Source organism: Saccostrea cucullata, unplaced genomic scaffold (genome assembly GCF_032062105.1).
Source record: "Saccostrea cucullata isolate Sc308-1 unplaced genomic scaffold, CSIRO_AGI_Scuc_v1 ctg970, whole genome shotgun sequence".
Classification (NCBI taxonomy): Eukaryota; Metazoa; Mollusca; class Bivalvia; order Ostreida; family Ostreidae; genus Saccostrea; species Saccostrea cuccullata.
In genome coordinates this window covers 52,021-112,968 of record NW_026924006.1, presented here as the reverse complement: position 1 = coordinate 112,968, position 60,948 = coordinate 52,021, and the positions used below count along the sequence as shown (strand labels likewise).

Here is a 60,948-nt window from a genome sequence, read left to right as displayed (position 1 = left end):
GTGTGATTTCTTTCATCAATTCATCAACTCATCCACAGCTGGCGATGACGAATAAGGTGTCTGTGAATTCATGCATCTATCCCATTCATTGTTCATGCATGGTAAACTTATTGCTCGAAAGTTTTACTTACATCTTGGATAAATATTCGTCAATAATCATTTTCTAACGTTGTGTTTTTAGATGAATTCAAATATGCATATGTACAATATATTATTATTATTATTTATTTATCCACCAATCAAGGGCCCTCTGGGGGCATATACAATTAAGAAACAACAATATAATCATGATTATAACAAAGCAAAATTGACTTGATCCTCACAAGTAAAAGTTCTCAGATCTGAAATACTGATATACAGGGGGGTACCTGTAAAGTGCGAAACGAAATAGAAACGAAACGAAACGAACTGAAACGAAACGAAATCTGCCGAAACGAAACGAAATCTACCGAAACGAAACGAAACCTACCGAAACGAAATGAAATCACGACGAAACGAAACGAAACCTGCCGAAACGAAACGAAACAAAACTATCAAAATGTTTTATTTTTTTTCAAATCAAGGTACAATAACATGTATATAATTATATATGTGTAACTGCATGTGGACTTTTTTTTTACTCAAATAAAATTTATATATATATAATATAGTTCAAGCACTTGTTAATATAAAATTTAATTACTGATGAATTTTGCTCCTTTCTCAATCTAATGATGTATTTACCTGTTTGCCAGCTGCAAATATGCACGAGCGTACTATGCATGTATAATTTCAATATGTGCAGTATTTTCTAATTTTTATATCTTACTCTTATTTTCAGTCCTTATTTATCTAGATACAACATATCTATCAAAATTGATGCTGTTACATGTAAAGGCTCGTTTATGTACGGGTCGAAATAAAGTCACTGTATTGTTGTATTGCGAATGTCTTAAAACATAGGATAAACCAGCAACTAAGAGTATTTAGTAATCCATTCCGAGGTGTCTGGTTTTATCGTTCAATTATACATGTAAATTCTTGTGTATCCTTTCTACATACATAGATACGGACCTATTTTTATCGAGGTAATTTTCGAGGAAGAAATGAGTGGTTTGCAATAAAGAGGCTCGATCAGAGACGTAGAAAACGATTTAACTGACAAGAAACAAACGATGTCAATTTTAAGTAGGTAAATTATTCAGTAAGATATTAATAAAATACGACATAGGGGTCGGAAGCGGGGGCGATGCTAGCCCTCCCCCCACTTTTTTTGCAAAGATATATATTATATAGGCATTGAAAATTGGGGTTAATCTTTTTGTTGGTTAAGCCCCCCCCCCCCCCCCTCCACTTTCAATATCCTTCCGGCGCGTACGCCTATGTATGAGCTTGAAGCGAAACAATGGCCTGTGGTGCTTGAACTATATAAATTTCATATTAAGTAAAAATAGACCATATAACCATTCTGAAAGTTTTGTTTCGTTTTGTTTCGGCAGATTTCGTTTTGATTTCGTTTCGTTTCGTCTTGATTTCGTTTCGTTTCGGTAGGTTTCGTTTCGTTTCGATAGATTTCGTTTCGTTTCGGCAGATTTCGTTTCGTTTCAGTTCGTTTCGTTTCTATTTCGTTTCGCACTTTACAGGTACCCTATACAGGGTAGTTCACAATGAAATATAAGCATTACCTATACAATATAATGATAATAATGCAATATGAAGAAAAAAAAAAGTAATAAAATAACAAGTTCCCTTATACTGCAATGACCTGGCGGATAATAGCAAATATCTTTGAAAAAGAATAATATTCATATAGGAATTCGATTGAAGATTGCAACGTTTGTTGACAGATATCTGCAATAAAATTAAATATTTTTTGCATCTCGCCATGCATGCATCAGAAAATGGATGATATCTTAAAATAATTAAATATATCTCAAGGGAAGGGGTCCAGACGTTTGGGAAAGTTAAATAAAACAACATAGACCCACGGGAATCGTAGTTGTAATAATAATTGATGATGCAGAGTTCAATGTGGGACCTATCCCCCCCCCCCCTTTCCAAAAAAAAAAAATCGCAAATCTGTTTAATTTTACCAGTTGTTTACATAGTTTTAAAATCAAATGACTATGAACAATCTGTATGTTGTGCAGATCAAAGATTTTATCGTAATTATGCATACTACACGAATGCAAAGGGAAACTTGATATCAATCGGGATCGAGTTACAACATACCATCCTATTTGAGTCACGTGATACAACAAAACGGCATGGAACCAGGAAGTGGAAAAGTAAAATAAAACGAGAATTGAATAAATCCGCGAAACACACATGATTTTATCACTAAGACTACAGATGAACGATGGATGACACTTATGACGAGGAACGGTATGATTCTGTTTATGCAAACGACCCTGTGAGCGAATTTCTTAACGTCACAGAAAACCTAAAACAAACAAACTTGGACCAACTTCTCGAGGAAGATAAACGAAACAATGCTAACAAAGATGACCCAATTTCATGGTACCATGGAAAGATTCCACGAGAAGCTGCAGAGAGCATTTTAAAGGAGGGTAAGTATTCATATTGAATGTCTTATGTATGGTCGGTATTTTGCAAACATGCTAAATGCTGAAATGGAGATTTTTTAAGCAAGAAGGATGTGATTTCCATTTCAAATGTTATTATGCATCGATTTTATGCTCATGTTTTTTAAATCTATAGGGCAAACTGACCATGGTTCGGACAGACAAAAAAATTGACCTAGGTTCGGACAACTTTACCGTTATTTTTGTCAGTTAAATAAATCTGTTTTCAGCATAATACGGAAATTTTTCAATCTCAGCGATCAGATTTTCTATTTAGTCAAGACCCCGTGTTTATCACGTGACTCGATACTTGGTGGTGGCGCTACGATTTTAGGGCATGTGTAGTTTGTTTTACGTCAGCAGTTTACGGGAAAAGTAAACAAACACTTGCAAGTAAAATCAAATGAAGGAGGCTCTGCTTTATTAAACCAGTATGAATTATTTCTATTGCGTTTCTAAGTGATTAATCCTTCCTATTAGTCAAAAATTGTATAAGTTATTTTTTATATTTGTTGTGAAATCCTCCTCGAAGTCTGAAAAATAAATGTACCTGGGTTCGTACACCAAATGACCATGATTCGTACATTGCTCAAACCAAAGTTCAAGCTACTTAATTAAGGTCAAGATCTAGAAAATGAAAGGTGCCTACAGATTTATCAAATTTGAGAAATAAATTCCTTTATTGATGCTTTACAACTTTAGCTTGGCCAAATACACGTAAGGTGTTTTGGGGCATAATCTGTAGATAAACAAGATGAAAAACTGTATTTTAAACTGTCATTTTCAATGAAAAATTAAGAAAACCGGTCATGAATATGGGCGTTTTTTACATATTCGACAAATGGAATGTATCAAGATTGCCTACAGTCTCTCAGAAAACGATAATTAGTATGTTCATGCCCTCTTCTTTCAATCTTCTTTCAATCAATATCAATTAGTCTAAAGTTATTTACTAGATCTTGACCTAAAATCGCCTTTTAAAATTGGGAAAAAAAATCGGAGAGTAAATAAATCACGTGATTGATATTCAAAGCATACGGATAATAATATTGTTTTTTAAAAAAATCACACTTCATGTAAATATAAAAAAAAATGTATACATTTTAAATGTACATACATGTACTATATTATTTTTAATCGGTCAAAATGAGGATGGGCTCCTCAAACGTATGATATTGTTATATGCATTTTGCAATTTTTTTGGTATAATAAAATTAATTAATTCATTTGATTGAGTAAAATGATGTTTAATAAATTGAAATTTAAATCAATTCATTAATCATAAATATTATTACAGAATTTCTAGCATTTAAAAGAAATTCCTATATAGCACCAAGAATTTTTGATTGGTTTAGAAATGAGCAAGTGCCGGTTACATCTTTCATTAATACATAGACTTCTTAATTGTAGACTTCTTTTACAATGAAATAAAAATCCCTAGTTTAGAGCAAAAATGGAAAACGTCAAAATAAAGGGTGTGTATGGTCTCGGTATATATGCACTCCATGTATTTGGATGCTAAATAACTAGTGTATTATTTGTTCAAAATATGAGCGCAATAATCAAAAAGACATGCATTGATGCTACTGCAGTTTATGAAGATCGTGCAGTGACATGCAGAGAAAAGATTTTATCTTCACCATGCATATTCGTCATTTATTTAGAACGAAAATTAACTGAGGGTCCATGCTCTCATAAAGGCAACCTGCAAAAGGCAGTAGAAAGTTGAAGAACACACCCCGAACAAAAATAAATTGCAATTCAATTCGAAAAGTAATCATTTAAAACTCATTGCTTGCACTTTTAAAAAAAACAGAAAACAGATATTTTTCATTTCTTTTATTATATGGAAACAGAAAACAAAAGGGATAAAAGTTAATTAGGTTATCCTTACAATGATCAGCTCTTAATGGTATGTCAGCATGTCATTAAACAAAATCCTTGGACCTAAGGTGTATATTCGAGGAGAGGGGGGGGGGGGTTAACACTTTGTAAAACACGCTACCTTGTTACTGGAAATGGTATAGATCTATACCTATACGAATCCCTCTTAGTGCCTAATTAAATTAGCAGGAGACGATGCCAAGCCCAAGCTTTCCCTTGAAGACGAAAAGATTGAAGCTAACTGAGTACAGAACACGAACTTGCAAGGAAAACTATATTTACTTTGCTGGAATATGCAGTGTTATTTGACGCAAATGGTGATTTTGAGTGAAACATGGCCTTCCAAATATGCACTGAGAGAGCAAGAATTAACGAAATCAATAAAATTTAAATACCATTATTTTTTTTAAATGCCACAATTTCAGTCTCGTTTTTTGGAGGAAACCTTCGACATATTTGAGGTTACAGTCGAAGAAAATGGGAGGGGTGCTCAAGCAATAAAAATTTGTTTCTTTAATATTAATATATCAGTGTTTTCATTGCAAATTACAGACGAACTCAAACGATTGTCAGTTGCTTGAAGCTCTCTCAGCACCTACTTATCAGATATCAGAATTGATACCGCTGACTACGGCGATGATTTTTTTATTGAATTGAAACTGCGACGTAAGCCCAAATATGATGAAACTTTTTTCACCATACGTCATTTGATACTTATAAAGACAAACTAGAACACAAAAAAGAGGAAAGAGAGATAAAGAATAATAAAAACAACAACAACAACAACAACAGATTTTTATTAGGAATGGGAAAATATGATTAAAATCTTATTGGAGGTTTTTTATTATGTCATGCGACTTACCTGATAAAACTTTCACAAGAAAAGAAAATTTGAAAAATAATCCAGCAAACGAACGACAAAAAAAAAATGGTCCGAACTCGAAGGAGGGTCAAACTTTCTTTCACTTTAAAATTTTATCAAATACCGGAATGCATTACCAAAACACTACGATGTAACAATGCTACAACAAAAGAAGGGGACGTGTTTTAGAAAGGGGGGCTCCCCCTCTCGCTACTACGAGCCTGTAAATATTGCATATCTGTTATTAAAAAAAACAACATTTGTTTACTGTATATATTATCATGTCCGAACCTTGGTCAGATACGTTCGAACCATGGTAAAAATCGCTTGATGAATTTAACTTCTAGTTGGAACAGAGGTATTTAGTGTTTTGGTGATATATTGACAATTGATAAAACCCGAAAGGTACCAAAACACTCTCCAGTTGATAGTAAGAGTCTAGACCACTGTCACTCGGAACAACAGCTTATTGCTTGTAAGCAAAACAAGAACCGTCCGAACCATGGTCAGTTTGCCCTATATAGCATTATACACAGAACTTAAACTTTTTAAAAAAAAAAATAATGCATGCATACAAAGTCTAGAAATGTCTGTCTCCAGTTTTTGCTGTCTGTGCTATTTGTTGATTAGCAAGATTAAGTTCTTAGTTGGACTTGGATCCCCAAACTATGCTGAGCATACACGATTCGATCTAGCTGCAGAACTGTAGCTCTCTGGAAGAGAAAAGTTGGAAGACAAACCAGAGAGCTACAGATCATTCAAAGGCAATCAGAGGATTGTAAAAACCATCAATTTATGGCAACTCTTTTTTATTGCACACTAAAGGCATTATTTTTTGTATTATTTGCATTCCCCGTGTTAAAAGCTTTATCCCTTTATATATAACAAGAAAGTACGTAAGGGTTGCCCGCAACCCTGTGTCTCGCCTGCTGTCTGATGTGTAGACTGACAAATTATCATGCCACTATAAGTTATAGTTGCTGAGATATGGACCTCCACCATAAATTTATGCAAAGTCACTCATGCGGAAAAATGTAGGTCAAGATGACCTAATTCTGGTACAGGCGTTTGTGGTTACCCATGATGTATCCACTGACAAATTATCATGCCACTATAAGTTATAGTTGCTGAGATATGGACCTCCACCATAAATTTATGCAAAGTCACTCATGCGGAAAAATGTAGGTCAAGATGACCTAATTCTGGTACAGGCGTTTGTGGTTACCCATGATGTATCCACTGACTAACTATCATGCCACTATAAGTTATAGTTGCTGAAATATGAACCTCCATTATCAATTTAACCAAAGTCATTCATGCAGAAAAATGTAGGTCAAAATGACCTAATTCTGGTACTGATGTTGTTGGTTACTTATAACCTGTACAATGACAAATCATCATGCCATTATAAGTTATAGATGCTGAGATATGGACCTCCACCAAAAATTTAACCAAAGTCACTCATGCAGAAAAATGTAGGTCAAGATGACCTAATTCTGGTACTGACGTTTGTGGTTACCCATGATGTATCCACTGACTAATTATCATATCCCTATAACTTATAGTTGCTGGAATATAGGTCTTCACCATAAATTATCATGAAAAAACTAAGTCCAACTTAAGGAAAAAATACGGAAAAATTTGAATTTTTTTTTTCAAAATCATACTTGGGATATAAATTTTTATCCATACTGAATATTGTGTCCAAATTTCAAGAAGACTGAATAAAATTTGAGAAAGTTATTGCAGTTTATAAAACTTTGACATTTGGGTTAACCAAAAGTTGGACGCCGACGACGACGACGGAATCTATGGTCGCTATGTCTCGCTTCGCGACATTCGTCGCAGGCGAGACAAAAAGTATATTGAACACTCCCAGTCATGTTACTTTAATTATCATTCAGAAATTTTTAAAAGCTATCTGGCTGTGGAATGTCAATTTCATAAACTTCACATTCCAACATCCATATTCAGGAATCATGCTGTCAGGGACTGTTGAACAGGCTATTGAAAGGTAAATAAAGTATCAAGATTATGAATTAAAAAAATATCACGGTTATCTAAACTGTGGTTATTAGATAGATACCATGCTTTTAGTGGAAAGGTGCAAATAATAAAAAAAGTAATATCCATGGCATGCAACAAAAATCATCACTGTAAATGTTTTTGATATTTGCATCTGTAGCTCTCTGGTTTGATTGACTAAATTTTATCAACCAGAGTGCTACAGTTCCACGGCTAGTCCATTTTGTATAAATACAGTGGGGTTACAGTGTATTTATTCCTGCATTATGAATGGGATTTGTAGGATTTGACAGTTTTTGTATCACGTTAACCCCCAAAACTTTTCATTTAATTAGCGAGTAGCAAATTCAATTGAAATTTAAACAAAATTCAAAAACAAGTGATAATTTTAATTTTAGAGTCATTCCCCTTTTCTGCTTATAGCTGAACAGTTTGTTCATTATGTTGATTTATTCTTTTCTTTAAATTAGTTTTATAAATTAAATTAAAATTAAATGAAGAAAAGAAATGAGAGTTTATCTTTTAAGTTTTCAAAACATCAAAAATTAAGAACACTTTTTATAAAAGTGTATACAAACTTATACCAATGTGTGGATAGTACTGAAAGAATTAATCACAAAATTGCAACGCAAGTACAGAGCGTCAAAGAAAAATGTGAAGTAAATGTTACAAGAAAAATTAGGATTGATTTGGATGTCAGGACAAGTTAAGCTTGTAAAAGTTTGGAAAAATTTATAAGACTTATACTCGATAATTATGGTGCATCAAACCTTAACAGATCTAGACTCAAAGGTTCAATAAAATTTCTTTTTATCTAGGTGACCTCACAGTATATAAACACCAAATGCTTTCATATCTCGAATAAGGTAATTTTCCTACATATTGAAGAAGTTCAAGATAAAATAATTTTTGCTGCCATTTTTATATTTATCCATGGACACCTCTGTAATAGTGTAACAGGAGAGGAGAAAAATGAAATGGACCAGACCTGATTTTATTTGTTTTTTCTGATATGGGATTCAAACCTCGGTCCTCTGAATTTCCAGTTAGGTGCTCTACCAACTGAGCTACCTGGCCACAGGTGATTGAGCCTGTTTGACCACAAAGTCAATCCCTGATCCTTAATTAAAGGTCTTCAGTTCCCAAAGATACCAACCCAGGCTTTCCCAGGCAGGTCTTTGACTTTTCACTTCCAGGTCATGGTCATATGGCACGAAATGTAACAAGGGGAGAGGAAAAATGTGATAAACCAGAGAGATTCAAATCAAAATCGTGGGCTCTCTGAATCTCCAGTCAGGTGCTCTAGCTATCTGTCCTGACTGACAATCAAAACTGTCTGACCAGAATTTTGTTGAGTAAGAGCATGTTAACTGTCAGGACTCAGCATTGAAATGTAGGAAGAAAAGTGAGAAGACAGACCTGGACTCAAATTTGTACCACCTAAACTCTTAACAGGTGCTTTTTCAACTCATCTTCACTACTGAAATGTCTGATGATATCCCCTCATCAGCCCTCCCCCCCCCCAGGAAATTCCCTTAAACCCCCTCCCCCCAAGGTATCCCTTCTTCATCTCCCCCCTGATATACTGGTATCCCCTCATCAGCTCCCCCATGAGGTATCCCGTCATCTTCCCCTGAGATATCCCCTTTTCATTTTCTTAGAAATCTTTCCTTTATGCTAAATGTACAGGAAGAAGAAAATTCTCCTTACATATCTGCATATATAAGAGTTTTAGCACTTAGAATTCTTTGTTAGTTTCTTCTTTATGCTGGCATGTGAGACATCCACTGTACCTATCTCTTCCTGAACACTAACACAAATTCTATTTATCCTTGACATCTCTGTATGAGGGAAAAATCCTTCATATTGTTATCTCCATCCTGACCATAGCTCTATTATTTTTGATTGCCACCCAACATACAGTACTGGCCATTATGATTTGTCTTAACCCAGTTTGATTTTGATACATGTGGAATCATTATTGCGTAATTTTTCAGGAAGCACAACATGCAAAATTAATTTACTCCCTTTATTTCTGTGGTTCTGAAATCTGTGTAAAATCTATTGATCAACCGTCCATTCACAAATTATTATTCTCCCGATTTAACATTGAAAAGTACCCATGAAAAATTAGGAATATCTGAAAGAAGTACCCTAGCTTCTATGTCAATTACTGAGTTGTCTAAAAAGAAATGTCAGTATATTTTATTTAAAAATCATAGGTGATTGCAAACACCATTTTTCAAATAAATATACTAGTATCTCAATGTGCAAAGTTTCTTAATTAAAAATATGGTAGTGTTAACCATTATTAAATGGTGTTGAAAAATATAGATCTTGAGATTTAATATTTAATGAATTTGTCTTCTCTAATTATATCAAAAATCCCCTTCAGTTTTTCATACATACTTGCATGGGAAGTCAAACTTTATTTTGGGGATAAATCATTTTTGGTTCACTGAATTTTTTTATTTTAAGCATTGACTTACATTATTTTCTGTAACTCTTTACTCATGCAGCATAAAATTTCTAATTTAGTGTCAGTTGGTACCGGGTTCAAGAATCTCTTTGGGGATATCACTTTGTTGATTTTAACTGTTGGAATAATATGGGATACTAATTTGAATTTATGTTAATATTGAGCCAAATAAGCTGTATATTTTTAAATGTCTGAAATTTAATAGAGGAAGGTCTTTAACGAATTTTCACCAACTTTGTACAATGAAAAAAAAAATAAATTGCCAGTACATGTATTTAGTTACGTGTAATATGAACTTAAAAATAACTATCTGAACATCCCTGGACTCTCACCTTAAGTCCTGCCAAGGGCAGAGAATATAAGATTCATAAACCCTCTGCTCTCTCATATGAAATATTGCTTGAACTTTAACAATTTTCCAGAAGAAATGTATTTTATAAGAAAAATGCAAACAATTATAGCATAGCCTGTGGGGCAAAAGTGGACAAAAAAGACACTTCATCTTGGCAAATCTATAAAGGAATAATAGACATGTCATTAAGAGTTATCTCTCTTATCAAAGTATTGATGAACCTTAAGTTACAGAGTAATTGTATTCTTAAGTTCCACATTTTCTCCAATTAGGTGTCAAGCTTTTCTGCAAAACAAAAAAATGCTTTTCTGGGACAAGTAATTCTTGCATTTCCATGACTTAAATTTTAATATATACATGCATATATATATCTCTTCTATTAGGCCAAGTTAAATAAATAGTGTTTCCTAGTCCAACCTTAGAAAAAATAGGGTAGGTAGGGATAACATCTTATTTCAATTGCATTTAACATTTTCAATGTAAGCATGCTGTGATTTTCACAGTGGAAATAACTGTCAAAACATTTCTGCTTAGAATGCTTAGAATATGCATTTCCTCATACACAGAAGTGATTGAGATTAGGATTTCTACGAGCAAAACTGGAATTGTTTACTTCCGGAAAGATATTGGTGGATAAATTTTTCAGGGTAGGGTCATATATTTTAGGGTTGGTCGGGGAACCAGAAACACACAATTTATTTATCAAGGCCTTAATCGGGCAAAACCTGTTGCCCCTGGCTACTTACTGCTTACCATATATAGCAAGTTCTTTTGCATCTAAATCTGTTGCAATTGAGGCTTTGCATATTTTACCTATAAAGCAGCATTGGTAAGGCATCACCATTCCTTAAAACGTGGACATTTTAAATTTTATACATTTCTCCATCTTATATGATACATTTTGTTATCACAATATTTGTATGAACAAGTTCTGCTATATTACACTCTGTAGCATCTTAAACCTATCAATGCACACTATCATTTTAAACAATTGAATATCATTCAATTTTAATTACACAGTGCGAGTAAATACTCGATCCCTATCAAGTACAACTCTAGGTAGGAAATACAGGTAAATATTGGCAACTGTTCGGTTTCAAGACTGTACCTCAAAAAGAGTACGTGTGAGAAACCAATCAAATGTGGTGGACAAATTCCTTTTAAGAAATTTTTGTTAAATTTACCTCTCAGCTCAGACCCTCTATAATATTAGTATTTTATAACTTCGCGTTCATTTATCTATTCTCATATTTTTCTACAATTGGAAATTTTAATTCCTTTTTTTCGTAACAGCTTAATTGCAGTAATTCCAGGGTATTGATCATAATATAATTACTAATTTCCATGAGTTGTGCATGCAATGTGCTAGCATGCACCTCTTATCTGCATAAATTATATACCATATATTATAAGTTGAGGAAAAAATTCATTGAATGCATATTGTAACCATGCATTAGAATGGACTGTACATGTATATAGTAATAATATATGTGTACACAGCTGATCAAGTTTTCAGTAAAGCATGCAGTCAACCTCTAGAGACACAGCATAAGGAAAGGAAGTAATTGTTAATTAATACAATTTCTTCAGCATGAATTAATTACTTATGATAAGTTTGAAATGATAATTTTTGATTTCAGAAAATTAATAGTACTTTTTAAATAAGAATTTTTAGAAAAAGCTTTTAATTTAAACAAAATGAAAAGAAATGACCTTTTCTTTGATGACCTATAATACTGTCAAACATACTTATAACAAACTGCCAAGGTCGGAGGATTTTGCTTCATTATAGCCTTAATTCATAATTCATGTATACATATCTATTAAATTCACATTATCATATATTTAAAAGCCACAGTAAATGAAAATCGCATTGATGTAAGTGTCAGTTCATTAATGTAACAGTTTCATTATAGGTGTGTATTTACTGTACATTGAGACACAAAGTAAATCTATCTCATTTTTTTCTGACTGTAGACATAGTGTATAAATATGTACATCCTTATTTGCTTTGACCCAGAAATCCAGTATATAAATAAACACTCAGCATTCTATGATACATTTTCTTCTGTTTTTAGAAACAGGAAGTCATGATTTTCTTATCCAGTTTAATTATCTACGACAAATTTTAAATATAGCTTAAAAACAGAAAAAAAATTTCCTCAATTGCTGGATTATTGTGCTGACATAAAATTTATTGCACATCGTATTTAGATATGACAAAATAATGGATGACAAATTATGAAAAATTTCCTCAACAGCAAAATGATCAAGCTTTACTGCTGTAGGATTTGTGGGTATATTTATCTTTGAGTGCATGGGATTATTTATTTCGACAGCTATAAATTTGGATTCGATTTAAAACAAGCAGAACATGCTTTTCAATCATATGATTTCACTATGAAGACAAGGTTCAAAGCCTTAAATAGGAAATAAACGTGATGTTATATGGATTAATTCAGAATTGAATTAAATCCATTAAATCACATGTAAATTGTTGACATCATAAAAATGTACATGATCTGTAAACATGTCAAAGATTAAATTAAATCACTTGTTTGAATGCATTATCATGAGATTTAACTTCAAACATGTGAAATGTTATAAAGCACTTCTAAATCATGAGTATAGTTTCTTTGTTTGACCTATCCCTTCTCATGCATTGATCGCAGAAATTGTTCTTTTATTACCTGTATGTCTTTAAAAAAAGAACTGCTAAAAGCCTAGAAAATTTTTAGTATTTTAAAAATATCTGGACATTTTATTGAACTTTGACAGAGTTTCCGCCAGTTTGTGTACTTTAAGCTCTGATGTACCGGTATGCACTCAAATTATCAAACATTGTAGTTGTACCAGTAAATGAAAAATGCCATTTGGTCTGACATTTTATGGCAATATTAATTATGCAAGTGACAACTAGGCAAGAAAGAATTGAAACTTAATTAATATTTCCATTTCAGAACTATTTCTTTTCTCTGTGATAACTCTTTCAAATTTATAGTTATATAAGTTGATATCTTGATAATTGTAATGTTAATTTTGCCAATCGATAGGTTAGCTGCTAAGGAGGCTTAATATGCATGTAAACCTTGTGGGACTGTCTTTGTGTCTGATTGTAAGGAGGCTTAATATGCATGTAAATCTTGTGGGACTGTCTTTGTGTCTGATGCTAAGGAGACTTAATTAATATGCATGTAAACCTTGTTTGGCTGTCTTTGTGTCTGACATCATTCAGCGGGGACTATTGAAAATGACATGAGAGGCCTAATTGTGTAATTTGAATCTATTTGTCTACATTTTGAAAATCTCAATTTACAATTTTATTTCACAATGAAATTGAAATATTCGGAATCACTCTCTAGTTAGTAGAGTATGCCAGGGACATCAATGATAGTGGGAACATGGGATATTTTATACTAACCAGACAGTGATTCCTTGAGTTAAATAAATCAGTGCCTAAGCCTCAATTTAAAAAAAACCTCAATAAGCATATCATAGCAATTATGATTGGGGTCATTGGAATGATGTAATATTGAATTCTTCCTGAGGACTGATACTAATATTGCACACTTTAATGTAAATGTACCAGTATGGGATAATTCTTTTAAATAATTGATAGACCTTATTATAATAAAGGATTTATAGAACTAATTTCTAATTTTGATGAATAAATGACACTTGCTGGTCATTCAGTTATCCACTCTAAGGCTAATTAATAATGTACATTTTTACAGTCATGCAATTGTACACTTGATGTCTGTTTCAAAAAAATGATTAAGTTTTTTTTGGTATAAACTTCTGACCTTTCATTGAACTTTGAACAAGCAATTTTATAAAAAGACTGATATATGACATTATTTTCCCCAGTTCAAAGGTTATGGTCAAGGATAAAACAGCACACAGAAGCATAAACAGGGACAGACAGACAGAAAAGAATATTTGTGCCTGCAATGGACCTATGATCTCAATAATATAGATATTTTTTGTGTTTTGCGTTGGGTATTTACCAATTAGATACATGTGCATTAATTTATCTGGTAATACATGTGTAATTGTATTGTGGTATTTTTAACATGACCCGGTTTGTTGTTACAGGATTGGCCAGTTTACAGGGGTCAACCACAGACAGTAATGGCTTGTACCTAATACGAGACAGCACCAGCTCAGAAAAAGATTTTGTTGTGTCTGTGACTCATGATGCTAAAGTTTTCCATTTCCAAATCAAAGAGGTATTTGATGGGCATTACAAGTTGGATGAAGGCCCAACTACCCAAGGTAAGTCCAAATACATTGGTCTAATTTGAACACCACTGGTTCCATAGAATTTGCTAGGTTAGATAAAACTCCCGATTAAAGAATTGAATTTATTGAAAGGGACATAACTTGTGTGATTTCGGATTTGATACTTTTTACTGAGGTTTACCAATTTATTTCAAGGGTTGGAGAAACTTGTTGCCTACTATGAGAATGGAGCCAATGGGCTGATAACGAAGCTCACAAGGCATTGTAAAGGTTCCCCGCCCCCAGATAGGGCACGGCTAAATGGTCCCACCAATCTACTGCACAGGGCTGTCATGGAAGGTAATACAATTATCTATACATAAATATTGAAGCAATTCAAAAAAATTGTGTCTCTTACAAACCAAAAATTTTCAAGTCACGAATCATCTTAGGAAGTAATTTGGAATAATTTTTGTACCTTCATATTGTGTAATATTGTATTCAGTCCCTTAACTATTTGATGATTATAATATACTTGACCAATATCAAACACAGAATGCAATTTAATATCCACTCTACAACTATCAAAAATCATTGATGCATTGGTTTAATTTTAACAACATGTCAATTGATTTATTAGGAAGTGTTCAATGACAGGAAATTCTTTTGTTCATTTCCGTAAAATACTAAAACAGCGAATTTACTATAATCATACAGGGACTGTAATTCAAAAGAATGAATTACAGTAAAACATTTTTTGTTTGGACACTGTTACAGTAAAACACAGTTATAAAAACAAATTGGCAGGGATGGACAATTTTCCTTGGTTATAAGCTTATAGATCATTATATCCATTACGTTAACAACATATTTAATAGCCATTGGGGAATGATGATCACTTTCCTATAAGTGTCAATTCGGTATAAGCATATTCACTGTAAGTGTGGTTTACTATATTTCCACATATTCACTATATTGGGTTTAATCAGTATTTCCATTCACTATAATTGTAATTTACTTTATTTCCAAAGAAATTTGCCAGATCAGATATCATTAGACAAAATTTTAAACAATTGGAGTATTAAGGGACTTTTAAGTTTACATCATATTAGACAAGATATCAGTGTACACAACATCCAGTATAGACAAGTTTCACTATACATTTCATTCATTCTATACAAGTTATATAATATAAGTCATTACATGATTTTAAACAGTAATATAAGATTGTCGATCTTGAGAATAAAATTTTGCCCTATAGGCGTACATGGATTAACGGATTCATTAAAGGAATTTTCATTAGACATTGTACTGTCTATCAGTTTTGTTAAAATTTCTTCAATTAAAAACCAAATTAAGATAATAACTTTTATTCTAGTTGCCACTTTGATAGGCAAAAGTAGTAAATGCATTTATATTTCTAAATATTTTTCCTTTAGATTCTTTGCAAATTAGAGAAAGTTCATGTTCTCATAAGTTACAGTGGGATGAGTATGAATATTTTCATTGTGACGTACTTGAAGTAAAAAAAAAGGTGCAAATAAAAAAAAAAATGATTGACAAAAATATGTGTAAAGTCATCAGAAAAATAATGTAAGTATAAGAGATGAATTTAATTTTTGAGAATTCATGAGGTACATGAACTACACGCCTGCATATTTATAATGAAGTTCATATGAATTCTCAAAAATTAAATTCATTTCTTAAACATTTGGTATTGTTGGAGCAATATATGGTACTTCTCTGACACATACAATAAAATAGATGGCTTCCCCATCTCGCTGTCACTATATTGAAACATTTTTTTCATTTCCTTGTGCTGAATTTCACGTACATCTCTAACATATTAATTTCAAGGACATTGTGCAATATTTTATCAGCTTCCTATGGAGTGAACATATTTTTGTTTACACCCACTCAGTAAAAATTCTATTTTGTTGTTGTTGTTGTTGTTTTAGGAAATGAAGAGACAGTTACCAGTATATTACAACATAGACTTTGTCCCTCAATTAATGCCAAAAATGATTTAGGTAAGTCTGATGATAAAATACTGTATACAGGGTTATTTTCGCCCCGTGTTATTTTCGCCCTTTCACGCTTGCAAACAATTTAACCCCGTTTTAAATTCGCCCATTCATAGTTTTGTTTATGAAATTATACTAAATTGTTTCAATTCGCCCCGTTTTAAATTCGCCCAAATGAGAGTAGGGCGAAAGGGGCGAAAATAAAACGGGGGCTAAAATTTCCCTGTATACAGTATTACATAAGAAAGTAATTTTAAGCGGATAAAAGAGAGCAGCATTGTTCTGTTCAATATAAGATGCACCAAAGACAAGAAAAAATGCAAATCCACTTTTAAAATTTGTGAAAGGCAAAATGAAAACTACAGAATCATAAACAATGCTAAAACTGTTGTCTTTGTTTAAAGTTACACTATTTAGAAAAAGTATTAACAATTCATGATACAAAACATGCAGTAGTATAGTTGTATTGAAGTGGCTCCCATAAATCTTTTTTGGGAGAGAACATAAAGATTACAGTAATCAGAGAGGGCTACATTATTGAAGCAATTAAGTCGTACATTGACCTATAGCAATCAGATTTCAGGGTAGAGGTCATTAACTTGAAGTTTAGGAGAAATGTTCAGTGCATGTTCATCTACATACAAGTATGATTACGGGTAATTTTTTAAATCAAACTGTCTGACAAGTTTTGCATTGTAGTTGATATAAAACATCTTCAGCAGTTCCTCATTGCACAGGGCCAGTGGTTTAAAACAGATAGATATTCAAATCTATTCTGCCAAGAACTGAGATAACCATTTATCAAACAGATTTCTCAGATTAAAAATTTTTAATTTCTTAATTTTATCATAAAAACCAAACAATTGGCATGAAGTAGTACACATTCCTCGAAAGCCTTTGTATTATATGAATGTAATGTTGTTATTGCCTTTTTTAGGTACCACAGCTTTGCATGATGCTGCTAAGTATGGTCGAGTTTCTATCGCCAAAAAATTAATTGATAAAGGAGCTGATGTTCATGCCAAAGATAGGGCTGGTTTCACACCTTTACATGTGAGTAAATCCTTTACTTGTAAATCACACCTTTACATGTAAATCACTTCTTTACATGTAAATTACACCTTTACATGTAAAACACCTTTACATTTAAACCACACCTTTACAGGTAAATCACACCTTTACATTAAAATTACACCTTCACGTGTAAGTACATGTAAATCCTTTACGTGTAAGTCACACCTTTACATTAAATCACACATTTACAAGTAACTAAATCCAGTGCATGTAAATCACATCTTATATGTACATGTAAATCACATCTTTACATGTAAATCACACCTTTACATGTAAATCACACCTTTACATGTAAATCACATATATACATGTAAGTCACACCTTTACATGTAAGTCATACCTTTACATGTTAGTCATACCTGTACAATTGTGTAAGTTTTCTGGTTTCACACCGTTACAAGTATGTCTTCTAATGGACTTTTACGAGAAGCACTGATTTTCACAATTGACGGTTTACTTGGCATTTAAACCTGCATCATGTATGGAGGAACAGAATTGATAATAGATAAGAACACCTTTCTAGTGGTCATAGGTAGTATCTCTTATGTTGTTAGGGGCACTAACATGTGAAGACCGGGAGTTGAGAGTAGGGAGGTTGTCGTTTTCTTTAAGGACAACCGATTTACGCTTTGAAATAACCCGTTATTTGGTTGAATTAAATGTTGAGCTAAATATTTATATCGTAAAAGATCTTCCGTACATTGTTCTAGTGTAAAAGTAAGCTGTAAACTGTAAAAGTCAGCGCTACTCGTAAAAGTCCAATACTAGTATTCTTAGATACTTCCAGTAAAATAGATTTAATTTATTTTTTACCTTTCAAAATTTTACATGTAATAGAATAGTTCTGATATTCTTTGATGTCATCAGTAAAACAAATCTATGAAAGTTCCTCATTTATTTGTATGAAAAATTAATGTGTTTTGGTCTTAGAAGTCAGTTGCTGTATAAAATAAGTAATTAAGACAGCACTGATTCACTTACCGGTATATGTTTATTTTGACAGAGAGCTTGTTCAGCTAACTATCCCGATGTTGTTGCTGTGCTTATAAAGCATGGAAAAGCAGATCCTCAAATTCGATCTCCCAAAACTGGCTGGGTGGCTCTGCATGAAGCAGCCATGAAAGGCAATGCAGAGTGCATAAAAGTAAGAGATTAAGGTTCACTGTCCCTATGATAAGAGAGGTAACTCTTATGGGAATTCATCCCTTTTGCCATTGTTGCAAGTTGACAAATTAAAACTGGACAAATTGAAAGAAGAGAGCATTATCTCTTCATAACATCTGTATCTGGGCAATTTTAAAACAGGGCAACTAAGTTGCCTTTTGGAAAATCACTATCAGTAAAGTAAAAATTTACTAGTTGAACAATAGATGCTGATGCTTAAAAAGGAAAGAAAATTGAGGCAAGGCATTTATTCATGTTTATTTAATGCATATAGATGCAATTTGAAGTGAAATTCTAGGACAAATATAATTTGTTTCTATTTTTTGATTCATTTATATAATGCTTCTATTCAGGTAAACAAATTTGCTTATGAATATTTGAGCAATACTTGTATTTAGCAGATTTATGGACGTATTTTGTGAGTTTGTTTCCATTTTCTTTTGCAGAAGCTCCTTCAATTTCATGCCCCTATGATGCCACGGGCAGACGACGGACAGACGCCACTGGACTTGGCACTGAGATACAACCGACAAGACTGTATTCCTCTCCTTAGTATGTGGATTTACTTGAGTTCTTAATTACTAAATAGCCATATCCTCAAATGGGCAAATATAAATATTGTTCTCTCTGAACTTATCATTACTAAACAAAACACACTGAGAAAAAAAAGAAGAAAAAATTGATGTTTTTTCTTTAGGATTTCCTGATAGAAGAGAAGTAAGGACGAAGAAGGAATATTGGTACCACTCAGACCTGGACAGAAAGGCACTCACACAGTTTTATCATCACTTTTCTTCTCTGTCTGAATTACTTCATTTTTAGGTCACCTGAGTAACTCAGGTGACCTATTGCTATCCGTTTTCGTCCGTCGTCTGTCGTGCGTCGTGTTTCGTGTGTCGTGTGTTTTCATTTGAACATTTTCAGCTTGTTCTCTGAAATCACTGAACCGATTTCAACCAAATTTAGTATACAGCATCTATGGGTGAAGGGGAACAAAAATTGTGAATTTCGTGGTCCCCGCCCCCCTGGGGCCTGAGGGGTGGGGCCAAAACTACAAAAATTATTACAATCTTTAAAAATCTTCTTCTTTACTCCTGGACATCAAGCAGGCAAACTGTTGGCATGCATGTAATGAGCATTGAGTCCTCTACCAGAATTTTGAAATTCATGGCCCCAGGGTCAGGGGTTCTAGTGCTAGGGCGGGGCTATATAGATTATATAGTGAAAATGCATTATTTTTTTGAAAATCTTCTTCTCTGCTCCTGGGTATTAAATAAACTAACTAAGTACATAGTTATGATAAGCAAGAGTGCCTCCTATAAAATTGTGAATTTTATGGCCCCAGGGTCAGGGGTTCAGGTGTTAGGGCTGGGCTCTATTGATTATATAGTGAAAATGCATTTATTCTTTGAAAATCTTCTTCTCTGCTTCTGGGTATTAAATAAACTAACTAAGCACATACCGGTAGTTATGATGAGTAGGAGTGCCTTTTCCAAAATTATGAATTTTATGGCCACAGGGTCAGGGGTTCTGGTGTTAGGGCGGAGCTTTATTGATTATATAGTGAAAATGCATTTATTCTTTGAAAATCTTTTTCTCTGCTTCTGAGTATTAAATAAACTAACTAAGCACATAGTTATGATGAGCAAGAGGCCCTTTTCTAAAATTGTGAATTTTATGGCCCCAGGGTCAGGGGTTCTGGTGTTAGGACAGGGCTCTATTGATTATATAGTGAAAATGCATTAATTCTTTAAAAATCTTCTTCTCTGCTTCTGGGTATTAAATAAACTAACTAAGTACCTAGTTATGATGAGCAAGAGTGCCTCCTATAAAATTGTGATTTTTATGACCCCAGGGTCAGGGGTTCTGGTGTTAGGTCGGGGCTCTATTGATCATATAGTGAAAATGCATTATTTCTTTGAAAATCTTCTTCTTTACTCCTGGGCATTAAATAAACTAACTTAGTACATAGTTATGATGAGCAAGAGTGCCTCCTATAAAACTGTGAATTTTATGGCCCCAGGGTCAGGGGTTCTGGTGTTAGGACGGGGCTCTATTGATTATATAGTGAAAATGCATTATTCTTTGAAAATCTTCTTCTCTGCTTCTGGGTATTAAATAAACTAACTAAGTACCTAGTTATGATGAGCAAGAGTGCCTCTTCCAAAATTGTGAATTTTATGACCCCAGGGTCAGGGGTTCTGGTGTTAGGGCGAGGCTCTATTGATTATATAGTAAAAATACATTAATTCTTTGAAAATATTTTCCTTTGCTTCTGGGTTTTATGCCAGTGATCCAAGTATATATATTTATGATGAAGAAAGGTGCATCTAGCAAATTGTTTTTTTTATGCCCCCCTGGGTCAGAGGGGGGGGGGGGGGTACATAGTCTGAAAATAAATTAATGCTTTGAAATCAGCTCTTTGGTATTAATCAACCAAATTATGATAAAATTTGAATTTTGAAAATATGTGGCCCCTGGGTCAGTGGTTCCTTTGGGGTGAGGTGCACAACTGGGTATAAAGTGGAAGTGCATTTTCTCTTTGTTGCTCTGATCTACCCCTGGGTATTAAGTAAATAGAGTAAGCATGCTAAGTTAATAATTATGATAAGCAATGGTGCCACTTTCAAAATTGTGAACTGTGAATTTCATGGCCTCTGGTTTAAAACATGAACCAAATTTAATTGTTTGTAAGTTGTTACACAATACTCAGGTGACCTATAAGGCCAATGGGCCTCTTGTTTCATTAAAACATTGTTCATATTATTTATGTAGGTTTACCAGATAGCAATTAAGACATAAGGGATTTTAAGACTGTCACAGTTCTGTGTACATCTATTTGCCATTTTCATTTAGTATGAGTTGATGTGTTCATTCCAATCATATATAGCACTTTTTAAGGTTGTGGCTATTAAGATGTACAAATCTGATGGCTTTCCTTTTTACAGTTAGCTACACAAATGTTAGAAGAATATCGTAAGGAGGAGGGTTTATTTCTGGTCAGGAAGAGCACAAGGAACGAAAACTACAATGTTATCTCACTCTGTCATAAAAAGAGCATATTTAATTTTGAAATTAAAGTAAAGGTAAGTTTATTAAATCGTTTAAAACTCATTTCAGTATTCACTTTTCAAAACTGATTTTAAAGTGCATTGCTATAAAATTTAAAATTGAAGATTATTTTTGAAATATGAATTTTTGTGGAATTACAACAAATGCATTTTTTGTCAGGATTATGAGAACCAATTGGTACACTACATTGACGATGGTCCATTTTTTGAGAGCCTGCAGCAGTTAATAGAACATTATAGTCGATACTGTGATGGTCTCTCTACAAAACTCCGGGCTTCCATAAGCACTGGTAAAAAGCTCTGACATTCATCTCAGAAACACTGTATTTCAGGCATTTTGTCTTTATGAGAAAAAATTGAACTCTTGAATGTATATATTTTCGAAATGAAAATTTACTGTTTGTTTATACTTTGTAGATGATCGTAGAATAGAAGTAGATGAAGAATATTATAATGTACATGATGTTAATAATGTGTCCAGAAGGATTTCATCATCAGGCTCTGGTATGTTACAAAATAATCTAAAGATGATTTTAATTTAAAATCTGTCTCTTGAGTTTAAAATGAAATCATTTATCTTATGGGAGAGAAGTTTTTTGATTTTCAAATAAAAAAAATCCTAGAATTAATTTTTAGTATTATTATTATTTGAAGTTAATATCTGAAATATATAAATAAAAAAACAGTAACTACATCCTGAACATGAGTATTTTTTAAATTTTATCCATTGAGCTATATTTTGTTGTATTTAGCTCCACCAGTTCCTAACCCCCGTCCAGTTCTCCCGGCTCACCCGAATCACCCCAGTAACAAAAAACAGGAGGAGTACTATGCAGACCCCACAAATGAACCACCCCCTCTCCCTCCCAGCCATGTAAGTATAGTTTTATCTCATCACAACATTCTGTTAGAGAGTGGTGCTACAAATAATTTGTTTTTTGACTGCATTCAAGTTCATTTTGTTTATTAATTAGATGAATAATGAAAATAAGGGAAACTTTTAAAATCGAAATTCAAGTTTTATTGTGTTTATGGATGAAGGGAGATAACTCAAAAAATCTTTCAAAGAGAAATTGATATTTTATAGCCACCAGCAAAGCCTTCTACATCCAGTATAAGAGGAGGCATGGGTGAAAGACAAAGTAGTCTGGATGAATTCAGGAAGATTGATAAAAAAGACATTAAAGTTGGTAAGATCTTTGTAATAATCAAATGAATAGATCTTCGTCCATTATGCTTTAATTATAAATGCATTTTGCTTTAATAGATTGATTGTTCACCTACACTGAGGTACTTTGTTGTACGTAGGATATAGGATTTGATTTTGGATTATTTCAATTCACATATTTTAACCATCATAGTTTTCTAATTGATGAGAAAGTTTGCTTGAAAGTTTCAAAAAATTCTTAGAATTGTAAAAACCAATTTGAATGACATCCCACTTCGGAGTGAAAAATACGCTGGAAATGAAATTTAAGTTGAATAATCTTTTGTACTTTTTTTAGGAAATGAACTTGGTCAGGGAGAATTCGGGGCTGTTAAAAAAGGAATCTATACCCAGAGGAAGGCCAAATTTAGGACTATGCAAGTAAGTCAGGGTGGATAATAAACAAACTTCTGTAATGCTGTTATCGTCTGTCACATGTACATATATTTTATAATTCTCTCTTCGTAAACTTTACACTTGTTTCAGATTGAGGTAGCTTTAAAGACTTTCCACGATGACTCCATGACGGGTGCTCTGACCAGCATTATGGAGGAAGCGCGACTCATGCAGAGGTTGAACCATGAGTGTATTGTCAAACTGTATGGCATCTGTGAAAAGCCCTTCATGTTGGTAAGAGCATTTTATTTTGTCCACTTTTGTAGCTCTATGAGGAAGTCTGGTATAGCAGAGTGTGATAAGTTCTGTTAGCTGGTATTTCCTGATACAAGTATGCATCTCTGCTTATAAACATTTAGCCTATTCAACCATTTTCAACATAAGTTATGATAGGACCTAATAAAGTTGATCAACTAAACAGTATGCATTTTTCTAAACTGAGGTCAAATTTAAGAACAGTCTACACATTCTAATTGACTCTTGGCTGTATATTGTCGGGAATGAAATTGTTAGGTCAACAATTTGAAATGATTGAAAAGTGTTCATAACTATAATACAAGAGTTATCAATCTTATCAAATGATACATCTTTGGTAGGTGCAGGATAGCTGATTTTGAAAGAACACTCAAATGTAATGTATTAGTCCATCTTTCAAAAGGCATATGTAAATTTGTAGATGCTTGACTGTATGTTTATAACATTTCAGGTGGAAGAATACATTTCCAAGGGTTCCCTTTTAGATTACCTGATTGATCACAGGAATAATATTAAGGCTAACCCCACCATGTACCTATGGGCTTCACAGGTCGCCAATGGCATGTGTTATCTGGAGACTATGAAGATAGTCCACAGGGATCTAGCTGCTAGAAATATCCTTGTCCAAAATTTGGAACAGGTGATGAAAAGTTTTAACAATATTAAGACTTTCAAATTTTTTCACCCTAATTTTGTAAATTATTTTTTTTTTTGGTGAGATGTTCTGATTGCATAAATTTCGTTCTCATATTTTTATAAGCATATACAGTAGGTAGGATCCCCAGCAATACCAGCATTAGTCTTACTTATAATTATCAAATGCCTAAAAATGTATTATGTGAAGATAGAAGTCTATCTTGTGAAGTACCGGTAATCTTGTGATCAGTAAGAAAGGTACAAAACAGCACATGAATGGCTAATTGAAGAGGGGAACAAAAGAGAAATTACCTTGTTCAACTTTTGTGTAGAATCATTGTAGTTCCTACAAAATTTGAGAACTAAAAGTATATTTTTGTATTTCTTTACTCAGCTTTACTGACATCAGTGTATTTCTGTTGACTTTCAGGTGAAGATTAGTGATTTTGGGTTGTCGAGGGCTTTCGCCGAGGAGAAGAATTACTATCAGGCGTCCAAAGGAGGGCGCTGGCCAATCAAATGGTAGGATTTTATATTGGTACCTGAAACTGGTAATTTTATTTTCATGCAGTTTGCAAAATTGTCTGGAGTTGGATTTATTTTTGACATCCATTACAGGTACGCACCAGAATGTGTGAACTATGGAAAATTTAACCACAAGACAGATGTCTGGAGTTTTGGCATCACTTTGTGGGAAATGTTTTCTTATGGGGACCAGCCTTACGGAGACAAAAAAGGTGTAGAGGTATGAGGAATATAAGTTAATTCTCTACTTTAACATCAAGTTATTATCTATATATCTGGTTTCACTGGAATACTGTAAACAAGGTTAGCATTATTTTTGCCCAGTGTTATTTTTGCCCTTTCACATTTGCAAGCAATTTTGCTCCATTTTAAATTCGTCCAAATTCAAATATTTACACTGTCTTCTTTGAACTTGCCGTGTCTTAAATTCACCCACTTGTATCAAAGGCAAAGAGGGTAAACATAAAATGAAGGCAAAAATTTCCCTGTGTATGGTAATGGTGGATAGATGCTCCATTGAATGGGAATCATATTGTACAGATTTGGACTTCTAGAGTTTCTTTGTAGTGAATAAAGCATTAAACAGAGACATTTTCAGTTTTAGAACTGAAGTTCTGTAGGCTCTGATCTTATTTTTGTTTTAACAGGTCATGCAGTTCATTGAGTCAGGAGAGAGACTCAGCAAGCCTGATGACTGTCCGGAAACCTGCTACAAGAAGATGAGAGAATGTTGGCACAAAGACCCAGCTAAACGACCAGACTTCAAGGAATTGTATAGACATTTTCAGGTGGACCAGGAATACGCATCAGTGGGGGAGCTTCTCGCAAGGATGAACAAGTCAAGGAAAAACTAGTTGTGTACATGTGACCTTTGACCTTTTTTGGGGTCATCCCTAGCCAGTAAATCATGCTATTTTTAGTCAGTTGATCTGACTTCATGACACTGAAATTCATAGCTTTACAGAATTTTATTTTTGAATTCTTTGTACTCTATATTAATTTTAATAAGTTTTTTAGACGTTCATTTTTGCTTGTTTTTGACTTCAGTTTGACAGTATGTTCTTTTTTCATCTTTAACAAAATCATTTTTACAGGAGTACTTATATTCTTGCCACTCATGAGAATGAAAATTATTGGATTCATTTGCATATTACACATAAATATTCAAAAGGTTTTTCAAAAAGTATTTCCAAATATTGCTTGGATGCTTGGATGTTTAGCAGATATATCATCTTCTAAAGTAAATTCTTTAAATACCTGTTTTTCTGTTGTAAAAAAAAATTTTTTTTTTAGTACCAGCATGAAAACAGAAAGCATGAACCAGTTTTGACCAGTTCCAAAATACGAATGAAAATTATTCATCTACTGATTTATACTTATATTGATGTATTGTTAAAACTAATTATCTTGTTGATTGTTATTTTGAGGAGCATTTATTGATAGTTGCAACTTCTGCATTTTTAATTGTTATCCATTCCAATTAATTTTTTTGAACATTCCAGGTCTAACAATGATTTACAGAGTTATGCCCCTTATCAAGTAATCCCATAATTATTTGAAATGCATGTCCTTCTTTGCAGGCACAAACGATTGCTAAGAAAAGTCTGTTTGATTTGTAGTTAACAAAATTTCAGATACAGCAGGTACTGTCAGTTCTTAAAAAATCTACAAGAAAAAAATCAAGAATATACAATGTATTTCTTCTTTTCTTAATGGCACAGTACAAAGTGAAACACTAAGGAAATAATGTGTCAAGTGTTTTTATGGAGTAGAACACAGGAAGGATTAGTCTTCCATATTAATTTTAAATTTTTTGCTTGCTGGAAATTGTTCAGAGCAGTTCGTAGCTTCTGTAGAAATCTGTCTTCTGCATAATAACATTCTGTTTTTTAATATATTTATACCATTTTCAGCACATATTATAATTTTTTTAATACACATTTTCATCTTATAAGAAGAAATATGCATAATTGAGGAGGAAAGATGTGAAACAGTGATAAAAATTTTGTTGGAAATCATTCTCTCTTTGTTGTATAATGCATGTTGATTGAATCTAAAGTTGGAACAGTGTAATGTATACTTAAAATAATATCACTGTTTAAAATTTTTGTGCTGTTGTGCTGGAGAGAGCAAATCGGTTTATAGGAGGATCCAAGTGCTTATTTCTGTTAAAAAGGTGCTATAAACATGAACATGGTTGGCAGTCAATTTCTTTTGCTCAGTTTTATTTATTTTGTGTTCTGGGTTATTCAGTCATTTGTGGCTGTATTCCTATGTGATTTTGTCCAACACAAACATATGCAACACTTAGATTTTCATTCCTTGTTAATATCTTTGCAAGGAAAAAAGACTTGATTTACTTGTTCTTTACTGTCACTCTCTCCGTCTGTTGAAAATCATAAAGATAGGCGTCATTCCAAGGAAAATGATTTTTGAATTGTAATCATTTCACAGATTTATAAGAGAGCTTGTAGAAGATAATGTTAGTCATTTTAATTTCATGTGGGACCAATGATAAAACATATTTTTCTCTCATAATGTATGGAAATCTTTAGTATTTTTTATATTTTTCTGAGTAGGGAAATGAAATCACAAACATTTAAATATTCATTGGAATGCATTGAACTTTTGCACAAAAATTTTTTAGTTCATATTGGCTTGATGCATTTATTGTATTATTCCTTTCAAGATATTCAAAATTTAGACCAATGTACATGTAGATCATGTGTTAGATTTGGGCAAGAGAGAATTAGTGCTAATGGTGGTTACAAATATTGTAGAAATTTATATTTTAATGATCGATGTACCCAGTACATGAATAAGAACACCAAATCTGCACCTAAAGGTGTTAGTATGTATATTTTGCTGAAAGAAACAAAATGTTGAGTATTTTGCAATCAAAATTTCTATTTTTCACTTATCATAATTCATATTATTTTACAGAAATATATGATTGCTAAAGCATCATGGTTCTGTATTATTTTTTTTGTTCCATTGATATGGGGAAAATTATATATTAAATACTAAGCATGTATATCTATCTACACATATATATTTTTGTTAACATTTTTATTATTAAAGAATGTGTTTAATTATATCGTTAAATATAGCTCATGTTTATTAATGCACTAAACTGTTGTCAGTCACTAGTCTTGTGCAACTGCAGGGGGCACTTGTTATGTTTCAGAACACGCGATAGAATTTTATATTTTGATACAACTGAGAATTTGTTTCAATGTATTGCTTTGAATGACTGTATGTCATCTCTTTGTACTTTTAATAAAAGATAATTTTTAATATCAGTTTTTATGCCCTCTTATTAAAGGTTTTGGGTTTCCCTGACCATGTTTATGACTTTTTCAGCTCACCTAACTCATCTTTCTGATCACATTTTGTCTGGCGTTCTGTCTGTCTAGCTGTCTGTCTGTCTTTTTTCACATTTTTGACTTCTTCTCATTTCTTGCCACAAAGCATCCTTGGGTGAAGGGGATTCAATTAAATGCCACGCCCTCCTAATTAGAATTAGTGAAAATTTGGTGGTATGTTTTAAAAATCTTCTTCTCAAGAACCACTGTGCCAGGAAAGATGAAACTTATGGGGAAACATCCTCAGGTAGTGTAGATTCAAATTTGTTCCCCCCCGGGGGTAGGGCGGGGCCACAATGGCCGACCAAAATATAGAAATATATAGGAAAATTCTTTAAAAATTTCTTCTCAAGAACAGCAAAGCCATGATTGCTCATATTTATATGGAAGCATCCCCAGATAGTGTAGATTCAAGTTTGTTCCAATCATGACCCCTGGGGGTAGGGCGGGGCCACAATGGCCAACCAAAGTTTTATATAGAAATATATAGGAAAATTCTTTAAAAATCTTCTAAGAACAGCAAAGCCATAATTTTATTTATATGGAAGCATCCCCAGGTAGTGCAGATTCAAGTTTGTTCCTTTGGTTTGGTTTGACGGGGCTGGCCACCTTTTTATATAGAAATATATAGAAAATTCTTTAAAAAACTTTTTCTCAAGAACAGCAAAGCCATAATTGCTTATTTATGTGGAAGCATCCCCAGGTAGTGTAGATTCAATTTTGTTCTATGACCCCCGGGGGTTCATAGTTCCGAGTTTTATATAGAAATATATAGGAAAACTCTTTAAAAATCTTCTTCTCAAGAATAGCAAAGCCATAATTGCTCATATTTATATGGATGCATCCTCAGATAGTGTAGATTCAAGATTGTTCAAATCATGACCCCGGGGCAAACTTTTGGTTTTACACTTTTTTATAGTATTGTAAACCAATTTCTACTTTTTCCTTGCCGCAATGCTCGGGTGAGCGATGTGGCCCATGGGCCTCTTGTTTCACGTGTATTAATTTTCAACAGTTGGTTCTAGGGCCTTAATTTTTTACTTGTAAATGTCTTACAAGGTCTTCCTCTGAGTATCATTAATTTGACCTTGACCCATGAGTTTGACCCACATTTGAAAAAAGATTAATCTTGATTATAACTTTTGAATGTTTGTTGCTTTCATATTTCACATGTATAACTATTGAGACAAGTCCTATATTCAGCTAACAACATTTTTGATCTCTTGACCTAAGAGTTTGACTTGTATCTGAAAAACTGTGACCTTCGTCAAATGCTACCATACAAGGGGCTTTCAATTTATATACCGGGTCCATATGAGATTTCTTGTATACCCTTGTACACAGCATTATTGTGTCTGATTGCAGCATGGAGTGGTTCAGTTGACCTTCTTTACAATTATAAGTCAGTAATAAGTTTGCAAATATAGATTTATTTACATGTGTATCTAAAAATGCATACAAAATATTGAAACTCTTGGCACATGGAATTGATGGACAGATTTAAAAAAAATGAAGATAATTAACTATAAGTAATTAAGATTATAAGCAGATTTTAGACAGGAGAGGACAACGGAGCTTTCAACATCACTAAATGGATGTACTTACAATTTTATGCTTTTTAAAAGATAGGGAAACCCTGGTTAAAATGGGTTTCCCTGAAAGGCCTAAAGTTTCTAAATCATTGAAGTAATTTTGCTCTGGTAACTCAGCAAGAGATCTGTCTCTCTCGCTTTGTTGCCAGAAAGAAAAGCCAAAAATAAAATTTAGAATAAGTCACTTTTGCAATGCAGACCTCTTGTATATGAGGCCCACATTATATAAATTTAGAACAAAGAATCAAAAGAAAAAAAGTTAATTATCAGCCAAACAAACCTGTAAAAAATAGCTCGGGTGTCCCCTCCTGGGCCCCAAATATTCCTTGATGAAGAAAATTTATCCAGTAATATTTAAATTTATTTTACAGAATGATAATTAATGTTTTGAAATTAGTTCTTGAAAGACAATCCACTTCTTATCTGAAAAGGAAAAATATAAAAAATGACATATTAACATGCCATACATAAGAAAGAGGAGAACAAAGGAAAAGGAAATTCTGAGATTGAGGGTCTTAATCTATTAAACCGAACATTATTCTTTATGAACATATCCCCTCTTCTTGCAAAACAAAAGGAGTTCATGTCACATTTATCTATTAATTTGATTTGATGTGTATTTCCAAATTGCTTCAATTAATCTCAATATTAGTTGTTATCTCTGTTTGAAATTGATAACATATATCAAGCTTAGCAATTTTGCATAAGGCAGTATGTAACTTAAATTGAGCAGGATTTATAGATTTAAGGTGTTAAATTACTAAAACAGTTAACATTGATTTAAACATGTTAAAGTCCAATACTGGACTAGAAAATGACTTATTTTACACAAGCCTGACAGACTGTCTTACTTTAATTTCCATGCAATATTTGGATTGATATATATTTTCAAGAACAGTCATTTTTCTGTTTTAAAATCATATTAATATTTTTAGATTAATTTTCACTTGTTTATGATCACCAACTTTCCATATTTGGATAAACAAAGACTGAAGAAAATGAATTGTGATTACACTGCAGTGGGAAAAAAAAACTCACTATGAATGAATTGCAATAAATGAAATGTAATGAAGTCACTTACTTTGAGCTTGAGCAGGAGAAAGTTCGTCGTAACCATTTTCGGAATCTTTTCATTTTCTGAAATGCAAAACTCATGATTAAATTATATTGACAGGTCCAATTAGTTTACAGAAAAACAATGTACAGATGCTAGAGATACTCTAAATATGGTTTTATTGGTAATATCATAGTTAAATTAGATAGCTATTTAAACAAAAAAATGTTACTAATCAACTTTCTACTTCTTTGGAGAATTTAAAAAAGTTATGTACCTTTAACATTCAGACAACATTCTGATAAAACAAAATTCTATATTTGCAGATAGAGTTCTTAGCGTTCCTATTTGAGTGATGAAGAAAGCATGATTGGCCTTTTTGATTAACGATGAAAGCATTTTGTGTGAGACATATACATATCTGAAATTAATAATGACTGTCTGCTTCATTTTTTAAATTGTAAAGAAGAACTCACATGCTTTAATAAACATATTTCAATTAACAACTTCCAATTAAGGACAGGTGATACAAACAAATAACAAATTGGGTCATGTTTGAATGAGTAAAATGAATAATTTTCACTACCTAGTAGTTAATTTTTCATTCAAATTTTCACAAAAATGGAATTTCTAGTGAAAACTAATTGTATAGAATAATAAGGATGGTTTCAGATGGGCAGACTTTTGAGCATCACAGAAGGTTTACAATTTCTTCATAATCTAAAAATTTATTATTTGCATCATTTGCAATGAAATTTGACCAAAAAATATATACCAATCCAGGCATCCATTTTTTGTTTGTATCATCTGTCCTTAAAAGAAATTAATTATATAAAACCTACACCCAGTTTGTTTGGTTTTTCCATCTTTGTGTCATTCATCTCTTTCTCCTGAAAATTAATAGAAATGAAATTAGATTTACAAACAAAATCCATATGCACAGGTCTTTCATTTGTATTTTTGTGCAATTTTTGTGGGACTTTCCAATGATTTTGGAAAGAAGAGATCTAGCTTCTAGGACAGAATGACAAAGTAATTTCTCTATGCCCTAAAATAATTTCTCTTGCAAGAGGGGGGGGGGGGGTAATTTTTTTTTTAACACTTGATAGTGACTTCTTGTCATGCAAGTAACTCAAAATCTGCAAACTATCATTCATCAAGTAAAAAATGAAGTATGTAGGTTAAGAAAATATTATACCATTGGTTTTGCCTTACATAAATATGGAAGGACTTTCATTCTGACCTTGCCATTGTAAATTGTCTTTCATTTATATACTTAATAAGTCTGCTTTTAGAAGGAACATAATGTTACTGTGACACACTGAATGGACAGGGAGTTTATTACATGTACATAAGGTACCACCATCCAAGCTTTAATATCTACAGGTACATGTATTACTTATGTAATAAAATAACAATTGGTATACAGCTTGTACCTAGCAATTAGAATAGCAGGGGACATAAAAAAGAAAGGGGTTTGGAGTTCCTCCCCTTACAAGGGTTTAAGGGGGATACCAGAATACTAGCCAGGGAATTATATAGGAGGGTAAATTCTCAACACCTTTGGTCTTTTGAACAACCCGGGGTAAATTTGATATTTAATTGTTATCTGTTTTTTTGGCTGCCTTTTTTTTTAAACAAAATTTTTCCATAAATAGTTTGTCCAATCTACCTGTTTTATGAGGGCACGGCGTTCCTTTAGCTGCTTTCTGGTTAGATACCCTTTGTATGCAGCCTGAATCCGTACTGCAGACTTTCTGATTCTTTGGTAGAGGTCTCGGGCTTGCTTGCCTCTATAGCATGCCTGCATGGTCACAGTTGCTGCTTTCATATCATGGTATTTCTTTTGGGTCTCTTTCCTGGCATGACATGCTCTGTATCGACTCTGTATTATCCGCGCTGACTTCTTGATTTTCCCATACCTCTTTTGGTCGATACACTGACGCATAAAGGATTGAAGGGTAATTGCTGCTTCCTAATAAAAAATAGATTGATAAAAATCTAAAATTAATTACACTGTATTAAATGCTGTAAAATACTACAAGTAATTATAAATTTCAGGAGGTTATATGGGCCACGGCGACATTTTTACAAGCCATCAAATTACATACATTTTATGTATATAAAGGTTTCTTTTTTTTTGGACACCAAACTGTAGTTAAAGATTTCAAGAATTTGAAATTCATGATGCAGTAAACTGCTTTAAGGTACATTGATATTCTGATGAGAGATAACTCTTAATGACACAAATGTCTATTATTCCTTTATAAATTTGTCAAGTTTAAGTGCCTTTTTTGTCAAATTTTGCCCAGCAAGCCAATGCTATAATTGATTGTATTTTATTCAGCATATACATTTCCTCTGGAAAATCATAAAAGTTAAAGAAAAATTTCATATGAGTGAGCAGAGGGTTTATGAACCTTAAGTCAATGTAATAAAGGAAGGAATTATAATTGTTTTCTAAGTAAACCTAAAGGTAAAAATTAATGTTGATTATTCCAAACATGCATATACTGTAAATATATTTTATTTAGTGTGTACAATATTTGGCTGAAATTAGTTTTTAAATAAGTTAGCGTAGATTTGATTTAGCACATTTCTTGCAATTTTTATTTATGGGTGTATATAGGCAAAACTTGTAGCTTTGTATTTGATTTAGCAGTTGCGGCGTTCCTCCAAAGCCACTTAAAAGAATACTCAGCCAAATATAATATGTTTACAGTATTCTTCCCCTATCAGGGACTTGAGGGGCAATACCACAATTAGAAAGGAAATTATTTCACTATAGTTGCTACATGTAAGGTGGGGAAATTCTTCTGACCTAGGGTCTTAGGGACAGCCCTGGGTATATTTGATATTTGTTACCTGTATTTTGGCAGCTGCCTGTTTTCTTTTTTTATCATCAGAATTTGATCATGCTATTTTTAAAATGATTTTGATTCCCCTGTAAACTAACTTTCGGGGGTGGTTGGGTATATAATTTTTGTTGTGTCTGTCTGTTTGTTCGCAAAAACTTTAACCTTACCCATAACTTTTGATTTAGTTGAGCTATGACTTTTATATTTGACATGTATATTCCTTGTGACAAGGCCTTTCTTTGGGTACTAACAAATTTGACCTTAACCTTGGATTTTTACCCAATTTTACAAAAAAATTCTAAATTTTACTTTGGCCAAGTCTTTTGAACAGTGGATACCAGGACTTTTATACTTCACATATGTTTTTTTCATGGAAAGACATTTCATTGACATTTTGACCCTGATCTTAGAGATTTCCGTACTTATGAAAAAACTTTAACCTTGGCCATAACTTCGAAGGCTAAGGGCTATAGCTTTCATACTTCACATAATTATGTAATCCTTGTGAGAAGACCCTTCATTGGATACCAGGAACTTTGACCCTTTGACCTTGGAGTTTGATCTACTTTTAAAAAAAAAACCTTGAACATAACTTTTAAACGGTTAGGGCTAGTGCTTTCATACTTTTCATATCCTTGCAAGAAGCTCTTTAATTGAATACCAATTACCTTGACATTTTGACCTTGCCCTTAGAGATATCCGGAATTATGAAAAACTTAATAAACCTTGGCTGACTTTCAAAGGCCAGTTGTATTTCCAGTAAGAATACCCTACTTTGGGTACCAATATATTATATTTGATTTACGTAAAGTTTAATTTTTGCTATGTTGCAATACGAGGGCATCTGTGTTTCATAAACGTTGACATCTTGTTTCCATAAAAAACGGTCCCATCTAGCAGCGCTGCAAAGTTGTTTCTTGTCTTCACAAAGTGATGCATATTTTTGACATTTTGACCTTTACCTTTGGATATAATGATTGTGCATCTAAGAGACTATAACCCTTGTCATTAGCTACCATACTGCAGCATCAGAGTTTTAGAAACATATCTTGTTATCATCAGTATTTTTAATCATGCTGTTTCTAAAATAATAAAATTTTCCATGAATAAATTGTCTCATATACCTCTTTTATAAGGGCACGGCGTTCCTTTAAGTGCTTTCTGACTAGCCACCCTTTGGTTTCCGCCTGAATCAGTACTGCAGACTTCCTGATTCTTTGGTAGAGGTCTCTTGCCCGCTTGCCTCTATAACAGGCCTGCATGGTCACAGTGGCTGCTTTCAAAGCAATGTATTTCTTTTGGGTCTCTTTCCTGGCATGACATGCTCTATATCGACTCTGTATTATCCGCGCTGACTTCTTGATTTTCCCATACCTCTTTTGGTCGATACACTGACGCATAAAGGATTGTACGGTAATTGCTGCTTCCTAATAAAAAATAGATTAATAAAAATCTAAAATTAAATATTCAATGCTGTAAAATTCTACATGTTATTAATTTTCAGGAGGTTATATGGGCCACAGTGACAAACAAGTCATCAAATTAAGTACATGTACAAGTATATAAATATTTCTTAATTTGGTCACCAAACTGTACATATAGATTTCAAGAATTTGAAATTCGTGCAGTGATCTGCTTAAAGTCAATAAAGGAAGGAAATATAACTGTATTCTAAATAAATCTAAAAGGTAAAAATGTTGATTATTCCAAGCAAGCAAATACAAGGTATTCTTTCCCTATCAGGGACTAAAGGGGCAATACCAAAACAATTAGAAAGGAAATTATTTTACTATAGTTGCTACATGTAAGGTGGGTAAATTCTTCTGACCTAGGGTCTTAGGGACAGCCCTGGGTATATTTGATATTTGTTACCTGTATTTTGGCAACTGCCTGTTTTCTTTATTTATCATCAGAATTTGATCATGCTATCTTTAAAATAATTTCTTTTTCAAAAAGAAAATTGTCCCACCTACCAAGCAGGTTTAAGAGGGTTTTTCAAAGTTTTTTCTTGGCTTCACAAAGTCAGATGCATATTTTTGACATTTTGTACTTTACATTTGGAGTTTGTCTTGCATTTAAGACACTTCAACCCTTGCCATTAGCTACCACACCGCGGCATCAGTGTTATATGAACACATCTTGTTATCATCAGTATTTTTAATCATGCTGTTTCTAAAATAATAAAATTTTCCATGAATAAATTGTCTCATATACCTCTTTTATAAGGGCACGGCGTTCCTTTAAGTGCTTTCTGACTAGCCACCCTTTGGTTTCCGCCTGAATCAGTACTGCAGACTTCCTGATTCTTTGGTAGAGGTCTCTGGCACGCTTTCCTCTATAGCTGGCCTGTATAGTCACAGCTGCAGCTTTTAAAGCAAGGTATTTCTTTCGGGCCTCTTTCATGGCATGGCATGCTCTATATCGATTCTGTATAATCCGTGCTGACTTCTTCAATCTCCCATACCTCTTGAGGTGTATACATTGACGCATAAAAGATTGAAAAGTATTTGCTGCTTCCTGAAAAATTAAATAAAATCAGAATCTAAACGTATATAAACATATCTTTTTTAGGATCACTAAACTATAGTCACAGATGCTAAAATTCAATGTAAGATTTTTTGTTCAAATCATATCCACTGAGAATGGGATATATTTGGCCTTTCTTTAGAACAAATTTGATTGAAATTGACCAAGTACATTGTAGTTCTATAATTTGAAAACGTTTACATACAGCTCATGACAGGCAGATGTATATGTATTCTTAAGTAGCAAGCACTCTTTACTCAGAATAGAACATGTTAATGCTCAGGTGAGATTAAAATACAAAAACAAAGAATTGTACATATATATATTTTTAAAATACCCTGAAGTCTGTCTAAAGGAAAAGTTTAATTTTAATCTAAAACATATAATCAAATACATGTTGAGGATTTAATACTGTGTAATGGGTAGACATTACTCTAGATGTTTGAGGTGGTATTATCACCCATCAACATGTAAGTATTCATGCATTTTAAAAAGTCGGGTTTAAAAGTTTAAACTTACTTCGATTTCCTTATCAGTGCTTTCTTCAGCCTGCAAGAAACATTTTATTAGAAACATTTATTAAGCAAATATATATATTGTAAAACCTTTTTCTTTAAATTGAATTAATTCATGATGTTCAGGTTTTATTTGAAAAAAAAAACATGAACAACATTTGTTTAACAATAAATATAATTGTAAAAAGTTATTATTTAAACAATTTCAAATACACAGTGTTTCGGGAGAAATTTTAAATAAAATTTACCTCTTTTTCCTTGTCCATGCCTCCTTCCTCCTTCTGTAAAGAACATTTACAAAAATAAATGTATTGAAATTAAAATAAAGTAATATTACAAATAACGTATCGCTAAGATAAAGGGAAACATGATCACATTTTGAAGGAGGTCAAAAATTAGAATTTAAATTAACAAGGTTATGGGTACTTATTTTCAGAAATGAGTATACAATCAAATTAAGACATATAATTTATACAAATTACCATCATTTCATTAAAGGTGAACAATTTTATGTCTGGATGTTTCTCGAGTTCGTCTTTAAATCTCTTTTTGACACTTTTGAGGAAAATCTAGGAAAGATAAACAGATTTATTAACACAGTGTCTTAATTCTTCATTATGTTTGGTTGACTGGACTTGAATTACCAGAAATTGAGACAAATTATAAAAGATCAGTAAGGTCTTGAACACATATAATTATTTAATTCTCATATATATATGACCTAAATCGATATATCTGATTGAATATTAACTTAATTAACATTAAATTTATTTTCTTTTGTCTCATGTGATACATATCTAATACACTGGGAAAATAGCAATACTAGTAATCAAACACTCTGAAATATTGGTTATTAGTCAAACTCTAGTGCTAAGAGAAAAAAAAAGTACAGAAGGAGAAAATAGGATTAAGTGCCCAAGCATTAATTATGTGTATCCTATTTTTGTATCACATTTAATGAAAAAGATTTAGATGCATATAAACCAGCAACATATACATGTAATTTCAAATTCGAATAAAAAGAACTTTAATTATTTTTACTTACCACTGCTTTGATCTGTACCTGGCGAGGGTCATATGCATCCATCATAAATGGCCCTGACACACCATACTTTTAGATACAAGAAATATAAAAAAAAGCTGTAAGTATACAGCAAAAAGATGGTACTACAAAAATAAATCTATCACCAAATGTGTTTGACGGACGAAGTTTGGCAAGCGCAAAATTATATTTAAATTATTTAATTTTAAGTAAATGACAGAGTAACATAAAATAGTTCATACGTTATCTAAATACACAAATTTTTCTTCTTTTGCTTGTAAATTACTTACCAGTATTATGTGCGCTGCCTTGCGGCATATTTCCTCTGCAATGTCATTTTCGAGTCTACCTTTCTCTTCTTCGAAAACTTGCATCAAAAATGACTATATATGAAAACAATAAATGAAGTTTAGATTTAATGCTATGAAAAATTTACATGTAATTGATTACATTAAATATAGTTTGGACTAATTACATAAATATGTTTGGTAGCGTTACCAATATCTTTAAGACATTATTTACAAACCTTTGTAAAAGTCTGCAAGCCAGTCCTCTCACCCATAAATGTTTCTTGCTTCAGCTAAATTAGGAAATAAAATATCTATATGCATGCTACTATTTAAATGCCAATGATAATTTACATGTACAACAACGGTTAAATTAAGAACAAAAACTTCGATTAAAGTTTTATAATTTTATTCAGCAATACATGAACAGCGAAAATAAATAACAATGTTTGAAATTCACACAAGTCTCAACCCTCGGGACATAGATCTAAGACCAAAATCAGTACAACTACTGATATAGAGCTGGGCAACTGGCACTATTTCCAGTAAATTTATGATTTAAGTAGAAATTCCCCCGACCAAAATAAAACGTAAAGGCTCTCTATAAATGACTTATAATTAATTTACAAATAAATATTCCCGCTACTAGTTCAACTACTAGCACGCAGCAGAAATATTTCCTAACTCCTAAACTGGGCTAAAGAAGATAAAAATAACTAGTTCACAACTAGTAATTATAAATAAAACTAGTACAATTACTAGTAATAATTAATTTAGCCTAACCTAACATTACACATTATGTACTTCAGTCACACAGATACTGAAATAGTACACACCTTAAATTACTCTGGATAAAACTGGCAACCTTTCTCTATTTAATTCTATCTGGGTATTTAAACAAAACCCGCAATTTCATAACCAATCAAAACTAATAATTCCATCCCGTAAATAATAATCAGCCAATCACATATAATCATCGTCCCGTAATGAAATCTCACTCTCATACATCGCATGTGAAATTATTACAATACGTAAATAAATTAAATAAATTTATAAAACATAAAGTTACACTTTTAAAAGCTCATTTAACACTGTTTAACATTTAATTTAAAAGAATTTACAATCAAATCTTCCGCCGAAATAACTTTGTAAAAGTCAGTAAAAATAGATCACCGTGAAGCATCACTACACAAGTAAACAAAGTATGGCGGCCATAAATGAAACGTGTGTACTCGAAGACCATAAAACATCGATCACACAAGAAATAAAACTTTAAGACAATTCTAAATTACAACACAACTTCATAAGTACGTATGTACAATTAAGCCAACAAAAAGCTGTAATTAAATAGCAAGAAATGTCTGACATTCAACAAATCAAAACACAAGAAAAATGACATTTTCGCTGCATATAAACAGTTGTCAACCAACATTTAAGAAATAACTCTCGCTGGACATTTCAAATTCCAAAGAATTGATGATTTTAAAATATGCATGAAAGTGCTTTAGAAAAATACCAAGAAAAATGGGGGAATTTAAATTAAGTATAAAGCAATTCAATATGATTATTATATGTTTATGTACATGCAAATCATAAGACTGTTAAAAATAGGATTTAATATACAGACTTAGTTTTCACATTCTGTTAAAATTAAATTAAATTAAAATACATTAAATATTACCATATCAAGAACTTTCATGAATTCTTCTAACACTTTATCAAATATTTCTTTATATTTCTCTTCCACAAGCTGAAAGAAAGATTTAAAAACAAATTATTTTTTTACATAGGTAATTACAATGAGGTGTACCTGAACAGTTATCACTGGAAAACCCTAGCCATTACCCATGTTAACTTCACACTTCTATTTTTTTTTAAGATTTTCTTATTTATTTTCATGTAAAGCTTTGGCCATCTATAGTGTATATAAGTTGTCACAGGACTCTCCCTTGCCCACGCAGGGATAAGTACTTTTTCGAATTTGAACATACATTTCATGGAAATGGATAAATAACCTTTGCGATAATTTTCTTGAAAAATTATTTAAGCATTTTCCGAAAAGCTATTTGTAATACATTGCATTTGTCCCTATAGTTCTCTGTATAATCACCCCCTCCCTTCCTGACAACCAAAAAAAAAAAGTTCGTCAACACTACAAAGACATTTAAAAATCGTCCTCATACATTCTTATAAATGTCAAGTGCATGCTGCAAACAAACAAGATTTGTTTCTTACCAGAGTCTTTTTAATGCTGTCCAGCATTTTGATTTTGTTGAACTCACTAGTAGATATCTTTCACAAACAAAGTTGCTTTGGAGTATTGTGACGTTTTATGACAATTTGTATTGTGACGTTTTATGACGACTTTATTGTGACGTCATAGAACTAATAGCGTAGCTATTTTTTTGTTAACATAAAACAGATTTCAAATCTATTAAAATAAGAGTAAATGACAGGGAAACGGTTAAGGTTTTGTGAACTTTAACAAATTCTGCTATTCTGCGATTTTTTAAGGACCTGGACAGATTAAACATTAATTTTTTCTTCTTTCCAGCGAAAATCTTCAAAAATTCTCCCACCAAATGAATATTTTCTTTTTTTTTTAATCTAATTATGGCGTATTTTAGGAAGTATCTATATAAAATATGAGATCATACTTCTGTCGTTTAATAATTATTGAATAGAAATTCACATAATTAGTAAACAACACTTTTTTAGGTTAAATTTTGGCTGTTGAATTTTGAGAGGTATGTATATTTACCCAGAGACAGGTTGCCAGCTTGCGAGGCATTTTGTGTACATTTTGGTTATTTTACGAGTTATGTAAGGTTTTCAAAAGAAAAAAAAAACAGTTTGACAAAAAAATTAAAGCCCAGATCGATATGGAGTGAAACAGGTCAACGCGCCCAACTCAAAAAGATAAAAATGGGGGCCACATCGGGCTTAGGTCTAGGTCATCTTGCTGTTCCGAAACTTTTAAACGGTTTCCTCCTATTTAAACATGTAACCATGAAATTTTAATCCTCCTATTTAAACATGTAACCAAGAAATTTTAATCCTCCTATTTAAACATGTAACCATGAAATTTTAATCATACATTATGACTCTGACATGCAATTAGTCTCTAAGTGATATGAATAAATTAAACGTACTAATTTAAATTAGGGACGCTTTCATAAAGTTATATTTGGTCAAAAGTAAATTATTTTTTTTTTATTTTAACACTAGATATTTCATTTAAAACCAATTTCCCTAAAACTTACTAAGAGGTCAATTTTAGCCCCAATACCATGATTTTTTCATTTATCCCCGAGTACACGAGCCCCATCACCATAAGCGGAAAGCAAATCTCTAAATTTTTTTGAACTGGTTTTGTTTGCAACACTTAGTTACCACCGTAAGCCAACGTTACTGAACTTAGTATAGCGCTCCAGTCTGTAACATATGTCATATAATGTACATATACTACGCCGTTTTTGAGAAATATAATATGTAGATAGGAACAATATTCAACCCCCCAAATTCCCATTCAAACAATACATATCAGGAATATATCTAACACGAGCATCTCAAAATCAGTGGTGGGATAATATGGAACGCCTGGACTGTCTTATATGAGGATTAAATATTGTATGCAGTGTTTCCTTCATTATATGCGTGTGTTATTTTAATTATATACGGTAGTTCTAGCTAACATTATATGCAGTAAACACAACAATATATTATGTACGTTTCACATTATATACTACGGAAGCCCGTTGGTGCCACGTACGAAAAATATTTTATCTGGCGGCCGCCATTTATTATTTGGCGTCCGCCACTTATATATCTGGCGGCCGCCACATAATTTATATGGCGGCCGCCACTAATATACCTAGAGGTCGCCAGTTATTATTTGGCGGCCGCACATAACTTATATAAGACCGCGGAACAGTAACTGGCAAAATTGGAAATATACAGCTTACGTCATTTCTATCTGTTACAATCAAAACATGCAGTGATAGAAAATGAAATGGGCGGGTACAATTCGACGCGGACGTGGGGAAAACATCGGATTGAAATTGCAGATTGAAATTCATTTTCAATGCACCTCAGCTACGCTAGCACTCTCTACCATCGGGTCATACATTCTGAGAGAGGAACGAACGACAACTCTGCATAGGAGATTGCTACGCTAGAAGGCACATTATTACTGATTGACCCAGAAGACAAATAATTTCAATTTTTGTACAGTTTGATTTTTTTGTCCAGTGTTTTTAAGTAAATTAATATTTAAGGGACAAATATTTCATTTCTGTTTGGTAAATATAATTATGTATGTCTGGGGGGGGGGGGGGGCTGAACGATTTTTAAATAAAGTTGTCCAACAGGTTTCAGTGAGGGTAAGTATATGCTCTCATGCACTCATAATCCTAGAAATAAAATATATTGTCATGTTAAGCCATGACCTGACTCGACAATTTTTACACCCCCCCTCTTCTAGAATCAAATATCTCCTGAGAAATAATCTTTGTCTTCTATGATCTTTCGCTATAACTCATATTAATGTGACATTCAAATAATATATATTTGAGAGTTGAAATTAGTTGATGTTTATATCATACATTCACTCTTTGCTTTGAAAACAGCTCAGGTGGATTGAAAATGACTTTCGATCTGCAATTTCAATCCGATGTTTTCCCCACGTCCGCGTCGAATAATCAATTGTACCCGCCCTTTTCATTGTCTATCACTGATTGTTTTGATTGTAACAGATACATGTAGAGATGTACGAAAAATATTTTATCTGGCTGCCGCCACTTATTATTTGGCGGCCGCCACTTATATATCTGGCGGCCGCCACATAAATTATTTTGGAAAAGGTGAGTGTTATTGGGTTAAGAAGATGGATGTTGACACAACCGCTGGTTATTGATAAAAAAGTTTATAATAAAAAACGAATTCTGAAATATTGGAACACCATTCTTAGAAATCTAAAATGCAAAACTTTATTTAATTCTCAACCAATCATAGCTTACAGCAAACACAAGAATATAGTTGATGACGAGATAACCCGGTCTCACCTCTAAAACTAACATCATGATTTATGTCCGTGACCCCTGATAAGGCTTCTTAATAACCGAAACACATACTTGCATAATTCAAATCAAATATTAATAGCTCTATGCAAAAAACATATCTACTAGAAGTGTGGATTGGAGTGTTGGTTCATAATAAATCTCTTACAAGTTTGGTTGATTGATGTTGCTATTATTATTTTTACACTGTATCAATCTCTGAAACCACACGTTAAAACATGCGCGCGCATCAGGAAGCCAGGTGTAATCTGGCGGCCGCCATATAAATTATGTGGCAGCCGCCAAATATTATGTAGCAGCCGCCAGATATATAAGTGGCGGCCGCCAGATGTTATATAGCGGCCCCCAGATCTATAAATATGTGGCGGCCGCCAGATGTTATATAGCGACCGTCAGATAAATTATGTGGCGGCCGCCAAATAATAAGGGGAGACCGCCACATAATTATCTGGCGGCCGCCAGATAAAATATTTTTCGTAAGTGGCACCAACAGGCTTCCGTAGAAATGTCGTAAGCACATATATTTCCATTATGCCAGTTAATGTTCCGCGGTCTTATCTGGCGGCCGCCACATAAATTATTTTGCAAAAGGTGAGTGTTATTGTATCTTTATTGGGTTAAGAAGATGGATGTTGACACAGCCGCTGCTTATTGATAAAAAAGTTAATGATAAAAAACGAATTCTTAAATATTGGAACACCATTCTTAGAAATCCAGAATGCAAAACTTTATTTAATTCTCAACCAATTTTTCAGAGCAGACATTACACGCGCGTATAGTAACACCCTCCGCCTTTTCCTAAACATAACTTTTACCATTGAAAATGCGCAATGTATTTTGACTTAAAACATTGTTGTGACGTCAAGCCTTTGTTCTTACAGTCTAAAAATGTACCTGTAGCCGTCCGATAATAATAATTACCAGTCTGATAATATATGATCGGACAGCAATGATAACAAAATCGGACGGTATTTAAAAAAAGTAGAGTGAAATTAAGATTAGATATGTCCAGAAACCCCCGATAAAAATGTTAGGGAAAAAAATTCAGGGAAACCAAACGCAAGGAAATTAAGTTTGATCACAATACAAAATAGCAAATCCATGAAAAGAAATCCGAGTTTAAACTTCCACAACATTAATTTTCATTCTTTAAAAGAGTTTTGATTCAGCACTTTAATTGAAAAAGCGAATTTAAATCCATTTCTGAAAAAAAGTTTCTGCAATATCCTTTTATGTTTGTTCCCCGATCACTTTCAAAACCTGAGAATTTCCATTATCTAAGTTAAAAATTCAGCTAGGGTAAAAATCCGCATTTTACTTGCCATGGTGATGGTTAAAATATCACCCAAAATTATGTCAGTATCAATGTCAATTTATGCACATCATAAATAAAAATGTTCCCCCCAAAAATCTTTCACCACCGTACCCCTGTCCTTCTAAACGAAACGACTGCTATTGAATGAATGAAATTAATGAAACAAGAGTTCACTCACTTTTTTACCGTTCACTCATTTCTTTTATCTACTTATTAGACGGGTAGAAAACAATGGATGCTTGAACTCCCATTGTGTTATTATCGGACTCCGCCAGGTAACTTTTGGACATTTAAATGGCAATGTTTTAAGTAAGATATATGCCTCATACTATTCTATATGTCAGACAGTTTTCGGCCCTAACGGGCCTCAAACAGTCTGATAATTTTACATATAGAACAGTATTCGGCATATATCCATTACTTATCCAATTTCTTCAGGTAACTTGAGTTTTTTTTTCTCCGGCTGACCCCCCTTCCCCCACTTTCAAAAACAATGCTACGTCACTGTATTGAGTCGTCGTGGATTGTACTTCAAGAATTTACTTTTAAAAAGATATGTGGTAGAAACCTCTATGCCTATTAAAATGAGAGATAAAAGGGTAATTTACATTGTGAAAAATTAGCAAACACCACCCCTAAATACAAGCAAATAAATAAATACATGTAATGTTTTCTATAAAGCGCTGTTAAAGACCTGCGTACTCGAAGACATCAGTTATTTTTTTCATTATCCATTTTGACATTGATTGTCCTACATACAGAATGAATCTTTTTGAATTGTCAAATACAATGTATACATATGAAAATTGTAAAATATAAAAAAAAAGTATATAACTTACCAACGTCTTTCTTATGCTTTCTAGCATTTTACCGATTTCTAAACAAAGTTGCTACAGATTATATTGTGACGTTAAAGATCTTTTGTGACGTCATAGATATCAGTGTAACAATCATCAGGAACACCTCGGGCCTTTAGTGTTTTTCTGTGAAAGGCCCGAGGTGTTCCGGATGTGTAACAATATAATTTTTGTGACGTAAATTTCTCTCTCTTACAATGTATAAAGTGGAGTATTTTTTGTAGAGCGATTATTTTGGGGTTTTTACAATTTTTACCTATAGTACACATGATGAATACTTGTAATAAAATAATAAAATATAATTTGTGAAAAAAATAAGACGATTTATACTTACAAAACAGAAAAAAAGCATCACGTGAGCGGAATATAAACTCCTGTTTGGGGAAACTTACAGATCTATATCTCTGTTCATCTAGACAGAAATTCACCGATTAATTATTTGAGTCAAAGAAAATTTAATTTTTGTCTTTAGAAGATTCAAAGTCAACCAAAGGTCGATTTCGGTTTAAGAGAAATATTTTATGTTGTTATTCTGAGTGAGGTGCGTGTGTGGAAAGGTGGGGGGGGGGGGGGCTGGTAAAAATGTACAATGACTTTCTTGACTTTATATTTATTAGTTAACGGAATTTTATTTGAAATCAGTTTGTGGAAATAAGCATTCCTCATAAAAAAAATCGACAAAACTCATAAACTTAAATAGTTATTGGAGAAAAACGACAATTATCGTAAACTAGCAGGAGAACTGTAGCTCTCCGAAAATAATTTACAAACGAGAATGCTACAGTGGCACCCATTGAGAAAAGTTCATGTATATTTATTGCCAATAAAAGGGCACTGTCTCTCGATTTATTTATCGGTGTTTTTCATTGTGTCATCTCAAAATATCACAACAAAACATGTCTTATAACCATTATAGATAGCCCTCAAGAGTCTGGAATGCAACCATCGAAAATTTTGCCTATTTACACTGTCATTATGAGCAGTGGGATATTTCAGTCCAACGCGCTTCGTGCAGATATCAAATACTGAAATGATACAGTCAAAGGAATATTTTGAAAATGAGCTTTTGTGCAGCTGAGGTAAGAATTTGGAGAAATTAATCGAGCGCAACTTTCTGTTCTCTATATATTTAATATACAATTTTTTCAATGGGTGGTTCTGTAGCTCTCGGGTCTGTCAATATATTTTTTTCGAAGAGCTACATTTCTGCAGCTATGGGAAATCCGTGTTTCCGATCAAAAAGTAAAATAAGAGGTGCAAAATGGCACTGTGTAACAAAGAATCCATAAAATGTCAATAAGTGATATAAGAGGAGTCGCGGACAAGAGATGGGTACGCCAAATCGTAGGGGGCCGTCACGGACTGACAGACGGACGGGCGGGCATTCCGATTGCTATATATCTCTCTTTTTTCAAGCGGGGGTATAATTAATCTAGAGATACTGCAACTGAGCTAACTAAATGATAACCCCCGCCTCCCATATGATTATAATGGCAAAGTCCATGTTTTGCTCCGAGAGACGCGGATTCTGTGAAAGTACGTTTCATTAAAATTTATTCAAGGGTATAAGAGGAGTTGCAGATAAGATATGTATACCCCCTCCCCCTTCCGCTTTTTAAGAAAATACTTATGTACATACATATAGAAAACAAAACAAAACATTTTTTTTCTCTCCCCATACAATCAGATAAGGTTATTGGTACAATTCTCTCCAAATTTTGTTTTATTTCATATTTGAACCCAATCTGATTAAAATCAGATCTTTGTTACGTTCCGAAATTCTGATAGTCGCTGTACAAAGTTGTACAGCGACTATCAGAATTTCGGAGCGTAAAAAAGATCTGGTTTTAATCAGATTGATTTGAACCTGATTTCAATTTACATCTACATGTAAATGCCTTATTCCATTAACATTGAATACACTGCATTGTGAACATGTTTGGGTTTTTGTATAGCATTTATCTGTATACTGCTATGACAGTTGCTAAGTTTTAACGTTTATCTTCATTAGAAAAGTGTCCCTATCTAATGAGAACCTTGGAATTGTATGGAAAGGTGGGAGTGATGAGTGCTTTGTTTTTATTGAAAATACCAGTTTTTTTAAAATTAAAAACAATTACTTTTTTTCCATTTGCTGATCACTTACTCGCATGTACTGGATAGGAGCAAAAAGCAGCGAAAAGTCTGATAGAAAGAGTCATCCAGTGTACAAAACGTCATAATTACGTCGTCCCCGTATGTCCTCAAAAAACCAATGATTGCAAATATTATATTTGTATAAAGTTACCACATATCATTGAGATTTTCCAATAAGTATAATGACAAATGTTGCTTTTTTCCCATGACAAAAGACAAAATTTACTTTTGGTGACATTGGAAATCTAATCATCCAGAATAATTACTCTCGCATTAATTTCTGCACTTTTAGGCTTCCGGCAGCAGAGACACTGTTTACTTAGCGTTAATCCATGGCTATTAACCGGAATTCCATTTCTAACACTTTTCATTGTTTATTAACTGCATTGTGAAAGTAACCTTTGTTTAGCTAACACTAAAACTGTGTTAGCATCTGGTCTGCTGCAGATAAATTGTAGAAAAATTGAGTAATGGCGTGGGAATCTTATCAAACTAATCACACCGTCTGCAGGTGTATCTAATTGGAGCCATTTTTCTCAGTTCGATTTTTGTTCTTTGAATTTTTAGTCCTCTACACGTTGAATATTCAAAATCTTTTATCAGAAGGTATCATACGAGCGTGGGTAATTCATTTCAGCCAATTTTGCCCATTTTTTATCCTACCCCTGATTATATTCATATGAAGCCAAGTTTATTCACACCTGCTGTGACCTTCAATTCGACTTTCAGACATATCAACGATGTTTTATCAATCAACAATATGTTTTTTCAATTTATATGCTGACTTGATATATCCAAGTGAACTTGAATAAAATTTACCACAAAATCATATTTGAATGTTTATTGACACATATTTTGGTTTTTCCCAAACCTAAACATAGACACTGCCATCCCCCCTAGAATTGAAGGGTACCCATCTCTTATCCACAACTTCTCCCATATCCTTAAATAAAATTTAATAATACTTTCACGGATTTTTTTTTTTCGGGTCTCCCAGTGCAAAACATGGACTTTGCTATTTAACCATATGGGAGGCGGGGGTATCATTTAGTGAGCTTATTGCTCACAGCACCTCAAGTTATGTATACACTGTATACCACTTTCACCTGTTTATGATGTTTAAAAGTATCGAATTTCATTGCCACTCAAGAGCTTACGCTGAGTACGATCAATTTTTGAAGCGGGGCGTACTACTTACTGATAAACTGATGCTTCAGAAATGTCAACAACCTCGTTCAAAGTCGGCATTTTGTTAATTCTATACGGTCGCTATCTGACTGAATGTTAAACCTACTTCATCAATACATAAAGCTCACGGCGGGTATGATCGGTCAACAATGGATGTTTACTACCCCCAGGCACCTGATCCCACCTCTGGTATTTCCGGAAATGCTTGTTTTATGGCCCCTTTCACATAATTGTTTTGTTTGTAGAGATCTCTTACTGTCCGTTACATCACCATCGTCATTGAGCTTGAGGGATCTATGCCAGCACCTACTGCATACGACATAGGGCTTCGTTTTTAAAGATTTTATCTAAAGAACCTGCAACTTTCATTTCAAAGTACTGAGCGCATGGCAAAGGAACAATTACCCGTTTTTTTTATCGACTTAGGTCAGTAGCGGCCAAGAACCGAACTCACGACCTTCCTATCACGAAGCGTGAGCTCTAGGTTTGTCTAAGCTACAGTGACCGTCTTACATAGGAAGAAAAACGCTTGCTAAGGCCATTAACTCGATGATTCGGCTTGATATATACACGACGTACAACCAATTAACAATCGTTACTTTTATTCATTTATCTGTTCGATATACCCCATTGAACTTGAAATAAACGATACCACAGTGTTGTGATCCATGTCTTTCATATTTGGCTATTTTATCAGAAAACGAGATGAATTAAAGGTATGTTGCAACCACTATTAAAATAACGACCACTATTGAAATAATTATATCAATAGTGGTTGAGAGTGCATTTCAATAGCAAACATAGTTAGTAACCACTAATGAAATACAACCACTATTGAAATAATTACATCAATAGTGGTTGAGAGTGCATCTTAATAACAAACATAGGTAATACCACTATTGAAATACAACCACTATTGAAATAATTATATCAATAGTGGTTGAGAGTGCATTTCAATAACAAACATAGGTAATAACCACTATTGAAATACGACCACTATTGAAAAAATTATTTCAATAGTTGGTGTGGTTCATTTCAATAACAAATATAGGTTGCAACCACTATTGAAATAATGTTCGATTTTGAAATAAAGATTTCAATATGGAATAAATTATTGATTTCAATAGTGCTTTGAACAATGAATCCAATATATATGGAAATAATTATTTCAAAAGTTGCTGATGCAATGAAACTTTTCTTTCATTACCGGTAGTATTTCAATGGTGGTTGAAACCTATGGTTACCATATTGAAATGCATTCTCACTCACTATTAAATATTTATTTCAGTAGTGCCCGTATTTCAATTGTGTTTGAAACCTATGGTTACCATATTGAAATGCACTCTCACCCACTATTAAAATAGTTATTTCAATAGTGGTTATTACCTGTGTTTGTTATTGAAGTGTTTCAATAGTGGTTATTACCTATGTTTGTTATTGAAATGCACTCTCAACCACTATTGATATAATTATTTCAATAGTGGTCGTATTTCAATAGTGGTTACTAACTATGTTTGATATTGAAATGCACTCACAACCACTATTAATATAATTATTTCAATAGTGGTCGTATTTCAATAGTGGTTACTAGCTATGTTTGATATTGAAATGCACTTTCAGCCACTATTGATATAATTACTTCAATAGTGGTTGCAACAAAGGTATCTTACATGTAATAAATCTGATAATTTTACATTTCTGTTGTCAGTTTCCTAAACTTATGTTGCAATATACCCTTACTGCTGTATACAGGGTCGTTGTCTCCCAATTGATTCGATACATAGAACTATACAAACGTATACTAAATTTCTTTAACGATGGAAGCTACTGACAAACAAGTTGGTAAAACAGCATTATAATCAATAGTCTCGTTTATTTAAAGTCAACGTTTTGTAAGTTCACAGGTCGATACAATGACATTGTCAGCAAATATATACAAGTTTTTGTCATTTAGTAAAATACTGACTGAAGTTTTTATTACTGATCAATAGGTCATCATTTTCACACTGAAATGTCTACGGATTTTTTCGTTTGCCCACTTATAAGACACAGTGGTAGAGACCGGTCAAATGAGTAAGTTTACTCCGAAATGGCACCTGACACCAATTTTTATGCATTCAGGGGTCCGTGGTTACTTTGCTACCGATTGATGGACTCCAATAGACTTCTGAGCTTGATAACTTTTTATCTCCATTTTTCATACTTGCAAAATAGAATATATGTTGTTAAAAATCAACTATAATTCTACAGGCTATTTATTTTTAGAAATGAAATTTAATATTTGTCGCCATGCAAGATATATATGTTGACTCGTAAGATAATGATTTTTCTAAATTATGACAGCTCATTTTATTTCTGTCACCATATCTGGTAATTATTGCTTCTTATGCAAGGTACTTGCCAGTTTTTTTTAACTGAGAAGAATGTAGATCTTTACTTTGAAATAACAAATTCTCTTGGGGTTTTAAAATTTCTGTTGTTTTCAAGGTGTCATGTTCTAAAGTTTGAATTTACCGGATTTCAATGCGAATAGGTAATCTGTGGGATTGTTAATCCGAGATCTCTTAATTTTTACAAAAAAATGGCATGTATTTTGTTTCAACAACCGCGGTGGATTAAATATAAAAATTAAGAACATGACAACTTCTAAATTTTGTATTTACTCCCACCCTGTAAATTCAAAATTTAGAACATGACAAAGGAATGATGATACACATTGATCCATGTTTTCTCTGTGTATTTGAACAACGTTTGATTCGTGTTTTAAAAATGAATTAAAAGGCATTGACACCATTTCTACAATTTCTCACATGTTGCACATCTATATCATATTTATATAATTATACAGAAAGTGTTTCAATAGAGTTAGTGACTTCAATAAAACTAAACTTAATTTGAATTTGATCATAACATTTTAACGATGGATTTTCAGTAAACTTATCTTTGAATAATGCCTCTTGTGCAATGAAAGCCGAGTAAACCCATGCCTGCCTTTTAGTTTGTTAAATTCTACATTTAATTTACACGCAAAAATTTTGACAAAACAATAAATAAATCACGGATTTCGTCTATCACTTATTAAATCTTGATAATGAAACACGTCACGACATAGATTTAATATGTAAAAACGTGCTGCTTATTTGCTGTGAAACTGATTGCAATATGGTACAAACAGCATATGATTTTTTTTTTAACCTTTTGCAAGTTTCAGATCATATATATGCTTTTTAATATCAAACCCTATATTTTGTTTTAGATATTGTGTTAGGTTTTTTCCATCCCTCAGTTTCTATTTAGCAGCATAAAGAAACTAAAATTTCTATCCAAGCTTTTTTGTCCCCCGCTTTCGCGAAAGCGAGGGGACATTAAATCTCATTCGTCTGTCCGTCAGTCTGTCCGTCCGTCACAAAAACTTTAACCTTGCCCATAACTTTTGATTTAGTGGAGATATGATTTTCGTATTTCATATGTGTATTCCTTGTGATAAGACCTTTCTTTGGGTACCACCAAATTTGACCTTTTGACCTTGACCTTGGACTTTGACCAACTTTTACTCAAAAAAACTTTTACTTTGGCCATAACTTTTGAATGGAAGGTACTAGGACTTTTGTATTTCATATATTTATTTTTTGTGACAAGACCTCTCATTGGATACCAACAACTTTGACCTTTTGACCTTGACCTTGGAAAATTATGTACTTATGAAAAAACTATAACCTTGACCATTTTTTTTAACGGTAAGGGCTATGGCTTTTATAATTCAAATATGTAATTCTTGTAAAAAGACTTTTCATTCGATACCAAGAACTTTGACCTTTTGACCTTGACCTTGGAGTTATAACTACTTTTTAAAAATCATAACCTTGGTCACAACTTTTGAACGATAGATACAATGACTTTTATATTTCATATATGTATTCTTTGTGGCAAGACCTTTCATTGGATACCAACAACTTTGACCTTTTGACCTTGACCTTGAAGATTTACGTACTTCTGAAAAAACTTTAACCTTGACCATAACTTTTAAACGGTAAGGGCTAGGGCTTTCGTACTTCACGTATGTAATTATTTTGAGAAGACCTTTCATTGCATACCAAGAACTTTGACCCTTTGACCTTGGAGTTTTAAGTACTTTTTAAAAACTTTAACCTTGGTCACAACTTTTGAACGGTAGATACTAGGACTTTCATATTTTAAATATATGTATTCTTTGTGGCAATACCTTTCATAGGATACCAATAATTTTGACCTTTTGACCTTGACCCTAAAATATAATATCTCGCCCACAAAGACACCGAAAGCGGGGGACCACAATTCTTTGAATTTGCTTGTTTCAAATATATATTTATGTCCTGTAAAGGACTTTGATCCATATGAAAATTGATTATTCCCAAATATATTTTTTTTAACATTTAATATTTCAGGGAACACAGATTGATTATTCAATGTTTTTAAAAACCTGAATTTTTAGATTTTAACGATTCAGGGAAATGTTAATGGATAATAATTCTTCAAAGCAACTCTTTATTCAACAGTATATCCTGAAAAAAAAGGCATCCGTATTTCTCAAATTTTGTCACTTTTTCGATTAAAAATTTCCAAAGGAAAAGGAACAGCGCCATGTACCAAAAAAGGTCAAATATATACTGTATATATAAGCTCAGCATAATGTGTTTGTTTAACTCCGAAATTCCTTAATAAACAAGGCCAAAGTAAAAGTTTAAAATGAATCTCAAACTTAAAGAAAGGTCAGGAATTAAAGAAAATGATAATACTATAAAGAATGTTCTTGTCACAAGGAAAATGCATATATGAAACAAGACAGTCGAAGAGCAATCATTCAGAAAGTATGGCAAGGGTTTAAGTTTTCAAAAGAGAACCTGCTTGTCATCTATGGACTTGGTCTGTATTACCCCTTAGAAAAAATGGTTTATCCCGGTTCTTCACAGCATTTACTAGTATGTAAATGACGTCATCATTGTTCCAAAATGGCATCTGTACAGAGTTTAGGGAAGAGGAAGAAGTCAGACATATCTAGCTCTGGCGTGAACACTTCAAAGTCACCGTTGGATACTTAATCTACCAGTAAACTGGTCATAGTGAACAGGCATGGGTCCTGAATCAAGAGTGCACCTGCTATGTTCTTTTTTACTTTCTTCTTTCATTTTTTAAAAATTAATGATGATATTGTAAATTTACAATATTAAATTTTCTAAAACAAACAAAAGTCCAGGCATTTTTTTGGTGAAACCTGTCGTTGTGGTCTGAACAGGTTTGGCTTTTGTATCTCTTTGTAATCTTTTTAAAAATTCTAAGTTTGTAATTTAGTATTAAGCTTAAAAAATCTTATTAAATTGCCAAAAGGAATGACTTAGGAATTGAAGTGATTTACAAAAGGATTATATCGGAAACACCATCCTTTGGTATCCTGCACAAACTTCTAGTAAAACACTGAATACAGGAGACATCCATCAGTTATTACCTTTATATGATATTGGGAGTTTTATGAAGAGACTTACTCTTACATTTGACAGCTGACTTTTACATTTTAGTGATTGGAGTTTGTCTATGTTAAAATTGTAAAAGTCAGTGGTCAATTGTAAAAGTAAGTCTCTTCATAAAACTCCAATATAATGTAATTTTAAGGACAATTTTATCAATAAAAATTTATAGTTATATAACTTTAATCAGCAATTGTTTTAAAATGATTTTGCCTCTTCTAGAGAAGAATGAGAGACCATTCAGCCTAATAAATAAGGAAAACGCAAACCATATAATTCTTATTTCTTTTTGTATATATTTTGTTAATATCAAAACCAATCAAGAACTTAAAAACATATCATGGTATAACATCTTACTGTCTCCGTATGTATATATTTACCATATTCTACTGATTATACAAAGACAGTTTATTAACCTCTGCTTGCACTTCTTTGAAGGGATGAAGAAAGGACTATTTTTACATAATAAAATTACTTTGTTTTTATCAAACTCTCCTTTATATAGAATAAGACAAAAATGTTGTAAACATATTTTCTGAAAAAACTGTCACCTTTGATGTGCTAATCTCTGGTTTACCCTAACAGTGCCAGGCGTTGACAAGTAAACAGTTGCCATTCCACTCGTAATGAAATAGCATTAGTTAATTTAGATCCGTTTTCATTCAAATTAATTTTACATGTCTGATAAACAATGAATGATGCACCAAATAAATCTATATTGTTTTAGATATTTTTCATCACTTTGATTGTACAAATATAGTTCTTTTTGTAGTTACAACCACTCAACGATGCAGCTTTATATCAACTACATTGTAATTACATAATTATGTGATGCAAAAGTGAGATTCATTGACGAACAGGGTATTAGACAGGAGTAACGTCTAAAGCATTGATTATTATGACGTCAGATAGCACATTTAAACTAAAACAAAAATATTTACAAACTCAAGAATCCAATACATTTATTTTGTTGAAAAAAGTTGCAATGAAAGTACATGTGACAGGACTTAAAGATCCAGTAAACCTGAAATTTCTCGTAATTCACTCTGTTCATTGACAGAAAATTATAACATATATCACAATTAAAGAAAAAAAGACAGTCATGTTCAATTTGTCTTGTCTTGCTAGTTCAAAGCTTACTATTAAAACTTTTTTGTTTAATTAGCGTAAAAAGCTCCATGACATTATATTATCATTGTATGTGGTATCATTACTTGCATTGAAAGTCATGATTATGGGAGATTTCTCAAATAGATTTCCATTGACAACGCCTATTATAAAATATGTTTATGACGTTGCATTATTGTGAAGGTCTGCAATGAACAAGGATGTTGACTTTTCTACACTTGTTTAACTTCCATTTAACAATGGCAATAAGAAATCGACAATAGTACTATCAATCTGAAGGATAACTACATAACACTGCAACTGAATAGCCCTTTTTATGTTTTCGCAACTTTAATGATTTTTTCGTCATGCAGATCTATTAACAACGTTGGTGCACAATACTTCTTGTTATACGTAAATTTATCAATAATTTATATTAATATTTATAATAATATTAACGAATCACGAGCCGAGCAAACAATGACCTCTAATACATCAGAGGTGGGATTAGAAACCCTGGAGGAGAAAGCATCCCCTGTCGACCGTCACACTAGCCCTTGTCATGATCGGGAAATAACGGTCAATGGCCTAACATTCAGTTAGAATAACGTCAGACAGCATGACTTAAGGATGTACAACACACCTACCCAAAAAAATTCCTGTCGTTTAATTTTCGTTATTTTTATATATTTAGTACATGACTATATCTACTGCATGTATGCATATTTTTGAAAAATCGTTCGAGTGGTTTTTGGACAGGAACTTCCGAAAGTTACCCCCCTTTAGTTGTTTACAAGGAGAGAAAATATTTAATCAGTGAACTACTTAAACCTTGATTTTCAAAAAAACCAGGTTAGATATAAATGTCAAATTTCATTGGCTTATTCCTTTAACCATTTAACACAAAAACATAGTCATCTTTTTGATATACATATCATCAAAACAATTTTTAAAGACCTTAAACTGAAAAACTATGAATTTTCCAAGCTTTGAAAATTGCGTATTTTTCAAATTCAAAATTTTTTTGTGAAAAAACCTGTCGTTTAATTTTGGTAAAAAACTTTCTTTAGGTAGCTGGTAGTAAAAATAACCTTCATAATTTTTTGTATAATTTTTGTACGACCAGTTTTGATTTAATAGCGGAAAATTACCCCCTCCCCCTTTCTCAATAAATCACGTTCCCGCGCGTCTTTTAGACGGGGGTCGATCACTTTGTTATATGAATCTACAAATACACATTCGCAGACCATTAGCGTTTGACGAAACGTCGTTTACAGTGCAAATATACTGGTATTTCGTACATAATAAAATTATGCATTAGTTTTAAAATTCCTGAATAGAATAAATATTGACTACTCTTTTTATATGTATCAGGAAAAAAATTACTGAAAGATTTTAGTGTTTAGTCCATATACGTATGCGTTATGCAATCCATATCGCATGAAACCTGGATACGAATTCAAGTTTTGTTGAACTTGAATATGTTAATTTTCAATTTTATTTCTTTAATTTTATTCATTAAAAAAATTGTGTTTGTTCAACTCTCCTGTGATATAAATGGAATAATTGTAGTTTCTTTCATGTCATTATTTCAAACGAGACAGTATGTGGCCGTGGGGATACATCGACATTTGCATTAGGATAGATGTACATACACCCCTCATGATATTGTACGCATTTCTTTCAATGTCGTCGCTTCTAAAGTTAAAATGAAAATTCCGTATTCGTCCACATTAACTTCAAAATATCAAACATTAAACTCTTCATCTATTTCAATTTATATCACATCGCACATTGATATTTTTTAAAATCTTATAGGCTACGTTTTGTTTTGATTCGAGGAAATGCGAACCGACATTGTTGACAGAAAGTCAAAGTTACGATTTGCTGCAATAGGATATTCATAAATGCAGATAATTTCAGTACAAGTGAACAATTCTTTTCGATTCTATACTTACATTGCGTATATGAGGTCTATAGTATTCAATTCTCGGATTTATCAGGTCTTGCTGTAAATGTATCTGATTCTGTGGAAAACCGTAAATAAAGGGAGGAAAATAAGCATCTCCTACATTTTCAGAGTTGTTCCTCTTTGATCAGTAAGAGTCTGAGAACAACATCGATTTTACATAGTAAAAAGTTTTTTGTTTATTTATTGTTGTTTTACTTAATTAAAGAAGAAAAAAATACATGTATTTATATCGTGTATGCACAAATTGTAATGAAGGTCATTAATCGGAATGTTATTTAGCCAATTGTACATAATGAGAATTTCGGCAATGTAAAATAAAATTTTCAGAATAAAAGAAAATTCTGCGCTTTGATAAAAAATACAATTTATTGTATATGAAATGAAATGAAATAAACATTAAGGGATGGTATTTTATGTCTTGCTTTTTACGGAGTTTAATCGTGTTAATTGAAAAAAATACTTATTGATCGAGTATGGTACGCACAATCATAGCCAAGCCCCATATCCCAATTTTCTTTCATGATTGATATACATCGGGATCGTTTTACTCGTCGTTTTGTCGCTTTATTTTTGACATTAAATTTGACGTCACGTCAAACGTTCAATTGAAATCGCAAGAGTTATCTCCCCCAGTGTGTTGTACGTCTATAATGATAGATTGTATTTGCTGATAAGGTCACTGTATCGACCATAGAACTTACGTAAGGATGATTTTAACGAGGCCGAGTCTAATTCGAGTGCGCATCACTTTGCGCAGCTTTTTAATTTCATGCGGTCATTTGTGTGACAGTGCACCTTTGAAAATTATTTTGATTTTTATACAAAATTAAAATTATCTGTAACTCCTACTAATTTGAAAATGCGATTTTACGACTATAATTGGGAAAAAAACGTTGAAATGGCTCTAACAACGTCACCATTTTCGGATTTTGTAAGCAATGCACGACGCTGAAGAATGACGCATGACTCGCTTGTATGTTCAAGACGTCCATGGATATTATACTAAAAACTCATGACAGAACTTCCCAAGAAACACACTAGCAATCTAAAAATTGCTCTTTTTACCGAAAAAATTGCATGCACCGATAATTCATCTGCAAAGATAGGTATTTGTACCGTAATATGGCAATAAACTTAGAAATTACTACATAGACTTACCTAGATGGTGAACTTTTTTGATATTACACAATTTGGTGACTTTTTACATTAACTTTCAACTACTTAAATAAAAAAGAAATCCCTAGGGCAGAAATGCAAAAAATATGGAGAAAATGTGATAATTTGGCGATTTTCCAACAAATTCCCATAGGGTCCAATAGTAAAATTTGACAACTTTTGAGATGGCCTCCTAAGAAATCGGGGTGGTAAACATTCGATTTTTTAATCCTAAAACAATAAATATAACAGTAAAAATTAAGTATCAAAAAATTATCAAAATCCCAAGGGCAGAATTAATTAGACTCGGCCTCGTTAAACGAGACTGCTAATATTCTTGTTTTGTCATTCTGTCCGTCCATAACTTACCTCTTGTTATAAATTGTTATACTTAGAACATTCTCTTGCATCGAAGATGATAGAGAGATATAAACACCATTTTCGGGTGATAAGGATATATTGCTGCATAAGTAAGGTAAGATTGCGTTTGAAAGTTAAAGACCTCACATTTATCATGAAGCTTTATTGTTAGATTACCACTAACGTTGTATTTAAAACTTTTTTAAGGTAAAATATCCAGAAATGAAACAGAATTGTCGGACTCTGTGGTATATTTTATGTCAAACTCATCATGATATATCCTATCGATATAAGAATGGAAATACTGCGAAATCACAAATTTTGGGGAGGTTTAATTTTCGTTGTTTTCGATGCATGAAGAGACCTACGAGTTTATGTCCACCACGAAATGTAAAATGTTACATTAACAAAGAGTTTTTCCTCAAACCACGAAAATTTGACCCAACGAAAATATGATTTTTCAATCACAATCTAAATGATATATTAATGAGTTTATGATAATTAAAATATTCACCGAATATAATTGATGACGAAATTCAATTAATACCCAATCAATGCCTTTTATGTTGTGATTTTAAATTCGAGTATTTAAAAAAAGATTAATTTAAGCCCGGTCACACCCGCTGTGTGCTTCTTGTCATGATCAGGAAATAACGGGAAAAATCTGTCGTCAATTCAGTGTATAAATAATGGCTTAACAATTGGTATGAAAACGTCAGTCAGCATTTGACTCAATGATAAACTGTATTTGCTGACAATGTCATTGTATCGACCATAGAACTTACGAAATGATGACTTTAAACGAGATTGCTGATATTCTTGTTTCGTCAACTTGCTTGTCAATAATTTACCTCGTTTTAGAAATTGTTCATACGTAGAGCATGCTCTTGCGTATCGAATCAATTGAGATATATATACTCCGTATGCAGGTGATGAAGGTATATTGCTCTATAAGTAAGGGAAGTTGACGATAGAAAAGTTAAAGTCATTACGTTTATCATAGGTTGTTAGATTACAATTAGTGTCTTTTTCAATTAAAATTTCCAAGTATGAAACAGAATTGTCGGACTCTGTGGTATCTTTTATCTCAAGCTCACCAGGATATATCGTATCGACGTAGGAATGGAAATTACCATTATTAATTGACAATACGTCGTCGATAAATCTAGATGTCGAGTTGAAGGCCACAGCAAGTGTTTTCTTCTTTTCACGCATAAGATTTTGCATAAATTCTGCTTCATATGAATGTAAAAATAAGTCTGCTAGTAACGGGGCGCAATTTGTACCCATGGGGATTTCCAATAGACTGCTGGAATACCTGGTCTCCAAAAACCACATAGATGTTGTCAATCAGAAACTCAAGCATCTTCTTGATGTCAACTTCAGAGTACTTATGTGTGCAATCAGAATCTGTTTTAACAAAATAATTTTGCAAATGACCAATGACGAGGTAAGTAAATTTACGACTTCCATTTTTATTGAAGAAGCAGCTGTCAATGATATAAAAAAGGCTGGATTTTTAATTGTCGTGTAGAATTGTTGTGTATAAAGTTGAAAAGTCGTAAATTTTTAAGCTGTTGATTTTTGTAAAGTCTTGTGATTTATATAAACCATCTGGTTTAATATATTTTTTCAGCGACCAAATTTTCGCTATGTCTCAGTTGGACCTGAAAAAATCATGTGGTTAAAAATCTAAATAAATCTGAGAGACGTAGGTTGCCGGCTAAAACCAGAATTCAAAAATCAAAGCAAACGATGAGCTACAATTTTAATTAAGTTCAGAAGCATCAGTCAATTTAAGTGAAATTATGTTAAAATAATATAATGGAGGAATTTAAGTGGAAAATATCAAATAATGTAATTACTTCATGAAATGACTGAAGGATTCTAGATTTTTAATTAATCAGTCAAGTTATCATCATGTAACCAGAGTCACGTTCTGTTCTGACATCATTTCACTGCTTATTAATTAATTAAAATGTTTAATAAGATTTTGATAACTTGACACGAATATTCCTTCCCGATCAGTTAATGTGTAATTAATTATGTTTTAAGCATGTAACAGTTTATATCTTAGTAATATATCTTTAATTATATATTTTAAATACATTGGGATTTTTTAAAATACATTTGTCGTCATTTAAATTGACAAGTTTAGCAGGGCTGCCATGTTGCTTTGGAATAAAAGTAAGGCTATCAAGTGCATGTAAATATATTTATGGTTTAACTCAAAGTATATTTTAGAACTAGGCTTGACATTACAACAACCTTAGAATGTTTTTAAAACATAGCATTTATGTC

General features: G+C 32.7%; 2 protein-coding genes across 2 annotated transcripts; one reads left to right on the top strand and one right to left on the bottom strand.

The window, feature by feature from the left end:
* The first annotated feature begins 2,221 nt into the window (after positions 1 to 2,221).
* LOC134265452 (tyrosine-protein kinase HTK16-like) lies at positions 2,222 to 28,036 on the top strand. Its single transcript, XM_062747655.1, has 19 exons — positions 2,222 to 2,549; positions 14,262 to 14,441; positions 14,604 to 14,747; positions 16,346 to 16,417; positions 17,349 to 17,464; positions 18,489 to 18,629; positions 19,096 to 19,201; positions 19,347 to 19,414; positions 21,598 to 21,735; positions 21,881 to 22,010; positions 22,138 to 22,224; positions 22,473 to 22,594; positions 22,808 to 22,910; positions 23,226 to 23,308; positions 23,414 to 23,557; positions 24,030 to 24,218; positions 24,645 to 24,736; positions 24,833 to 24,959; positions 25,387 to 28,036. The coding sequence occupies exons 1-19, from the start codon at positions 2,339 to 2,341 to the stop codon at positions 25,591 to 25,593; spliced, it is 2,460 nt and encodes an 819-aa protein (XP_062603639.1). The 5' UTR covers positions 2,222 to 2,338; the 3' UTR covers positions 25,594 to 28,036.
* Positions 28,037 to 29,523: 1,487 nt separating this feature from the next.
* Positions 29,524 to 45,254, bottom strand: LOC134265451 (abnormal spindle-like microcephaly-associated protein homolog). The gene is made up of 13 exons (XM_062747653.1): positions 45,211 to 45,254; positions 38,218 to 38,271; positions 37,982 to 38,074; positions 37,695 to 37,760; positions 37,132 to 37,218; positions 36,898 to 36,930; positions 36,654 to 36,683; positions 35,823 to 36,125; positions 34,733 to 35,035; positions 32,423 to 32,725; positions 31,593 to 31,640; positions 30,778 to 30,833; positions 29,524 to 30,119 (listed from the first exon to the last, which is right to left on the bottom strand). Exons 1-13 carry the CDS (start codon positions 45,235 to 45,237, stop codon positions 30,116 to 30,118), a joined length of 1,407 nt encoding a protein of 468 aa, XP_062603637.1. The 5' UTR covers positions 45,238 to 45,254; the 3' UTR covers positions 29,524 to 30,115.
* Between the last annotated feature and the right edge of the window lie 15,694 nt (positions 45,255 to 60,948).

Excerpts from the sequence above, each read along its gene's own strand:
- LOC134265451 (XM_062747653.1), bottom strand. The coding sequence starts at position 45,237 with ATGCTAGAAAGCATAAGAAAGACGTTG. Across the intron at positions 37,761-37,981 it reads AGGCAGCGCACATAATACTG|TATGGTGTGTCAGGGCCATT; the intron begins GTAAGTAATTTA and ends TGTATCTAAAAG. Across the intron at positions 32,726-34,732 it reads GCCGTGCCCTTATAAAAGAG|GAAGCAGCAATTACCCTTCA; the intron begins GTATATGAGACA and ends ATTTTTTATTAG.
- LOC134265452 (XM_062747655.1), top strand. The coding sequence starts at position 2,339 with ATGGATGACACTTATGACGAGGAACGGTATGATTCTGTTTATGCAAAC. Across the intron at positions 14,442-14,603 it reads TGAAGGCCCAACTACCCAAG|GGTTGGAGAAACTTGTTGCC; the intron begins GTAAGTCCAAAT and ends ATTTATTTCAAG. Across the intron at positions 21,736-21,880 it reads ATTTTGAAATTAAAGTAAAG|GATTATGAGAACCAATTGGT; the intron begins GTAAGTTTATTA and ends ATTTTTTGTCAG.